Source organism: Oncorhynchus masou, chromosome 32 (genome assembly GCF_036934945.1).
Source record: "Oncorhynchus masou masou isolate Uvic2021 chromosome 32, UVic_Omas_1.1, whole genome shotgun sequence".
In the NCBI taxonomy this organism is placed as follows: Eukaryota; Metazoa; Chordata; class Actinopteri; order Salmoniformes; family Salmonidae; genus Oncorhynchus; species Oncorhynchus masou.
The window spans coordinates 49,671,801-49,743,889 of NC_088243.1; the positions used below are offsets into that span (position 1 = coordinate 49,671,801).

A 72,089-nucleotide genomic window follows, 5' to 3' on the forward strand; every position below is an offset into this window, starting at 1 on the left:
TGGGGTGGGGGGGGGTGGGGGTGGGGGCGAGCGAGCGAGCGAGCGAGCGAGCGAGGTGTGCATGCATGCATGACATAAACGTTGGCGGGTCCTGAGGGGATGGTTCAAACCCAAAAAAGGAGTTGAGCAAGGGAGACCAACATCCAACAGTGAACCATCACCTCCTAACAGCCGTGTGTAACATTGACCAGAGCAGTACAGCCGTAGAGGGGTGGCAACGCAAGCTGTGCAGGAATACCGCACCAGACATTAGACTACTTTTCTCAAATTGTATGCGATATTATGTCATCGGTTGAAAGATAAGCTTAAATTTACTGTCTTGGTGCTAAATCTCTGATTGTTCAGAAGAAGAGAACCTGCTCTTCCGCCTGAAGAGAAGTCATGAATCGAGAGAAGGTTCAGGGGGGAGATCTCTCAATCGCTTCTCCGACGGCGTCTTTTGTGGCTGCCCAAACAGCGGTGATCGTCGTGGCCGGTCCAGAAAGCATGGACAATCACTGCGAGAAGCGGCTCTCTACCAACGAACTGTCGGTGTTTTCCTGTCCAGGCAGTATAGACATACTGCAAGGGGACAGTCGAAACAACTCTCCACGTCAAGAACCGGCTCCAATAGCAATTCCAACGGTTCACCGGACCACCGCGTTTTCTGTTTTGGACATTTTGGACCCAAATAAGTTTACGAGCAAAAAGCAAAATCCTAACCGGACCGGCAGTGAAATCGCCTTCGGGACAGAGAACCGTGGAGGTGACGACTCGAACCATGCTGTAGATCAGAAATCTTATGCAGAAGACTATGAATGTAAAAAATATACAGCACTAAGTAAGTGTTTGTGTCTTTCTTGGTGACATTTGGTTTTCCAAAAGTGTTGTTGTTTATGATGTAGGCCCACTTGAATAGCCTACAGGTTTCTGAAAAATCTAATTTAGATTAGACATATAATATACATTTTGTTATCTTAGATGTTATGCTTCAGGAAGACGCTCAATTACTTCGGTTACATAATGCCATCTATTAGTAAAACCACGTTTTAGCCTATCTGTTTTGATCATGACAAGACAGAGAACTGGATGAGTGTTTGTCTTATTAGGTTAGTCGATGTCTTTGAGGTTAGAGGGTCCTGCAAGTTTTTTTTAGATCAATGAGTTCGTGAAATTGTATTTTCCACGTCTAACTTTGCATTCTATATTATGTAATTATATTTCTGCTCAAAATAGATTTTGATTCAGAAATAAATTTGATCATATCTGAGGTTAAATTACGTTATATGATGTGGAATATTCTAGCCATGCACACATTCCCTTAGGCTACCCCAGAGAAGAAAATGCATGTAATCTCTTTTTTTTAACCCTTCGATTACATTTAATTTAAAGTGCTTTGCAGGATAATGGCGAAAATCGCCCCAGAGTGACATTCGGAACGTGGCTAGTTCGATATCCTATTATCGAATTGAGTAGCCTATCTCGTTCAGGCAGCTTGCCGGACTCTCCTTCAACAGCTTAATTATAATGTCAAAATTCGGATAATTACACGATTAAAACCAATTATTATTATTATTAGGGAAGATATTGATCCCAGAAAAAAAGGCATGAGATTGATATTGCCCCCACTGTCATGTTTTTAAACGAAAATAGAAGGAACAAACATTGATCTCCGTAACCACTTTATAGGGTTTGCATTTAAAATATCAGTCAGAGAAGAGGACACTGCATTACCAGCCATATCGACCGGGTAATTTGTTATGGACTGCCTGAAATAGACAAACTAACAAACCAAAAAATATTATTCTTAAGATTATAGGATCACATGAAGAGGGTTTAGCAAATTGCCAAAATAGTGTCAACAAACACTGCTGAAGAAGTGCAGGCCTTATTGGAAAAAAGATTCCCCTGGATGTATAAGTATTGTTTAAATCATGCAAAAGTAAATATTTGGTTGATATAAGAAATTCTAATCATTTATTTTGTTATACGATGGTGCGTGTGCGTAAAAGTGATGCCAATTTTGTTTATTTAACTTTCACCTGGTTATGTGTTATAATGGTCATATATTAAAACAAACCAAATGAATCTAAAAAGTTTGAGAAACAATACGTCTATCCTTATTGAACAATTTAGGCCTAATATAATGTAGCATAAATGGATTTAAAAAACAAATAATATTGTTAGAATATTTAGTATGCCTATACTCAATTAGAGTAAAGATTTTCCTAAATAATTAGGCCTCAAGTCTTTTTCTTAAAGGTGTCAAAGTAGACCATATTACAAGCAGGTTTTCAATATTTCATTGATAGTCTAGCATAAAATTGGTAACATGAATTACGTTTGTGACTTTTACATTTTTACGCAGAGCATTATTTGTGCATATAGGCTACTGTAATAAATCCTTACGCAACAGCAATAGACTACATAAATGCACAATGTGGAGATAAAAACAACAGTTTATCTTCATAAATACAATTGTATGAAGGTGAGAGGATAGATAGAGGATAGAGGAAAAAGTTATCCATTACGCATTAGCTGGCATGATTCTTCATCACAATTTCCTTCAGCAATATGTTAATTAGAATATGCTACTTGATAAGTTATTGAATATTATATGTCTAAATGACTTGGCCTCTGTGATTCTTAATTTGAAAAGACTCAATTGCATGTCTTGTTTTCTTTACAGATGAAGGGCTGGTGTACAGATCGGACGAATGCGAGAATGATTTCAACAGAGACTCCCACTCTGACAGCGAGATGCAGGATGACTTGTTTAGTGAAGAGAGCAGCAGTGGCCTGACTGAAAATACCCAGGGGGAACTGGGCCACCGTGAAGACGACGACAAGGAGAGCAAGAGCCCAAGAAGTCCTGACGGACAGCAAACGCAACAGTCAGGGTCGAATGGACAAAGTCATCAAGGAAAACCGAAGCGAAAGCGCTCTGGCTCCGATTCAAAGTCGGGTAAGCCACGAAGGGCCCGGACAGCATTCACTTACGAACAACTTGTTGCACTGGAGAACAAATTCAAGTGCACCCGATACCTCTCCGTGTGTGAGAGGCTAAATTTGGCACTGTCACTTAGTTTGACTGAAACTCAAGTCAAAATCTGGTTCCAGAACCGACGGACCAAGTGGAAGAAGCAGAACCCTGGCGCAGACACCAGCGCCCCGACGGGCGGGGGGCCGAATGGCCAGAGCAATGGACTAGGGGGCCTGAGTCCACTCAGCCCGTCTCCTCCCATGAGCGGCCATCTGTCAATGCATACGAGCTATGGTCACGGGCCAGGCGGGTTAGTCTGCACCACCCAATTACCCTTTCTGCCAAGTCATGCGGTACTGTCTCCTTTCATGTTGGGATCTCAGACCTACGGAGCGCCTGCGTTTTACACTTCACACCTATAAAGACATGGACATACGTGTGGTTTTACGCCCAAACATTATGTTTTCAGAGGCGTCTTCAATTAACCGATATTATCAAACGAATTGACTCCAATGAAATATGAACTTAATAACCATATTACACATACGGTTTAAGAGAACTAAAGACATGCCCTTACCCAAAGACTAAAATGCACTTGACGCAAGATGGGAAGAACTCTGATGAACATTTCATGTTGCTGTTTCGACAAGGACATTTAATGCTCGAAGAAAACGTACCTTTACCAAGGGAATAATATTTTTTATTATGCTAATGTTCTATTTGTTTTTCATTTTGATAGAATGTGAATACTCGTGGTCAAAATGTACATAGGCCTACAAATGTTGACAAATATATGTCTAGCTTCAGATTTCGAATGCAGTTCATAAATATTAGAGAGTTTAAAAAATACATGTAGGCCTATCAATATCTTTCATTTACATCTGGAATGGCTTGAAATATTGTAATTACTGTGTAACTAAACTGTGAAAGTTAAATATGATTGTTTTCATATAAGTTGTCGCTACTAATTTATTTTATATAGTTACCTGAGAATATTTGGCTGTAATGAATACTCACTTCATCTGGATTCGTCTTTGATAAGACAAAGTAAAATAATAATAAACTATAGGCTACCATTTACAAACGAATAAGCTACTTTAATAGATTCAATACATTAAATCCTGTTTCTTATCAGTCGATCATTTTTTTCCCTTTTCCTCCAAATCAAAGGACATTTTGGAACTGAACAGTTTTTACCCCCTTTTAAGAAATGTTGAACTCTTTATTTATTTGACCAGTTATTTATGTTGGCCAACAGACGATATTATGTTGCATTTGTTTTCTAGCAAAAAAGCTACAGCCTATATTTAATGGTTTTTTTTGTGCGGAAAAGGATTAGTAGATATCGAAAAATACAGTAGCCCAACCATAGGCCTATTACTGGATCCGTCATGGCGAATATCTATAGCCTAACTTTTATTAATTACATTTAATTACTTAATGGATAATGGATTTATTGATATAGGTTTTATTGATACGAAATCTGAATAAATTTGATGAGGAAAAACACTCACTGGTAACTTAAACGGCATCCCTGTGTAAAAGAGGGATTTTGGTTTCATAACTCTTGAGAGAAACGAGTTTCATTGTGGGAGAACGTCATGCCAAATGAAGGCTAGATACAGGCTACGAAATGCGCTTGTGCATAAAACACCCATTTAGGTTTTATAATATTTGAATGAGTTCATAATTAAAAATCTAACAAAAACATGTGGTGATTGAATGTATTTAATTAAGCAATTTCAGCCCCCCCCCCCCATCTGGGATAAGGAGACGCATTTGAATAGGGCCACTTTAGAAGTGCAGAAAATCCAGTCAATAGTGCACGTTTTGCACTATCGATGCAAGTTAGGTATATACATGTAGGGTAGGTATATACAATATTTAAAACTATAGTTTCGTCGAGTTTAGAAGGACAAAAGTGACATGGATACAGCATTTATTTATATTCCTTTTGCACCTGATGACTATTTCGCTTCGGATCATAGTCTGCATTTATACCGTGATGAAATGGCATATGCCAGCCATTACGGAACGTGCTCCTGGAACCATTCTAGAATTTCACATGTAGGTATGACTAAACACAAATGCATTATACGACGTAGCCTGGAATATAACCTCTACTTTGTAGATAGTCGAAACAACTTTCCAGATTTCGGGATTATTTAGAACATTTCTTGAAGACGCACAGACCCGACCAAGGCGTTGCAGAAAATAGCCTATGGAGTGTGTATTTTTTGTTATCTGCCAGCTGTTTTTATCAAGTCTTAGGATCTTGGAGTATCTTGTTGGATAAAATGTGAGTTTTAAGGAGTTCATTATGGAAATCTAAAATTATTTTCAACACGTTTTGCAGTGGAATCATTAAATTCCCCTCTGCATTGGAGAGCGCACTGCGCGACATTTGTTCTTAAAGGCATCTTAGGGCCAATTCAATCAGGGGCCAGTTTCCCAAAAGCATCTTAAAGATACATTCATCGTTAGGACCTTGTAGGAGCATCGTTAAATCTCGGAGCGGTTTCCCACAACCATCGTTATTAACGTTGCAATTTAAAAAAAAAAGGTAATCTAATGCCTCCATCAGACCACTCATAGAACAATTAAATGCGTCGTTATGTGCTTTTTGCCCTCCTGCACTCTTAGAAAAAAAAGGTTCTGGATAGAACCAAAAAGGGTTATTTTGCTTGACTCATATATGGCATCCCCAACGGTTCAATATAGAACCCCTTTGTGGGGTTCTTTGATCAGAACCCCAGGGGTTCTTCTTCACTGAACCAAAATTGGTTCCATATAGAACCATATAGAATCCTAACAGTGTATGTCACTTAGGCTATATGCCACTAAACATGGAATCACATGGTCTCAATATTTGCAGCCATAGGTGGTAATATCTCTACAGGAGCAGATCCGTCTTCAGTACTGTGAAATAATTACAATGTTAAGGACATGTCTCATCCAATAGCAGCATTTTCTTTCTTTCTTTCTTTCTTTCTTTCTTTCTTTCTTTCAATCATATCAGTATTGACACATGCTCCAACAATGTACTTAGCGACCTTTCTCTCCAAAAGTGGCTCCCGGAATTAGGCCTATACCTAAAGCCGTAATTGCCATTGGCCGCACAGAGTTCCATTATGATAAATCCCAAGAGCGGAATTTGAGAAGCACACCTTGATTAGGCGGGTGAAATCCTCATTGTTTTGTTGAAGGATTTTTAATTTCAACCTCGTTATTTCTAATTGTTTCCTGACAATGGTCACAAGATCAGCTGCTCATCAATTTGACAGATCCAACAAAGTACCCCCTCCAACACCGCCAAAACATCAGCTATATGTAGGTGTCGGCTCTTTACAGTTTTATTTATTTCACCTTTAGGTACCAGGTAGGCTAGTTGAGAACAAGTTCACATTTACAACTGCGACCTGGCCAAGATAAAGCAAAGCAGTGCGACACAAACAACAACACAGAGTTACACATGGAACAAACAAGCATACAGTCAATAACACAATATATAAAACAAGTCTATATACAGTGTGGTCTGAGGAGGTAAGGCAATAAATAGGCCATAGTAGCGAAGTAATTACAGTTGATCAAATTAACACTGGAGGGATAGATGAGCAGATGATGATGTGCAAGTAGTGTGCAAAAGAGCAGAAAAGTAAATAAAAACAATATGGGGATGAGGTAGGTAGATTGGGTGGGCTATTTACAGATGGGCTATGCACAGCTGCAGCGATCGGTTTGCTGCCCAGATAGCTGATGTTTAAAGTTAGTGAGGGAAATATAAATCTCTAGCTTCAGCGATTTTTGCAATTCGTTCCTTAACGTTTGATCTGATTGAATCTCGGTCTTACTTTCCTTTGAATGGTCTCATAAAAGCAATAGTGTAATTATTATGTTGAATAGCATGCCAATTGCAAGATATAATTTAATAATAACTTGACAATTAACTGATAGAAATAGGCCTACATGGTGAACTAGGCATATGCTTGATTTGAGTAACAAAACATCGAAAATAATTTAACTAAATGTATACATTTTTGGGATATTATGATAATTAGGCTAAATAGGATCATTTTAACAACACATTTGACTCTCAAGCAGCCACTGCCCTGTCATAAAAATATATGCTACTCTTTCACTGGCATCGAGGGTGCTGGCTTGTTTATTTTTGGGGATATATTTTTAGAAATCATGTAAACAACAATGCAAGCAAATTCGATTTGACATAGGCCCTAATAGGAAACAAAATACGCATCGAATAATATTTCAGCTGCTGACACAGTGAACTGAATGAAGGAAACTATTATGATGGAATTTTTAATGAGGTTTCAATATTAAAGAACATGGCAGCTTATGTGCAAGCAATTAGTTTAATGTGCTCCCAATGACCAGCAGACAGTAGCCTGCCCTGGTGCAACATTTACTTTTTCATAACATTTGCTCCCACACGACCTGCCCAATTGGTGCCTAGAAACATAATGAACCAAAACACAGCTCAACAACAGCACCTGAAGTTTTCCCTCCTTGCAATCAAGATGTACTAAGCCAACACAACAAGAACACTCACTAATTATCAACATATGTGGGGCCTAGTGGTCAGAGCGTTGGGCCACTAACCGAAAGGTTGTTGATATCGAATCCCCGAGCTGACAAGGTAAAAATCTGTCGTTCCTCAACTGAACAAGGCAGTTGTTCCCCGGAAGGTCGTCATTGAAAATAAACATTTGATCTTAACTGACATGCCTAGTTAAATGTAATAAAAAATGTATAATCTACACATTATCAGAGGAAATAAGCATTATTTTAAAATTTAAAAAATAATGATTCACAGTGTTTATTATGAAACAGGCTGCACATGGCAGCTGTTGGCAACCTATATAGGTGTGGGCAACATTTGTAAAAGCTGCCGGTCATCCACAAGTGGTAACTGCGGTTACCACTTCCACATCGAATATTATGCACTGGTTGTTTATGATAATTACAAAAGAGATATTGAAAAATAGAGTTGCAGTGTAAAAAAGAGTTCTGAGAGTTATGCCACTGAAAATCACAACGACACATCAAGTGTAAATCGATGTCAAAGACTGTCATCACATTCATGTTACACATCAATCAATAAATAACATTATTTGACAAATGATTTTATAAAAACGAACCAAAACGGCTTGGATTTGTTTTACAAATCAGAAAGCATGCAATTCAACGTGTTATTACATGCACATTAAATGGACGATAAGTCTTTGTGTGTGAATCTTGAAAAAGGTTCCTGAGTTATCTCCATCAGTACAGACAGTATCTGTAGATGAGTAGGATATTTCTGGCACAAAATCAACCGGTCTCCTTAACTTTTCTGTTAATTCAATGCATAGCCTAATTACATTGGTTTGCAAATTTAGCATGTTTCAACATGTCGATTTGTTATATGACGTCTGTCACTCGCCTCATGGAGCTCCTGAAAAATGAAGTATGAGAGGATTAGAACTACAGATGTTTATTAGTGGTTATGTTTCATAATAAAACACTTTAACCAACAGTAAGTGTCTAGGTGGGTTTTGAATAATAATGAATCCCCTCAAATGCACATGGGAATTTGACACTATACAGTACATGCACAAGTAAAGAGTTACGCATGGAATGATTCATCAAAGTGCAACAAGGTTACAGTATATATTTTAAATAATACATTTATCGCAACGTCAATACACTAACGACTAGTGACTGAATGTAAGGCCATGAATCTATTGTGTTGGGGATGACTTGTACTCACTGCACCTCAACTGAGCTACAGAGAAAGAACCGCCACTTGTTTCTGAGTGAGTAGCCTACTTACGGGTTGAAAACCTTCCTCTCTAGTCTGGAGCGTAAAGTGATGGCACTCTTCTTGAGATCATTAAAGTTGTGGTATTTCTTCTTGCCCTTCCCCTTCCCTGTACCTTTCTTGCCCTTCCCAGGTCCTCTCCAGTGGCAAGCTCTATGTCCCTCATCACCTCAGGGTCCCGCCAATCTAAACAAACAAACAAATTAACCATAACTAGACTCGTGGCTCTATTCAATCAGTATAACAGTAGTCAGCATTACTGCGTTATTGAAATGTAAAGGCAATGGCTCCAGCGATAGCGGAAGACTGCATTCACGGTAAAGGCTGCATATATCGTCTCAAATAGAAATTACCTTTACATTTCTAGCATGCAATCTATAACAACTAAAATCCGTTGAACGCGTAATTTCGGATAGCCACGCTACCTTCGCCCTCATGTTGGTGCAAGCAAGCAGGCTACGTAGTACTAGCTGGTATCAACAGTCAATACCGTAGGGGTTGGAAATTACAGTGAGCTTCGATTGGCCAATAGCAACGCGACGTCACGGAGTGCACAGCAAATTTTCAGTATTCCCCAACTTTGGTCCCACCCTGTTCACACTCCCTCCGCAATATTTACAAAGACCAACCGTCCACTCTCACTTCGCTTATAGGCTTTACAGCGAAAGCAAAACATGCGATTGTTTGAGAATGGCGCCCCACATCAATATACTTTTCAACCAGCACAGGCTTCATAAAATCACAAATAGAGATTAAATAAATCACTTACTTTTGAAATTCTTCCTCTTTTTGCAATTCCAAGGGTCCCAGCTACAACATGAATGGTCGTTTTGTTCATAAAACCCTTCTTTATATCCCAAAAAGTCAGTTTAGTTGGCGCCATTGATTTCAGTAATCCTCTTGTTCAATATGCAGACAAAGGAATCCAAAAAGCTACTGCTAAACTTTGTTCAAACAAGTCAAACTAAATTTCTATTCAATCCTCGGGTACCCTAAAATGTAAATAAACTACAATATTTCATACGGAAAGAGGTATGTTCAATTGAAAAGTAAATTTAGCAGGCCCGCCTCCTCTTCATCACGCGACTGATTTTCCACTGTGACTCTTTGTACTCCAAATTCTTCCTCGTTTTAGAAGAAACAAGCATGAAACCTTGAACAAATAATGTTGACATCTAGTGGAAGACCTGGGAATTGCAATCTGGGAGATAGAATTGCATAATAGGACCCATAGCTTTCCATTATAAGAGCCTGGGACCTCAAAAACAAATTCAAGTTGGTTTTTCTTTGGAATTTTGCCTTTCATATCAATTGTTTGTGTTATAGTGTCATACATTGTTTTAACATTTATACTAACGTCAAAGTGTTTTCTATCCAATGCTACCAATTATATGCATATCCTGGCTTCTGGGCCTGAGTAACAGGCAGTTTACTTTGGGCACATCAGTCAGGAGGAACTTCATGAAAATAGACCCTAGCCATAAGAAGTTTTAATATTAAACATTGCGTACCAGCAGTTATTGACAAATAGACACACACCCCTCGTCTTACCAGATGTAGCTGCTCTGTCCTGTCGAAATGGACAGTGCAGCTCGATATCATCTGTGTCGTCGTTCAGCCAAGTCTCAGTGAAGCATAAGAAATTACAGTTTTTAATATCCCTTTGGTAGGATAGTCTTAGATCGTCCAGTGTCTTTTCCAATGATTACATGTTGGCCAATAATACGGAGGGTAGTGATGTTTTACTCACTCGCCGACAAATTCTTATAAGGCACCCAGACCTCCGCCCCCTGTTACTCCATCTTTTCTTCACGCGAATGATAGGGATTTGGGCCCTGTCCTGACAATGCAGTATATCCTTCGCGTTGGACTCATTAAAGAAAAAAATCTTTGTCCAATTCGAGGTGAGTAATCGCTGTTCTGATGTCCAGAAGCTCTTTTCGGTCATAAGAGACAGTAGCAGCAACGGTAGCAGCAACATTATGTACAAAATGGACAAAAAAATGTACAAAAAAATTGGAAAAAACGAACAAAATAGCACAGTTGGTTAGGAGCCTATAAAACTGCAGCCATCCCTTCTGGCGCCATTATTTATAAATTAACTGTCACGCCTTGGTCTTAGTATTTTGTGTTTTCGTTAATTAGTTGGTCAGGCCAGGGTGTGACATGGGTTTATGTTGTTGTATTTCATAGTGGGGTTTTTTAGTTATTGGGATTGCGGCTGAGTAGGGGTGTTGCATAGGTTTGGCTGCCTGAGGCGGTTCTCAATCAGAGTCAGGTGATTCTCGTTGTCTCTGATTGGGAACCGTATTTAGGTAGCCTGGGTTTCACTTTGTATTTTGTGGGTGATTGTTCCTGTCTCTGTGTAGTTTCACCAGATAGGCTGTAATTAGGTTTCACGTTCCATTTTGTTGTTATTTATTTATATCAGTTATTTCATGTACCGCGATTCATTTGTTTCATTAAAAAACATGAGTAACCAACACGCTGCATTTCGGTCCGACTCTCATTCAACAAACGAAGAACGACGTTACATTAACTTTTAATAAGGCCACCCTTCAATTGAAATGCATTCCAGGTGACTACCTCATGAAGCTGGTTGAGAGAATGCCAAGAGTGTGCAAAGCTGTCATCAAGGAAAAGGGTGGCTACTTTGAAAAATCTCATTGTTAAACACTTTTTTGGTTACTACATGTTTCCATATGTGTTATTTCATAGTTTTGATGTCTTCAATATTGTTCTACAATGTAGATAATAGTGCAAATCAATTAAAAACCCTGGAATGTCCCATCGTTTGACTGGTACTGTATATTTTTAAGACAACTTAATACAGATACTCGATTATGGTTTTAAATTAAAGGTCAAACCTAAAATGCCTCATACAGACAACACAGTGTGGAATACCTGATGAGGCTGTATGAGGCTGTTTCAGAGACATGCAGCCAGCCCAGGGCTCAGAAAGGGTATGTGTTTCAAGGTCCTACAAGAGGATGGTGATGGTATGGGGGATTAATCATGGCTGTGATGGCCCACTCCAAGGCTACGGCTAACCTTGATGAAATAGGTGAACTGCACCGTCAACTCAGCCTCATAACAGCATCAAGCTGAAAAAAAGGTGTTTGTTTGTTTGTTGCTATTTTGTGTCCTGTATTAGGGCTCTCCTCAATCACCCCTGATAGTGACATGTTGTGAGAGCCTGTAAAAGAGGGGCACCAATTTTAGTTACAAATGAATTTGGGGTGGGGGAGTGTTCATCTCCCCTGGGGTGGCAGGCAGTGTCGGGTTGGAATGGGATGGTGAAAGCCCCCTATTACATGATCCCTCTGTGGTTAAGTCCTGCATTTTGTGTGCTTTCGTTCCCATCCCCAGGATGAGAGGAGAGAGCCCTTATTAAGTTAATCTGTCTGAAGCCCCTTGCACCATGGGCCTTTTCTCTGTCAACAGCCTGGATTCCACTCCAGCTGTGCCCGTCCACCCGCCTGTCTGCCAGGGTCAGGCCACACAGACACACCATACAGACCAACCACCACAAAGGCAGCTGGGAGCCTGGACTGACACTATATACATTTACATTTAAGTCATTTAGCAGACGCTCTTATCCAGAGCGACTTACAGAGCCTCAGGAGCACAGTCCTGGCCTTGGCCTACGGGCAGTAGGCCGTTATTTCTCAAGAAACATACACTGTTTGAGACTGTGGTTTTTGAACCATAACTAAAGTGGATAATTTATTATTTCTCTGGTGTAAATGTCATTTCAGCAGGATGGCCTGGTGGTTTTACAGTGTAAAAAATAGCTGCTGTAATAACTGTATTGAAATAAGTCATCAATGCAAGCCTGGAGTATCATTAATACAATATTCCAACTAACTATTGCTAAATTCAATGTGAGCCACATAGTAAATTTACTATAATAATTGAGAATTCTAATTCAAATCTACTTATACCTTAATGTGCAAAGATGGATCATGAACCGTAACTCTTTCTCTCAGACATCGAAGACTTCTTCAATATTGTTAACAGTGATAATCTATAGCAGCCTGACCAATCCTATTTTTAAAAGTTTGGAATGGTTAGACAAATTAAGTTCAAATTAAGAATTGAGTTGGCATCGAAAGATAAACGTGCTGCAATGTCTACAAGCCAGGCCCTACTTCTCTTTCAGACTGGCAACAGTCAGAGACCCATAAATCGGTTACTGTAGAATATAAAATACAACCTATGAATGTGTGGGGCCACACGAAGAAACTATTTGAGGGCATTTGAGCAAAAATCAATAGAGGAGAGCGAGTGGAGTGACCAGGCAGGCAGTGAGAGGATTGATGGAACTCTGCAGGTCCTCATACAGTTGGTGCCTGGTGGGTGGCCTGGCGGACCGGTGGGAGGGCCTGCCACTGTGCTGAGCTCAGAGAGCCCTAGACACACTGTGTGGCAGTGGCTGGATGGGATGGGTCTGCAGGGCTGATGGAGCGGGGGATCAATAGAGTAGTTAGTTACAAAAGATGCTATTTCACAAGCGAGTGCCCCGAGTCAGCTGGCCCTGATACCTGTTTGTTAACAAGTGACTGCAGGCAGAGAAAGCACATCCGACGCTCCGCTGGCAGCAGCCAACACACGCTTAATTGGCTTTTAGCGCGGCCTCCAGGAGAGGGAGAGAGAAAGAGAGAGCCAGAGCCCAGAGCCAGACACAGCAGCCCAACCTATTATCGGGGCTATTGAAGAGGCCCATCCCCTCTGGCCCCCTGACTTTGGCTCTGTGGTGCTGTCTTGCTCCTCTCCTTTGTGTGACAGGATGGGACTGGGAGTGATGGAGAGTTCCAAGGGAGAACACTGGGGGAGTCAGAGGCAGGAAGTGTTTCCATTGTCTCTGGCTCTCCTTCTTTACCACAGTCTAGACCGGAGAGGGCTGCTACTGCACAGGGCAACTATTGGTACATTAAGACCATTATTGAAGGGAACCTATCAACACCATCAAAAAATGTTGCATTTTGGCAATGCCTAGAGCCATATTACTGACTGCTGTGAGCTAGAGAATTATACAATTACTTTTTTCAGTCGCAATTCCTTGATATTCTTTTAATTTTAAAAAGGAAAAGTATGTAATAGGACCACTCCTATGTCCCTCACCAGGCTCTCTGAGTTCCCTCTCCTCTTTCTCTAGGCGCTCAGCGTCCTCTGGGTTGGTGGGTTTTCCCAGCTCGTCTCGTGGGATGATCTACCCATAGAAAGGAAATTATGGGAATCACACAACATTTTCGGCATCATCAACAAAAACAATCCTCTACATGCCACTTTCACTCTAATTCTGCAAAGCCTCACTTACCAGTATCTAAAAGTAATATTCATTGTGTTCTTCAGAATCTCAAAAAATATAAAATATATATAACAAAAATTAAATTACAATGAGAATTGTAATGCTTTCACCAAAAACTCCCCTTGCTCACCTTGACTCGATCCTGGCCATCACAGAGAGCACCTGTGCTTGACATGCTGGAAGCGGCCAGCAAATGTGATTTACACTACTTGGCCAAAACTATGTGGACACCTGCTCGTCGAACATCTCATTCCAAAATCATGCCCATTAATATGGAGTTGGTCCCCCTTTGCTGCTATAACATTCTCCACTCTTCTGGGAAGGCTTTTTCACTAGATGTTGGAACATGATGCAGGGACCTGCTTCCATTCAGCCACAAGGTCGGGCACTGATGTTAGGGGATTAGGCCTGGCTCGCAGTCGGCGTTCCAATTCATCCCAAAGGTGTTCGATGTGGTTGAGGTCAGGGCTCTGAGCAGGCCAGTCAAGTTCTTCCACACTGATCTCGGCAAATCATTTCTGTATGGACCTCGCTTTGTGCACGGGGGCATTGTCATGCTGAACCAGGAAAGGGCTGTTGCCACAAAGTTGGAAGCACAGAGTTGTCTAGAATGTCATTGTATGCTTTATCATGAAGATTTCTGGAACTAAGGGGCCTAACTCGAACCATGCAAAACAGCCCCAGACCATTATTCCTCCTCCACCAAACTTTACAGTTGGTCTTATGCATTTGGGGAAGTAGCATTCAAGTGGCATCCACCAAACCCAGATTCGTCTGTCAGACTGCTCCAGAGTCCAATGGCGTCGAGCTATACACCTCTCCAGCCGACGCTTGGCATTGTGCATGGTGATTTTAGGCTTGTGTGCGGCTGCTCCGCCATGAAAACCCACGAAGCTCCGGACGAACAGTTCCTGTGCTGAAGTTGCTTCCAGAGGCAGTTTGGAACTTGGTAGTGAGTGCTGCAACCAAGGACAGGTGAGTTTTACTAGCTACGAGCTTCAGCACTCGGCAGTCCCATTCTGTGAGATTGTGGCCCACCACTTCGCGGCTTAGCCGTTGTTGCTCCTAGACATTTCCACTTCACAATAACAGCACTTACAGTTGACCAGAGCAGCTCCAGCAGGGCAGAAATATGACTAACTGACTAGTTGGAAAGGTGGCATCCTATGACGGTGCCACATTGAAAGTCACTGAGCTCTTCAGTAAGGCCATTCTACTGCCAATGTTTGTCTATGGAGGTTGCATGACTGTGGGCTCAATTTTATACACCTGTCAGCAACAGGTTTGGCTGAAATAACTGAATCCACTAATTTGAAGCTGTGTCCACATACTTTTGTATATATAGTGTACCTGGACTTCATCTGGCCGGCGAACTTCTTATTCTCCACCTCCTCCTCTATCTAGTTGGGAACCCAGAACTGGTGCTGGGAGCTACTCTTGGATACCAGGATAGAGGAAGGGGTGTGAGGAACTTTCCATTTGCAATGACCTGTTCTTTATTAACATGAATCTGTAGCAATTCTATAGCTAATAGCTGAGAATTTAGTTGCATTGTTATGGGAGAGTCGGTTTTCATAACTCATAATCTCATTATCTTTACATTTTAAAACTAATAACAAAGATTTACAATGCCTCTGAACAGATAATAGTGCTCTAGTGGCCATATCAATGGCAATAAAAAACTTTGTGAGAAGTTAAGTTGTGTGCAGCAGTTGAACCCGAAACGTCGCAGTTGCCCATTTCAATGTTTACTCAATAAAATAGGCTAGTCGTTGAGGGTGTTGTGAGGCTGTATGTACTTGATGATTTTTCACTGCGGTGGGTTGCTCCTCTCCCCAGTAATAGAGGTCCAGACCGAAGGGGATGATTGGAGCTTTCTCCCTCTCTTCACAGGAGTCACTAGCCTGGTCTGTGGGGTCCTCGCTACCTCCTGCTGCAGAGCTAAAAAGAGAGACGGGAAACAACAAGGAATTACAAGTAGTTGAGGCTGTGGTTCTTCTCATTGGCTGTGACATCAAATATTTCCAAGTAGCAGTCCCAAATTCGAATTCATGTGGAACGATATAATGGAAGGGGATGGTGCAATATATGTTATAAACATAAATTATGTTATAAACATATACAGTTATGAAGTGAAGCAGAGAGGGGTCACCTGGAGCTAGGTGTGTGGGGTTGGCCCTGCTTGGAACAGGTGGGGTCCTGTTCCTAATCAGTGGCTCTTTTTCTGGGCCTGGAGAGGGTGTGAGAGGCTGCTGGTGCAGGACGCTTCACAGGAGGCTGGACTGGATTCTTACTGGCCACAGAGGTAGAGAGGGGACGGCTCCAAACCTGGAATAACCAGCAGAGTAGGTTATATAGTTTTTATATTACATTATATGAGGTTATATATATATTCAAGGACTTCCGTAGACTTATGCACAGATTTATCTAGCACATTAAACTACTTCAGTTTTGTGTGCTCACTGACCAGAGTGTCTGTGGGCCAGCTATTTATTGTCCTAGCCTTTTGTAAAACGAACGACTATCCTCTTAAACACACGTATATTGTCAATGGTAGTCCCTACATCCACAGCCTCTCCAAGAACAAATCGGTAGTAAAAAAAATTCTGTGTGGCCCTCGAGCCTCGAGATGTTGCCCACACCTAATGTAAGTGATGCTAACACATTTATGGAGTGAAGGCCAGGGCAGGGTGGAGTGGAGTGGCTCGGCCACAGTGCATTAGCCTCCTGGGTGGGCAGGGAGGGTCTGTAGAGGGCTTCTATGGGGGTCAGACTGGAAGGCTGGAAGAGAGATCACAGCTCTGCTCTAAGCCGACACCTGCCCCAGGCGCACTCCAGGAAAATTTTAACTTATTAAAACAAATAAATTAAAAGGTTTAAAGGGCAGTTTTTAACATCACAAAGGACACAGGGTAATTGCCTGACAGCTATGTTTGCGAGTATCTAACCTCATCTTCCTCTCCTCTCCACCACATATAATATCAGTGTAGGTAGATAAGAGTAACAGACCAGATACATTAGAAAATACTATGGTACTACGAAAAATTATTACTATGACGCAAATGTATTTCTTAAAATAAATCACCCCCTCACCCCCCTCCCCAGGAACAAAAGAGGGCAATAGAAATAATGTCATGTTGGTCAGAGGCACAAGTAACATTTTAAATGTTTCATGCACTTTCTCCTATCTCCTCAGAGAGAGCTCTTTCCTTCCTTGGCGTATCCCTGGGTTAATCCAAGAGCCCTCCATCCCTCTGATTTATTGCATTTTTCCCTGCAAAGACCCCATCTGAGGAATTGTGAAATACTAGCAAATCCTTTATTTTTCTGTTCAAATTGACAAAAATGGTAGCTATTTGTCTGAAGCAATAAAATTGCAGGTGTTAAAGAGATAAATCAATAAGAGGAAATAGAGAGGCCTAGCGGCAGGGAGACAGAACGTGGCTGCCAATGGTGGCCATATTGATTTTCCTGAGTTCAGCAGGCCTTGTAATTAAAATGTAAATTTGAGAAAGAGATAACATCCTGACAGGAGTGCTGGGATAAAGATATAGATAAAAGATCAGCCGTGGAGCAGTGGAGAGAATGGAATAAAGAGGGAGAGAGAGAGAGAGATTTGTTTTGAATGAATCAAAGTTGGTTTTGAGAGGGAAGTAAGATATGTTTTCAGAGAAATGTGTTGACTTATTTGATAGACTAGTGTGAATGTGATAAGTTTAAGAAAAAAAAGCATATTATTCACCAAACTATTATCTGTATTTTACTTTCTACTAATATTTTTTATAAAAAAGTGTAGGCTACCTATTTTTTTAAACTGTTGATTACTGTTGATTACACCGGTGCTGAAAAAAAAATGTTTTGACCTAAAACGGAATAATTTATTTTGCTTTAGTTTCATTGGACTACTTTCATTTGTAACAAATCCCTGAGGTATCTGAAAAACATCTAAAGCAGCCAAGAGAAACATCTACAATGTGCCGTTAAAGTCCTCAAGCCAAAATCAATAGAGATCCAACCAGAACACTGGTACTAAATACATCACATTTAGTGCCACTAAAAAGACTACTTTGCCAGATTCATTCCGGGACCAAATCATAATCATTTACCCTCACAGGACGATTGCTTCTGATTCAATGAGGAAATAGCCATTATGTTCGTCACAGAGTATCTTGTGAGTGTGTACGAGTGAGTTTGCCGCAGCATGGCTCTGCTCGCTCCCTGTCCGTCCCTGTGGTTTTGCCACTCTACAGAGAGACAGAGGCCAGGTGGATGTTGTAAATTACAGCATTGGGCAAATGGAAGCTTATTAACAGCAATGCATTGTTAATTTGGCATGGCTTCTGCAGATCATTACATAGCTCACTAATCAAACCAGCCTGCTGTCGTCTCTGTAGGCTGGCTCCCATTCACTTTCACACACATTAAATGGAGCAATCAAGCTACTGGACAACACACAATGAGGTGTATTTTTTGGCTAATCAGATTTTAAATCTAATAAAAGTGACATGGTCAGTTTAATTTGAAAACGTGATGATGAGGATTTAGCATAAATTGAATGTGAGCTGTCACGCCCTGATCTGTTTCACCTGTCCTTGTGCTTGTCTCCACACCCTCCTGGTGTTGCCCATCTCCCCCAGTTATCCTCTGGGTATTTATACCTGTGTTTTCTGTTTGCCTGTGCCAGTTCGTCTTGTTTGTCAAGCTTACCAGTGTTCGCCCTACCAGCTCCTGTCTTTTTCCAGCCTCTCTTCTTCTCATCATCCTGGTTTTTGACCATTGTTTGTCCTGACCCTGAACCCGTCCGCCTGACCACTCTGCCTGTCCCTAACCCTGAGCCTGCCTGCCGTCCTGTACCTTTGCTCCTACTCTGGATAATCGACCCCTGCCTGCCTTGACCTGTTGTTTGCCTGCCCCTGTGGTTACAATAAACATTGCTACTTCACACAGCATGCACTTGGGTCTTACCTAGATTCCTGATAGTGAACCTAAAACATGATTTGAAAGATGAATCTGAACATACAGTAAGAATGTGTAGCAAAATGTAGATTGAAACAGACAATACATGTCCAGAAACAATTCAATTAGGACTTCTTTAACCAGAAGGTATTAATAGACATTTTGTCAACTATTATGACAAACTATTAGCGACTTCCCCTACAAAGCAACTTCACATTTTGAAAATGGCCTGTGATAATTTTGTTCACAAAGTCAGTCTTGTCCAAAACTGAGATATGGGAGATGATAAGAAAAAAATTGTGTCATGGGTGCGTTGGGTTTATTTAAATGTTTTATTCTCCCAATTTTGAGATATATCCTACTGGTAGTTAGGATCTTGTCTCATCACTGCAACTCCCCAATGGACTTGGGAGAGGCAAAACATGACCTGCCAAGCCGCTTCTTAACAAACTGCTTGCTTAATCCAGAAACACCAATGTGTCAGAGGAAACACTGTCCAACTGACGACTGAAGTCAGCTTGCAGGCGCCCGGCCCACCACAAGGAGTTGCTAGAGCATGATGAGCCAAGAAAATCCACCCTCCCCTAAACCGGGCGACTTGTGCGCCGCCCCATGGGGCTCCCAGTCACAGCCTGGGATCGAACTCGAGGCTATAGTGGCACCTCAGCACTGCGATGAAGTGCCTTAGACTGCTGTGCCACTCAGGAGGCCTGGGTTGAGTTTATTTTAATCCTGCTCACATGCCCACAGCTGGCAGCACCCTAGTAATTATATAGCACATTCGAAGGGCAGCTGCACATGACCAGATCAGATCGTAATGCCCATTGACAGCTTGGTTTGACATTTGATTTCCCTATGGGGCTGGTTGGGGACCATCAGTAAATTACACAATGTACAATATTTTAAAAGGTCAATAGCTCCTAATTTCAATGACTCAACCTCAAGCCAACTATACGTTTTAGAAATTAATATACAAATGTTGAAGGCACTTAAAGTTGCAATAATTGGGAGCCAGGCCCAGCCAATCAGAATTAGTTTTTCCCCACAAAAGGGCTTTATTAAAGACAGAAATACTCCTCTGTTTCATCAGCTGTCCGGGTGGCTGATCTCAGACAATCCCTCAGGTGAAGAAGCCAGATGTGGAGGTCCTGGGCTGGCTTGGTTACATGTGGTCTGTGGTTGTTAGGCCGGTTGGACGTACTGCCAAATTCTCTAAAACGACAGTGGTAGAAAAAAATAGCAAATTCTCTGGCTACAGCTCTGGTGGCATTCCTGCAGTCAGCATGTCAATTGCACACTCTCTCAACAATTGAGACATCTGTGGCATTGTGTTGTGTGACAAAACTTCACATTATAGAGTGGCCTTTTATTGTCCCTAGCACAAGGTGCACCTGTGTAATGATCAGGCTGTTTAATCAGCTTCTTGATATACCACATCTGTCAGGTGGATGGATTATCTTGGCAAGAGTGCTATAACCACTTGCATCACAGCCTTGCAACCATATATCAATACTGTTGCCATTAGAAATTACACACACTGGGAAAATGAGCTTTTGAATATAGAACTGGACTATGGGGATAAACTGGTTTGCTGTCAATTATGGAAGACATAGTATATTTTCATAAATCCTAGGGGGTGCACAGGTAAATGAGCAAATGCGTGTCTTAGGTAAGGTAAAACTGCTTTGGATAATTGAGTACAATGCTGAAGTACTTTTAATCTGAAGTTGAAATCAGCCTAATGACATGGAACATGCCTCATCTGAGGTCAAACTTACTACCTTTACCAACACTGCACAAGTTGGGCCCTAAACAATCACTCTCCAAACAAACCAGCTTTTTACTGGCATTATTTGGCACCTTCCTCATGTGTATCTGAACTAGTCCAATCAGTTGGGGATGTGTGTGTGAGGTGATATCCTGAGGTGAGGGTGAGAGCTTACTGGGATTATCGAGGCAGCATGGCCCTTTACTATGCTCTTTATTGCTGTTTGGTTGGCTGTGGCCCTGTTGTATATGCATGTGCCCCTGATCCTCTGCAGCTGAGGAAACTCACCATACTCCTCCCGGAGATGTTCTGGAGTTTGTGGTTCAAAGCTCTCCTTCTCTGGCACATCCTCAAAGTCCTCATCATCGTCATCACTGCCCTCCGGTGCTTTCATCTAGTGCATAGGAAGAGGGTGTATTTTTAGTACAGATTCAGCTCAAAATGTATGCATGGTTGACTGACAAAGAAAGTATCATCAGTCCAAATACTAAATGGAAATGCATTAGCAATGTAAGCTGAACAAAATATAATCGCAACATGCAACAATTTCAAAGATTTTACTGAGTTACAGTTCATATAAGGAAATCAGTCAATTTAAATCAATAAATGACGCCCTAATCTATGTGTTTCAAAAGACTGGGAATACAGATATGCATCTGTTGGTCACATATAACATCACAAATCAGAAAACCAGTCAGCATCTGGTGTGACCACCATTTGCCTCATGCAGCGCGACACATCTCCTTCCTCCTTGTGGCCTGTGGAATGTTGTCCCACTCCTCTTCACTGTATGGTGTTGCTGGATATTGCCGGGAACTGGAACACGCTGTCGTACTCGTCGATCCAGAGCATCGCAAACGTGCTTATTGGGTGACATGGAGGTTGAGTATGCAGGCCATGGAAGAACTGGGATATATATATATATATATATTTTCTGCTTCCAGGAATTGTGTACAGATCTTTGCAACATGTGGACTGTGCATTATCATGCTAATTTATGAGGTGATGGCAACAGACGAATGGCACGACAATGGGTCTCAGGATCTCGTCTAGGTATCTCTGTGCATTCAAATTGCCATTGACTAAATGCAATTGTGTTCATTGTCCGTAGCTTATGCCTGCCCATACCATGACCCCACCAACACCATGGGGCACTCTGTTCACAATGTTGACATCAGCAAACATCTGCCCGGTACAGTTGAAACTGGGATTAATCCATGAAGAGCACACTTCCCCAGTGTGCCAGTGGCCATCGAAGGTGAGCATTTTCCCACTGAATTCGGTTATGACATCGAACTGCATTCAGGTCAAGACCCTGGGGAGGACGACAAGCATGCATATGAGCTTCCATGAGACGGTTTCTGACAGTTTGTGCAGAAATTCTTCAGTTGTGCAAACCCACAGTTTCATCAGCTGTCCGGGTGGCTGGTCTCAGACAATCCCACAGGTGAAGAAGCCGGGTGTGGAGGTCCTGGGCTGGCGTGGTTACATGTGATCTGCGGTTATGAGGCCGGTTGGACATACTGCCAAATTGTGTTTTCAAGTAACTGATACAATAGCAATGCCAAAGGTAGTATTTTTTTAAAGTCTACTTATGGTCTCAAAGACAACACATGTATTAGTTAATAATAATAATATATATTTAATCCTGAAAGACGTGAATAGGAAAGAAAACTGTGAAGGGAGCAATAGACAGTCCAGCAGATGGAGCGATAAGTGGAGTGTATTGTGGCCCTGATTCAGAGGTGTGGGATCGGTGTCTGCGTGTGGAACTGATAAGAAACCTGAGACATGCTGGTCAAAGAAAGACCGGGTCACCAAGCGATATGGAGGGCTCTCACCTCAGAGGCAGCAAGCTGCATTTCCTCAACACAATCGCTTTCAGGAGATTTACTCAACACGAGCTCCCAGACACACAGATCTAGGCCTATCTGAGAAGACTAGGTGGCAACTAGCCAAGTTATTAGGATTCCAGCAATAATCACTACCACATAAAAACCCTGCAGAAATCTGTCTGATTTATCAGGGAGTGCATTTGACTATTTTTCATTTCACACTTAACTAAAAGCAGGAACACTTTCTCATCAATCCTGGCGGAATAACAATGAGCTGCCCTGGCCACCAACATTTTTTGGGGTATGGAATCCGATTCAGGGAATTTATGAAAGGTGAAAGCAACCCAATATCTCTCTCTCTCTCTCTCTCTCTCTCTCTCTCTCTCTCTCTCTCTCTCTCTCTCTCTCTCTCTCTCTCTCTCTCTCTAGGAAGGCTGTTCTGTTCTGCTCTGTCTGGGGGATGAGCAAAGCCTGCATCAGCCTTCAACAGAATTTATGCTTTTTAATTTACTCAAAATGTAGTTAACCATTCCCTGCGCTACAATGCATAACAGAATGCGTATTTTTTTTAAATAGGGGTCATTTTCATCATACATTATACGTTACGTCATGCCCTTCGTTCTTCTAGGCATATGAGCCCGTTTTTACGCACACTTTTCCATTTATTCAGCTTAATTGCTTTCATGATTACCTTTATGTCAGGTAGTAAAGAGAGATCAAGGCGTGATTTTTATTTATCTTATTCCCCCTCTTTATTTTTCATTACCCCCTGTGCACGGTGTTGATTACGGTAGATTAGGGTCTAAACTGTCTTTGGATGAGGTCTCAATTACTCCCTGTCATCTCCTTCAGCAGGGAGATGAGCCACAGTTTTGTACATGCTACTCAGAGAGGCCGGCTAGATGGTGATAGCCTAATAGGAATAAGTGACTCATCCTTCGCACTGCACTGAATACAACAAATGTCTGCACTTATTAGACACTAAGACCAATTGAACTGTCCCTTAATATTAGTGACGTGTGGGGGGGGTATTATTATCGCAATATTATTTTTGTCTCCAAAATATTGATTTGTAAAAATACAACCAACTTTTTTTGCTACTGTGGAAAGCATTAGCTGTATTTTTCATCCTGTAGCTCTCCAAATTCTTTTTAAATAGTGAGCCAACATGTTATCAGCACTTTTATTTCCCTGACTTATGCTCTATCTTGTCTCTTTGCAGCAGAAATATAGTGAGCAATATGTTTGGAACATCAAATTGCAATAAAATCGCAGTATCGATTATCAATACATATAGAATTGTGAGAATTGCTAAACATATCGTATTGACACCTAAGTAATGTGTTAATAAGGTATTGCGAAGTCCCTGGCAATTCTTAGCCCTCCTTAAATATTACAACAATAACATAAATTATAATGAATTCATAATTCCTGCTCTCCGAGAGTGAGAGGGAAAGTGTGAGAAAACAAAACAAATTAGTATGGTTTTGTAATGATACGCAAGCATTTTCCTTTATTTCACAGAATATATCATATTAATAATGGGGGGAAAAAGCTTGAAAATAGATGTTCATGGATAAAACAGACATGATAAATATTAAGGTATGAGGTAGCCAAATCACCCAACCAAATTTTTGGCAATACAAATGATTGCTTTAACAACTCTATTCTAATTTAACTGATTCTGCCTCCAAGAAAAAGTGCAATCCACAACATAACCCAAACTTTCTACATTACTCCAGGCACACATGCAGTTTTTCATTCTCAGTAGCTAGCAATTGTGGAAAAGGAGATTGCCATTTTGTTTATACCAGTTGTCTTCTTTAATCCAAAGCAGTTATTTCTCCCTTGATAGATTAAAACCCATGGAAAAAGATTACGAGCCCACTAGAAATTCCTGGTCGACAAGTTTTAATTCGCTTTAATTCTGCAGTGATAAAATCAGGACTGCCATCTTGAGATGGCAGCATTATAAGTCTTGTACAGGGGTGTGTATGGGGAGCAGAGAATTAGCTTTTTTTAGAAACATTTTGCTGACACAATCCTACCAAAAAAATATGGTCTCTATTTCCTATCCCCTCCTTTGCATTTAAACAGACCTTTTCCCCATCCTGTACAATGTATAAATAAAGAAAATCACTTTTTTTTTCTTACAAAATACTCCAGGAAAGCTCCCCAATATCATCTTTGAGTTAACAACATGGATATATTAACCTAAATTGTCTACACTTAAACCTGCTGCATCAGCAAACACAGTTGTACTCTTCATTTCTTTAAGTATTTCTGTGTTATTTGTCCTTTTTTTAATCCTTTGTAAATCAGAGACAACGACTGTATCTCATTAATTCTGAAAAATATATCCAATTACACACCTTTTTCCTAATTAGCCAAATAAAAATGCTGCAAATGTGTCCATGTGTACATTTCATAGACAGAAGCAAGCGGATTAAATAAGAATATTAGCCATTCTTTCCCAGTGCTACTTGGTGTGCAGATAGCTTTGAAACATCCAGGGTGAACTCTATCGATTGGCCATGTCAAAACCTCCGTCCCTTTCCTCGGTGAAAGGTGTAGATAATGAGGTTCTGGTTAAATATCAACCACCTACTGGGAGAAAAAACTCACTTTAGCGGACTAAAGTGCTCCCTACGCCCTCCAATATATTTTGTGTGGTCTAATTAACTCTGTAAGCAATCTCAATTACTTTGTGCCCCGGGAAGCATCCACCCCAGCGCAGTCCTTAAGTAAGTCTGTTATCCTTTAAAATATATATATATTTTAGGAGACAGCCTTAGACAACTGAACTCTCAACTTAATTTGTCTTTTGGCAAGTTTGATGGCTATGCATTTAGAAACCCATCCAATCTTATAAACTAAAAATGTTATGTACTCAGCTGTGATGGTCCTCAGTGCATCTGCTATTTATATGCTAATATCCACTCTCACTGGAAGGTCTTGCAAATTATTAGAGCAAACCAATAACTCAGGTGTATGGGCTGCCGGAGCCAGGCGGCTAGGTCGAGGGAACGGCCGGGGGAATTAAACGCTGCGAGCCGGTCAGGAGGAGCAGAACACACTCAAGCCCGCTGGAGGTGAAAAACCCTTAAAGTTGTTCTCCATTGTCTCTGACAACAATTTAATGCCCCTCACTGCCAGGCTGGGAGGTGTGGCTCTAAGACAGCGTTCAATCTCAGAAACACACACAAGTCCACAGACAGACACACCATCTCCTCAGCATAGAGAAGCATTTTACATTATGCATTACTGTGGAAGAAGATTGTGTTCCGTGAATATTGTAAAATGCTTTAATGCAAGAATCATTTGCATAAGAAAATGTAGCCTAACCCAAAATGTGCTTTGCTCTTGGAAAACATTTTCAGTCACATGGTTATGTTAACACATGAGGTTGGTGGCACCTTTATTGGGGAGGACGGGCTCGTGGTAATGGTTGGATCGTGGTAATGGTCTCCATGTGTTTGATGTTATTCCCTTTGCTCTGTTCCAGACATTCTTATGAGCCGTCCTCCCCTCAGCAACCTCCTGTGGATGTTAATGAGTATTTCCACTATACATACTGTATATAGCCTAGCTACCATTTCATTGGTTCTGTGGTCAAAGGCCATGTCCAAATATGGCGTGGAACTTTCTAGCTGCAGCGTTTGATAAAAAGAGTCTCTGTTAAAAAGTAATAAAAGGACCATTCTGTAAATAAGATTCAACGGGAGGGAGAGGATATGACATGAAGATAAACAGAAGGGAGACTGAGGGAAGCTTTGGGAATGGGAAGATGGGTACCAGCCAATGGTAATGGTCCCTATCCCAGGCCTACTATCCCACTGGGTGTCTGGGGGATACACTAATGAGAATGCAGAGTCTCGGGCCCCTCAGGGGCCTCCCCCGGGACTCCATCCTGGGGGGACCAGCCAGGTCACATGACAGATACTCCAAATGACACTGTCAGCTCCCCCAATGTCTTTACCCTGAACGGCTGGAAGAGGCAGACTGGGCCAACCAGCGTCGTGACACGGGTGCAATCATAGGATGATGAGACTATTACTTAACCTATCTAATGAATATATTTGAACTATGTCAAGATAAATGCATGTTGAAAGTCATTCACATTAAATAGGTCTAGTCTCTGAACATCATAAAGATCATGATATTCGGGGATATAACAACAGTTATCCCCTTACTGATCTCAAATGAGTGATCATGTGCTTGAATTAACCCTGTACAGATCTGTGGTCAGTGTGGTTTATAGGGTTGCAGAAGGTGAAGGCAGACTAGGCTCCGTTAGCTCCACGAGTGGAGTGGTGCTAACATTAATACCAGTCAGTCTGTAGATATTGTACACACGGCTTGATCAGGTGAGGATGAAGAACAGAACAGGCAGGGGGATAGACTATTTCTTTTTATCTCCAGTTTCCCAATGAGAAAAACACAAAGACACATCAATTATTGCTCTTCCTCCTGGTACTGATAAGATGCCTTATCTGGGGTAAACAATGCAATATTCCTCCCATGCTGCATGTTAAATGTGCCCCTGTTTTGTGGTAGGGGGAGGGTGTGTGTGTGTGTGTGTGTGTGTGTGTGTGTGTGTGTGTGTGTGTGTGTGTGGGGGGGGGGGGAGGGTGATAAGGTGCCTGCTTTACAAATTTCTCCCTTCTTTACAAGAAACCTCAGTGACCAATAATTAAGGGGGCTTAAATGATATCCTGAGATCCAGCCAGCTGCAGAGTGCTGGTGTCAGACACATCCACCTTTTCCATTTATCAGATGGGTGCCAGTGCCAGCAGAGAGGGAGCACAGCAGGTAGAGAGAGATGATGAATACTGCTAAAGGAAGGGGGATGCTGCAGTACAGCAGGCACTCAGTCTGGACGTGGGTCCAGGTTTGGCCCTATCATTTAAATAGCACTAGGAGGGAAAAGTAGGTCATCCTACATGGACATGGAGGATGGATCCCTCAATCAAATATCAAATTGATGTCAATGGAACATTTCCTTTAAGCAGTTTTCATGGATATGTAAAAAAACAAGCATAGTTCCACAGTGAATTAAACCATAACATACTGTAAATTATCCAAATCTATGATTGGATCATTTCATTAATTCCAATGCAAAAGTAATTCAACAAAGAGAAGACAGAATGTTGTGTAGGCCTACATGCTGAAGCCATACAAATATACTAGAGGACTATTAAGGATTGAGTTGTTTTGGTTTTGGTAATGTCTTTGCTTCTAGCCTTCACTTCCATTTCTTTGTCAGTTGAGTGAGAAGCAGCAAAAACTACCATCTTTACCATTTTTGATTTCTCAATTTACTCCCAATCAGTGCAAGTTTATTGAGTCGAAAAAGCAATCCCATCCGTGTCAGAGCCGTGATAAAGCAAATAAGGTAATGGAATGCTTTTACGGGTAAAAAGGAAAAACTAATTATGATAAAGGACTTTAAGTTGTTGCTTTATCACACAGCAATGGCGTTTTGCATTGAAAATGTGGGCTGACAGTGATAAACCTTTACAGGGAGCAGTATGGCGCTCTGTCACTGTCACTTTTCTGCGTTCCCTCAAACACAGCGCTCTCCCTGCCCAGTTAAAAAGGAATATCAGGTGTCATAACGACGAGTCTCATAACTGCTATATATATGCATACTATTCCAGAGAGAGAGGGAAGTGGGCTGCTCTATTAGTGCCTAGAGCCATGCCTCTCCATTCCCTCTTGATGTGCTAATCTCAGCCTGATGCATTACATTTCAACACCACTGTCAGAACTTGAACAAATGTCCAACTCTGAATTTTTTCCATTACCACTACAATGGTTCTTCCACTTCCAGGCCCTGAAACAATGTCAAATAAAAGACATGACAGAAGTGCCGAACATGGAATTACATTTAAGGTATTTTTGCCTTCAGGTGGTAATGGTATTGAGGCCATGGACACCATGCCACTGATGCCTCTCACTTTTTCCATTGAGACCATCTGTAATAACATGTCGAATTTCAGTGTTTTCAGAGAAGATCTGAACATAAACATGTAAAAGTAGAGAGGATAAAAATGTGTCTCTGTGTGTATGAAAGCACACCAATTGCATTCGTGCAAATTTGTTTACTTCCATTAAAAAAATATTCTAGCTATAGTCAATACTGACTATACCCAGATATCCATTACAGTGGTTTTTATTATTTTTATTATTATTATTATTATCATCATCTCACTGAATACATTAATCACAGTGCAGTCCTACTGATAGTTGTCAACCCCCGGCTTCTAATTTGTTGCGCAATAGTGCCATCTGCAGGTAAACAATATAGTTGCAACCAGGCAGAGAATTCCCATGAACCACTTCACAGTAAAAGGACAAATGCATGCAAAGAAAAATACGATTGTGATCTGGATTTATTGCAAATTATTATGTTTGTCAAGACCTGCCCTTGTTGCTAAATAATGTGTAAATTGTACTTGCCACTCTGTACTGCCTGGCATTGTAGTTGATGTGCAGGTCTCCATATTTCCGAAGGGCTCAGAGAGAGAATAAAGTAGACGGCACGTGTCAAAGTAATTGATTTACGCCCAATTTTTCAGTTTTTGATTTGTTAAAAAAGTTTGAAATATCCAATAAATGTCATTCCACTTCATGATTGTGTCCCACTTGTTTTTGATTCTTCACAAAAAAATACAGTTTTATATCTTTATGTTTGAAGCCTGAAATGTGGCAAAAGGTCGCAAAGTTCAAGGGGGCCGAATACTTTCGCAAGGCACTGTATATCTATATGGCATCCTTTGAAGTAGTCATGGTGATTGATGTCTAGGGGCCTGGTTGAACTGGGGGGGTTGAGTGTTTGAACTTTTGGAACGTGTATGTCCCCCACCCCCAGTTTTATTGCCCTTATGGTTGTTATCTGATGAAGCAGGAATGTCCTGGGGTATTGGCTGTGGCATATGCATTATAAATATCCAGAACAAGGCCTTAGATTTTTTTAAATAAAGGCCAGAATATTAAACATAGAAAATATGTCTCCAAGGCCAATTCTCGGGGTGCTCTGCAGCTCATGTCATGAATCCAATGACAAAAGCCTGGAGGATGTTTTGCGTGAGGCTCCAGAATGTTTTAAAGGATTTTTGTGTAAGAGTGAGGGGCATATTTCTTACATATTCCGACCTGAGGAATCTACGGTTAAGATATTCAGACAGCTTGTCCAAACCCTTTTATAGGGCAGAACCCGAGAGTTTTGAGAGAATGGCTTAAAATAAGACTTGCGCTGTGTCAAATTGAACAGGCCCTGAGTGCTTCAAGTCTACCCGGATATGCGTTGGAAGAACAGGTCTGCAGATGAAATGATCTGATGGCCCTAAGAGTCGCTTCAATGGCGTATACCCTGGAACGTGTATGCCCCCCCACAGTTTTATAGCCCTTAGGGTTGAAAGGCGTATACCCCGGAACGTGTATGGCCCACCCACCCCCCAGTTTTACTGCCCTTAGGGTTGTTATCTGATGAAGCAGGAATGTCCGGGGGTATTGGCTGTGGCATCGGACCAGCACCCATTTTTGACCCTTTTCTCTCTTTTGATCTAGAATCTCCTCCACGTGGAACACTTTGTCTTTACCCAACTGTACCTTCTGTAATTCCTTCTCATAAAAAGATCCCTCTATAAGTTCCCCGTCATAATCTTTTAATGTGTATACCGGGGGTATGCGCGGCAGACATTCTGTAACCGTGAATAGCTCATCACTGTATCCTTGCTCATATTTTTTTCGAAAACACCCCTCAACTTGGATATACGAACCAAGTCCCCCACAATGAATTTAAAATGTTTTTTTTTCTTACGGCGAAGGGGGAGCAAACCATACAGATTTTTAAAGACTTGAAAAGAGTTTTCAGAAGAGACCTCTGAGGGTTTCATCCTTATACTCTTATGATAACTATTGTTATACCCAATTACTAAATCTTGAACTATATCGACATATCTATGTGTGTTGTGAGCTGTAAAATAGCGCCACATCCGCTCCTTCAGAGTTCTGTTAAAGCGTTCAACAACTGAAGCTTTCAAATCCGAGCCTGTAGCAAAATGTACTATATAGTGCTTCTTCATGAGTTTCTGAAAAGTATTATTAAAAAATTATTTTCCGCCATCAGTCATATTATTTGACCACATCGGTGCATTTGTTATGATAATAATCAATATAAAGTACAGTCATTTGTTATAGTAGAGGCACCTGTGAGAGGAAACCCCTTGCTGAAATACTATAAAAGACAGATAATCAAACTAGAATGAGAAATGGCTGATCTTGCTCTGTTGGAAGATTTGACATGTTGCATAAAGACCGTTTTTAGAGACTGTCACGCACTGGCCTGAGTTATCTTTGTTTTCTTTATTATTTTGGTTAGGTCAGGGTTTGACATGGGGGATTTATGTGTTTTTATCCTGGTCTAGGGTTTTTTGTATGTTTATGGGGCTGTTCCTTTCTAGGTAGTTTGTAGGCCCATGGTTGCCTGGATTGGTCCTCAATTAGAGGCAGCTGTCTATCATTGTCTCTGATTGGGAACCATATTTAGGCAGCCATATTCTGTGGGTACTTTGTGGGTGGTTGTCTTCTGTCTTTGTGTCATTGCACCAGGATAGGACTTTTTCGGTTTTCACATTTATTGTTTTGTATTTTGTAGTGTTCTCGTTGATCGTCTATATTATAGATGTTGAACACTAACCACGCTGCATTTTGGTCCTCCTCTCCTTCAGCGGAAGAAAGCCATGACAGAGACAGGTGGGACTTATTTGTAGAAAGTACAGATTGGCTCATCAGATATAGTTTCCAAAAACCAATTTTATAGGATTTTTACGAGGATTTAAGACCTACATTAGAATTTAAACGCATGCCTTTCCGGTGCACATCCAGACTATTTTTAGGGACGCAATCATCAGCAAAATAAACAGTAACATATACAATTTCCATACACCATTGCACAACAGGTTGAAGTCGAGGGGTTTCCTTGCCATCAATGGGTTCCCAAACACGAACGGAGCAATTGATGGGTTACGTGATGCGCAAAAGACACTGCTGAATGTGGTGGCAAGGTGTACGACTCTATGGGGGATGATATGAGCCGTAATTACTGACACGTCTCACGATGTCATCTAACGTCTTCCTAGCGCCATAAAATACCACCATGAATTAATGTGGACTGTCAACGGAGACAAGGCGTCAAACTGCCGAGGCGTTCACATCACATTCATGTCATGTACAGTTGAAGTCAGAAGTTTACATACACCTTAGCCAAATACATTTAAACTCAGTTTTTCACAATTCCTGACATTTAATCCTAGTAGAAGTCCCTGTCTTAGGTCATTTAGGATCACCACTTTATTTTAAAAATGTGAAATGTCAGAATAATAGTAGAGAGAATGATTTATTTCAGCTTTTATTTATTTCTTCACATTCCCAGTGGGTCAGAAGTTTACATACACCCAATTAGTATTTGGTAGCATTGTCTTTAAATTGTTTAACTTGGGTCAAATGTTTCAGTTGCCTTCCACAATAAGGTGGGTGAATTTTGGCCCATTCCTCCTGACAGAGCTGGTGAAATGGAGTCAGGTTTGTAGGACTCCTTACTCGTACACACTTTTTCAGTTTTGCTCACAAATTTTCTATAGGGGTGAGGTCAGGGCTTTGTGATTGCCACTTCAATACCTTGACTTTGTTGTTCTTAAGCCATCAACTTTGGAAGTATGCTTGGGGTCATTGTTCACTTGAAAGACCCATTTGCGACCAAGTTTTAACTTCCTGACTGATGTCTTGAGATGTTGCTTCAATATATCCACGTAATTTTACTTCCTCATGATGCCGTCTATTTTGTGAGGCACACCAGTCCCTCCTGCAGCAAAGCATCCCCACAACATGATGCTGTCATACCCGTGCTTCACGGTTGGGATGGTGTTCTTCGGCTTGCAAGCATCCCCTTTTTCCTCCAAACATAACGATGGTCATTATGGCCAAACAGTATTTATTTTGTTTCATCAGACCAGAGGACATTTCTCCAAAAAGTGCAACCTTTGTCCCCTGTGCAAACTGTATTCTGGCTTTTTATGGCGGTTTTGGAGCAGTGGCTTCTTCCTTGCTGAGCGGCATTTCAGGTTATGTCGATATTTTCCACCATAATTTGCAAGTAAATTCATTAAAAATCCTACAATGTGATTTTCTGGATTTTTTTCCTCATTTTGTCTGTCATAGTTAAAGTGTACCTATGATGAAAATTCCAGGCCTCTCTCATCTTTTTAAGTGGGAGAACTTGCACAATTGGTGGCTGAATAAATACTTTTTTTGCCCCACTGTATATATAAACTCTAGTCGTACTTTATCAAAAGCCTTTTCAAAATCAGCTATGAAAACCAGGCCTGGTGTCCCCGATATTTCATAGTATTCTATTGTTTCCAGTTCTTGTCTTATATTATCTCCAATGTATCGTCCATGTAAAAAACCTGTCTGATTAGGATGAATAATATCTGACAATACTTTTTAATTCTATGTGCCAAGCATTTTGCTAGGATTTTTGCATTACAACACTGAAGTGTAAGAGGTCTCCAATTTTTTAAATGGACTGGATCTTTATATATACCACTGTTTCAGTAATAATGATATCAGACCTTCTTATATAGGAGTGGTTAAAACAAGCCAATAATGGTCCCCTGAGTATACCCAAAAAAGTTTTGTATATTTCCACTGGTATGCCATCCAGCCCTGGAGTTTTCCCATCCTTAAAGGCCCCAATTGCCCCAAGCAGTTCCTCCTCAGTAATTTGGCCTTCACATGAGTCTTTCTGTACAGATATTAATTTTACATTATTATTAGGGAAAAAAATCCATACAATTAGTTTCAGTTAGTGGAGATGGAGGAGCCTGAAATGAAAACATATTCTTAACGTACTTTACTTCCTCTTTCAAAATATAATTTGCTGAATCATGCGTGACTCCATCATTTGTAACAAGTTTTAATACTTTTTTTTGGGTAGCATTTCTATATTGAAGATTGAAAAAGAATTTGGTGCATTTTTCCCCATATTCCATCCAGTTCGCTTTAATTATTATAATATATTACACTAGATCTTTCTTGAATAAGTTCCGCCATTTCTTTTTGTTTTTCCTCTTACTTATTCTGTGCCTCTATAGTACTGTTTTTATTGCTATCTAACTGTACTCTCAGTCCTTCAATTTCCTTTGTTAATATGGACTCTTTTGATCTAAATTGCTTTTGTTTTATCGATGAGTACTGAATTGCATGGACTCCAAAGGCACATTTAAAAGTGTCCCATACAGTAAAGGGATCTGCTGTACCTATGTTATGTCTGAAAAAGTCCGTTATAAATTCTTCTGTCCTAGTTCTAAACAATTTATCATCTAGTAGACTTTGATTAAATTTCCAATATCCTCGCCCACGTGGAAATTCTGTAAGAGTAATATATATGCCAATTATGTGATGATCCGACCGCATTCTGTCCCCTATCAACACTTTTTAAACTTTTGGTGCCAGAGAGAATAGTATAAGAAAGTAGTCAAGGCGACGAGCTTGATTAAAGCCTCCGCCATGTATATCTCACGAGGTCAGGATATTTAAGTCTCCATATATCCACTAATTCCAATATATCCATGACATTCATGATTGCCTTAAGTGCCTGAGGGTGATAGTTTGTAGTGTGATTTCCTTTCCGGTCCATAGAGGTATTTAAGACCGTATTAAAATCTCCCACCATAATAATAGTCTAGTGTTGCATGTAGAGTTGAAAAGCCAGTGTGCCTTTGTTAGGAGGAGAGAGCTTCTTGGTATGTCCTGTGTTTTGTTGGTCTGTATGAATTTTTTGTGAAGTATATTTGTAGTCGGTCCTGCTGAAGTTTGTGTATGCCATAGGACTGTGTTTTTTGATTAGTGAAATTGTTCCATTTAAATTTGTATTAGTCTGTTTCAGGGGAAGGCACCTTGGGAGGCAAGAGGCATACATATACCCGTAGTACATACTATGTCTATGCACACTAGGTAAGACCTGGGTGGACCATCCCCATCATTTTGGTTAGAGCGCCAGTTGTGGGTGGGTAGGTAGGAGAGGGGGCTCTTTTAACTTTCACTTTCTTTGCTTTGGTTCCGTCCTTTTCCCCAAATTACCGTGTGAAGGAAATAAATTCCCTGTAAACGCTGCCTCTGTCATCCTTACCCGCACCTGCAGTCACATACCTCTTTCACTCCACGGGGAGTTGTGTAGCAGGGTGTTGCGTTCCCTCCAAGAGGCATGCGGTAACAGTGCACCTGTGTAAAGATAATACTGTTATGTGACCAGCACTTTTTACATGTTGCGTCTTATATTTTTTGTTCAGTATAGTTTTTTGTATATTTTAGTTGTCACTGTATTAGACTAAGCATAGGTGATTAGATGTTAAAATGGTGCTGGAATAGTGACGGCAGCTCCTGTTTTCTTTGCGATAACTCTCTGTGGTTCTAAATCAATAGTTTAGTAGTGCAAAATGTTAAACATTACCTTGCTTAACCATGCTGTAGGTCTTGTAACTGTTTTACATGCAATATGTTTTGTGGACTTCACCGGACAGATGTTGCTTTCCGGTTTTGTAATGCAACATTTGTGTTTGACTTTATTCTGCCACTGTCTTCTCACTGTCTCAGCTTTAGGCTTATGACGTGTCGGGGCATATGAACTGTTTATAGCGCAAACAAACACAATTATTACAACACGTAGATTGTAATATGGCTTTCCCGGTGATTTTACACATGCACCGCTACTACCCTTAAACGAACCCAGTGCTTTTGATAAACATGCTTTATCTGGCTTTAAAAATTCAAACATATATTTTATAGGAAAGAGATGTTTATGTTTCTAGACGATGAACCATGCTCCCTTACTACATGACCCAGCGCTCCTCACTCTCCGCTTTTGCCCGTTCACATCACTGTGCAGGGGAGAATGTTTGCCCCCCCTCATTGATGCCACGGCAGTTCAAGATTTATTTGTAAACTTATATTAGTACACTCGTAACAACAAAGATTACAAAACTTCCGTTTGCTCAAATAAGCCTCACGTATCAAAAGAGCAATACATTTTTATCTTGACTAAATTTGACTCATTACGCCCAATAAAACTCCTCACTTAATTATGGATCTGATTAACGTGGAACAATTTTGTGCAGAGTAAATCTCGCTATGCCTCTTTCGCTCTTGTACTGCTGATTTGTCGCCAGATAGTTTACTACTGTTGTGGCTAGATGTAGTAGGCCTACAACTCCATCTAGTGTTCACGTTGGGGACCAGTTGACAATTGGGGACCACAGTTAACAATTGTAGCTAAGCCTAAACCATTTCCTAATAACTTAATTCTCCAAACCTGCAATGTTTATTATCCTAACCTGCTATGTAAACAAACCATATGTACATATCAGTATCACCACACTGGTCAGGATTCAAGCTTAGCTCAGTGGTTTAACTGCTCATGTTCAAAATTGTATTACTAGTAAAACACAACCCTGAAGAAGGAACTGTGTTGCGGAAACTACAGTGTAGTAGAGTTTCTGTCTACAGATACAATATATATATATACACAAAAGTATGTGGACACCCCTTCAAATTGGTGGATTCAGCTATTGCAGCCACACCCGTTGCTGACAGGTGTAAAAAATTGAGCACACAGCCATGCAATCGCCATAGACAAACATTTGCAGTAGAATGGCCTTACTGAACAGCTGTGACTTTCAATGTGGCACTGTCATAGGATGCCACCTTTCCAACAAGTCAGTTCGTCAAAATTCTACCCTGTAAGTACTGCTATTGTGAAGTGGAAACGTCGAGCAACAAAGGCTCAGCTGCCAAGTGGTAGGCCACACAAACTCACAGAATGGGACTGTTGAAGCGCGTAGCATGTAAAAATCATCTGTCCTCTGTTGCAACACTTGCTACCGAGTTCCAAACTGCCTCTGGAAGCAACATCGGCACAAGAACTGTTTGTCGGGAACTTCATGAAATGGGTTTCCATGGCTGAGCAGCCGCATACCAGACTAATATCCCCATGCGCAATTAAAAGCGTCGGTTAGAGTGCTGTAAAGTTCACCGCCATTAGATTCTGGAGCAGTGGAAAGGCATTCTTTGGAGTGATGAATCAAGCTTCGCCATCTGGTAGTCCGACGGATGAATCTGGGTTTGGTGGATTCCAGGCGAACTCTCCCTGCCCCAATGCAGTGCCAACTGTAAAGTTTGGAAGAGGAATAATGGTCTGGGGCTGTTTTTCAATGTTCGGGCAAGCCCCTTATTTCCAGTGAAGGGAAATCTTAATCACAATGACATTCTAGACAATGCGCTTCCAACTTGTTGCAACAGTTTGGGGAATGCCCTTTCCTGTTTCAGCATGACAATGCCTCTGTGCACAAAGCGAGGCCCATACAGAAATTGTTTGTCGAGATCAGTGTGCAAGAACTTGACTGGCTTGCACAGAGCCCTGACCTCAACCACACTGAACATCTTTGGGCTGAATTGGAATGCCGACTGCGAGCCAGGCCTAATCACCCAACATCAATGCCTGGCCTAATGCTCTTGTGGCTGAATGGAAGCAAATCCCCACAGCAATGTTCCAACATTTGGTTCTTGGGAAAGCCTTCCCAGAAGAGTGGAGGCTGTTATAGCAGAAAAAGGGAGGACAAACTCCATATTTATGCCCATGATTTTGGAATGATATATTTAAGAGCAGTTGTCCACATACTTTTGGTCATGTGTATGTTGCCAATTGCCATTGATTTTAATCTGGGTATGCATAACTCACTGTCATATTCAATCTGATAAAGCAGCACTTTAACTTCTATGGAGATGTTGGGTGGATAGAAAGAAAGACAGGACCCAAATGTAGTAAAACAATTTTATCGTCAATAATTAATCTATCCTACCAATATAAACATGCATCATCAGTTTCTAAAGCCTCTCTACAATAACAAACAGTTCAGAAGCAACCAACCAAGATGGGAAGAAAAAAAAGGTGGGGGGGATGGTAGGTACTGAAACATATGTTAAGGTGACCCTTGCTCATTTCAAGGAACTCCTTGGACCAACTATAGCCCCTTGAGAAATCTGCAGCAATTTGTGTTAGTCATACAAAATGTCTTAAAATCGGCAATAGATAATACAAAATGAAGAGCAAAAAATATAATCAAAATTCTCTTTAATTACAATGCAATGTTCATCGTTGAAAGATATGTATGAAATTAAGTCAATCAGTATTTTGACTATATCAGAGCTGTTTTAACTAAATATCAAAAGTACACTGATGAATTAACCCATCCTTCTGAAAAAAAGTATTTTGTAAGTTACACCATTCGTCAAGGTCCACTTCAGGTGGTGAGCAGACCTGGCATGTTCCCATGTAGAACACAAATCCACAATGATACTCAAAAGTGTAGTAGAGTTTACATTAGGTCTGTGTACAAGGTTGCCATACCATATTTCAAGCAACAACAGTGAGACTGTTCAAGCCTGACCAGTGGAAGGTCTAGGAGGAGTTTTCTTAAAATGTTTCCTATTACATTTTGAAAGACCTGAATCTGCACACAAATGCTCAATGCGCTAGTTATCACATTATCAAGTGTATCGTCCCAGATCTGCAATCACAGATTTCACAGTGGGGGACAAACACAATATTACCAATTTTAAGGTGTTTCCATTTATCCCCCACGGTTACACAGAAATTATGTAAATTGTGCACATCATGAGTGCCATCATGTAGCAAACACCAAGGTGATCAGCCTGTGGTTCTGATTGAAGTAAGTCTGATTTATCTAAGGTAAAACGGCAAAAGATAAGCTCTTATATTGGAGCAACACCGAGTTATAATGATCCACACTGCTGGTTGGACTTCAAGTTAAATAAAAGTCAGAACATCAACACTTTAAATATAAGTCTTAATTAGTCCAGTTTCACAAATCTCCCCAAGGTGATTTTGATCCTGCTCTCCATAGTGGGAGGCAAGTTTGACAAGTCTGGGGGGGGGGGGGGGTTTGTCTGAGTCACATAGGGGCAGGAGGCTCTGATTTTGGATCCACTGCAGAGGTGTATGCATCACATGAGATCCAGTATCCACCCCATCACATGATGTACACCTTCTCAGCCTGAGAGAAGTTGAAGACTTCTTTGGTTCTGGGGCAGATCACCTTGTCATCTTGGCGAATGGATAGAAGAGACTAGAAAAGGACAAATTATTAATATCAATAATAAATGAAAACAATTTATAATATTCCATTGCCATTGTAAATAAAAAAATGTGTGGGATGTCGAGACTCACATTGTATCCATACACATAGCCGTTGGGCAGCATCATCGGTGGGTTGTTCTCGTTCATCACCTCCCCAGAGATTTTGCACACCAGACGGGAGTTGGCACAGTGTGCCATGGGCAGGGGCTGGGCCAGTTTGTTCAGGGACTTGCTACACACAGGGCAGTCAGGGTTTATGGAGGTGCTATCTTCCTTATAGCACTGACTGGGAGCAGAAAGATTAAGGGATGAAATTTGATAATTTTGCTTTGCATTCCATTACTTCACAGCTGGAGGTCTGTGGCAGAACACATTGAGCCACATTTTTAAGACTTATGTACCCTGATGTGCGGTTTTGGATAAGGTCTGCCATCACAACCAAAAGGAGACAGAAAGCACATCAGCAAAAAAAGCAGACGACAAACCACTGCCCCCAAGTGGCGCAGCGGTCTAAGGCACTGCATCTCAGTGCTTGAGGCCACTACAGACACTCTGATTTGAATCCACGCTCTATCACAACTGGCCGTGATTGGGAGTCCCATAGGGCAGAGCACAATTGGCCCAGCGTCGTCCAGGTTTGGCCGGTGTAGGCCGTCATTCTAAATAAGAATTTGTTCTTACCTTTTGTGACGAGGGGGTATTTTCATTTTTGAAAAAAAAAGTTCCCGTAGTAAACAGGATTATTTGTCAGGACAAGATAGAATATGCATATAATTGACAGTTTAGGATATAAAACACTCTAAAGTTTCCAAAACTGTAAAAATATTGTCTGTGAGTATAACAGAACTGATGTTGCAGGCGAAAGCCTGAGAAAAATCCAATCCGGAAGTGCCTCGTGTTTTGAAAGCGCTGCGTTCCAATGTGTCCCTATTGAGCAGTGACTGGGCTATCAACCAGATTACTCTTTCTCCGTATTCCCGAAGGTGTCTACAGCATTGTGATGTAGTTTTACGTATTTATGTTGAAGAATACCCGTAGGCGGCAACATTGCGCAAGTGGTCACCTGATGCTTCCAGAGAGATTCTCACGTAAAATACAGAGGTAGCCATTACTCCAATCGGTCCTACTGAAAAACTAATTGTCCCGATGGATATATTATCGAATAGATATTTGAAAAACACCTTGAGGATTGATTATAAACAACGTTTGCCATGTTTCTGTCGATATTATGGAGCTAATTTGGAATATTTTTCACCCGATTTCGTGACTGCAATTTCCGGGCGATTTCTCAGCCAAACGTGAAGAACAAATGGAGCTATTTCGCCTACAAAAATAATATTTTTGGAAAAAAGGAACATTTGCTATCTAACTGGGAGTCTCGTGAGTGAAAACATCCGAAGCTCATCAAAGGTAAACGATTTAATTTGATTGCTTTTCTGATTACCTGCTGCTAGCTGGACAAAATGCTATGCTAGACTATCGATAAACTTAACACAAATGCTTGTCTAGCTTTGGCTGTAAATCATATTTTGAAAATCTGAGATGACAGGGTGATTAACAAAAGACTAAGCTGTGTCTCAATATATTTCACTTGTGATTTTCATAACTAGGAATATTTTCTAGTAATATGCATGTCCGTTGCGTTATGCCAATTAGTGTCAGATGATGACAACGGTCCCGCTCACGGGATGGGGTGTCACTAGAGGTTAACTGCATTGCCTAGTCAAATAAATAACTTGGACATGTTTAAGTGCTGATATACATTTTGTTGCTAGTGTCACTTTGCTACCTGCCAACTTTACAGTTTTTACATTTTAATTACCGTTTTAAAATGATTATTTTTCCCCCCCTCGCTTGACTTGTTTCATTCAACTTTTTCACCCCGGATGCTTTATCTGGACATGGTTCTACAGGACCTCCACCAGCCGAAACTAAGTAGTAATATTAACATTATGCCTTCTAATTGCAGTTGCTGTACTCATAATATACAGGAACAATCGCCTTATGGTGAGGACAGCCGTGCTGCAAGCCCAGCTTCAGAAGCAATCGTTAGGCAAGGGTCATTTAAGTGTAGGAAAGGATGAAACAGCGTCTGAGCCACAAATAAGTACAGATAGTAGTATAAATCCCCTTGCACAGTCCCCGCAACCGGACAATTTTCTCATGGCTTCTGGAAGGAAATGCTGTAGGAATGCTCAACCGGTGTCGCTCATTCAGCCGACAGAAACTTTCAACCGGTTCTCCCCATTAAGCAACAAGTCAGAGGCTGAGCCTTCTCTGGTCTCTCTTCCACCCGTTATGGGGTCTGAGATGCCGAAGCCTCCCAGCATTAGCTCAGACAAATTGAAAACCCTAGTCATTGGCGACTCAATTACCCGCAGTATTAGACTTTAAAAAAATCATCCAGCGGTCATACACTGTTCACCAGGTGGGCAGGGCTACTGACGTTAAGGCTAATCTGAAGATGGTGCTGGCTAAAGCTAAAATTGGCGAGTGTAGAGGGATATTGTTATCCACGTCGGCACCAACGATGTTAGGATGAAACAGTCAGAGGTCACCAAGCACAACATAGCCAGCCTCGGCACGTAAATCAGCTAGAAAGATGTCGGCATCGAGTAATTGTCTCTGGCCCCCTCCCAGTTAGGGGGAGTGATGAGCTCTACAGCGGAGGCTCACAACTCAATCGCTGGTTGAAAACACCCAAAAGATAGAATTTGTAGATAATTGGCCCTCTTTCTGGGACTCACCCACAAACAGAACCAAGCCTGGCCTGCTGTGGAGTGACAGTCTCCATCCTAGCTGGAGGGGTGCTCTCATCTTATCTATGAAAATAGACAGGGCTCCAACTCCTCTAGCTGATAGACAGCCTGCCAGCTTAGTGGATTCTGCCACTAGCAGTCAGTGTAGTCAGCTCAGCTATCTCCATTGAGACCGTGTCCGTGCATCGATTTAGGTTGGGCAAAACTAAACATGGCAGTGATCGCTTTAGCATTCTCACTAGAATAAAGACCTCCTCCATTCCTGTCATTATTGAAAGAGATTGTGATACCTCACATCACAAAATAGGGCTACTTAATGTTAGATCCCACACTTCCAAGGCAGTTATAGTCAATGAAATAATCACTGATCATAATCTTAATCGTGATTGGCCTGACTGAAACATGGCTTAAGCATGATGAATTTACTGTGATAAATGAGGACTCTCCTCCTGGTTCCACTAGTGACCATATCCCCCACGCATCCCGCAAAGGCGAAGGTGTTGCTAACATTTAAGATACCAAATCTCAATTTACAAATTTGATCTTCTAGTCATGAAATCTATGCAGCCTACTCAATCACTTTTTATAGCTACTGTTTACAGGCCTCGTGGACCATACACAGCGTTCCACACTGAGATCCCTGAATTCCTATCGGACTTTGTAGTCATGGCAGATAATATTCACATTTTTGGTGACTTTAATATTCACATGTCAAAGTCCACAGACCCACTCCAAAAGGCTTTCGGAGACACCATCGACTGGGTGGGTTTTGTTTAACATGTCTCCGGACCTACTCAGCGCCAGTCACTCTAGATCGTGTTTTGTCCCGTGGAATAAATATTGTGGATCTTAATGTTTTTCCGCGTAATCCTGGACTATCGGACCACCATTTTATTATGTTTGCAATCACAACAAATAATCTGCTCAGACCCCAACCAAGGCTCATCAAAAGCTGTGTTATAAATTCTCTGACAACCCAAAGATTCCTAGATGCCCTTCTAGACTCCCTACCCAAGGACGTCAGAATACAACAAATCAGTTAACCACCTGAGGAATTTAATTTAACCTTGAGTATTACTCTAGATGCAGTCGCACCTCTAAAAACAAAAAAACATTTGTCATAAGAACCTAGCTCCCTGGTATACAGAAAATACCCGAACCCTGAAGCCAGCTTCCAGAAATTTGGAAAGGAAATGGCGCTACACCAAACTGGAAATCTTTCCGATTCGCTTGGAAAGACAGTACTGTGCAGTATCGAAGAGCCCTCACTGCTGCTCGATCATCCTATTTTTCCAACTTAATTGAGGAGAATAAGAACAATCCTACATTTCTTATTGATAGTGTCGCAAAGCTAACTAAAACGCAGCATTCCCCAGGAGAGGATGGCTTTCACTTCAGCAGTGATAAATTCATGAACTTCTTTGACGAAAAAGATCCTCTTTAAATCTGCGTATTTCTCCAAAGCTCAGTTGTCCTGAGTCTGCACAACACTGCCAGGACCTAGGATCAATGGAGACACTCAAGGTTTTTAATACTATATCTCTTGACACATTGATGAAAATAGTAATGGCCTCTACACCTTCAAGGTGCATACTGAAACCTATTCCAACTAAACCAATGAAAGAGCTGCTTCCTGTGCTTGTCACTCCTATGTTGAACATAATAAACGTCTCTCTATCCACCGGATGTGTACCAAACTCACTAAAAGTGGCAGTAAAAAAGCCTCTCCTGAAAAAGCCAAACCAGAAAATATAAAAACCTATCATCCTATATCAAATCTGCCATTCCTCTCAAAACATTTTGAAAAAGCTGTTGCGCAGCAACTCACTGCCTTCCTGAAGACAAACAATGTATACGAATCGCTTCGGTATACGAAACGCTTCGTTTTAGACCCCATCATAGCACGGAGACTGCACTCGTGAAGGTGGTAAATTAACCTTTAATGGCGTCAGACCAAGGCTCTGCATCTGTCCCCGTGCTCCTAGACCTTAGTGCTGCTTGAGATACCATCAATCACCTCATTCTTTTGAAGAGATTGGAAACTCAAATTTGTAAATTTCGGTGTTCCTCAAGGTTCCGTTTTGGGACCTCTATTGTTTTCACTATATAGTTTACCTCTTGGTGATGTCATTCCGAAAGACAATGTTAACTTTCACTTCTATGCGAACGATACATTTCGATGAAACATGGTGAAGCCCCAAAATAGCCCTCCGTGGAATAAGGAAGTGGTAGCGGCAAATATTTTACTTTTAAACTCGGACAAAACAGAGATGCTAGTTCTAGGTCCCAAGAAACAAAGAGATATTATGTTGGATCTGACAATTAATCTTGGTTGTACAGTCGTCTCAAATAAAACTGTGAAGGACCTCTGCGTTATTCTGGACCCTGATCACTCTTTTGACGAACATATCAAGACTGTTTTAAGGACAGCTTTTTTCCATCTACGTAACACTGCAAAAATCAGAAACTTTGTCCAAAAATGTATCCATGCTTTTGTCACTTCTAGATTAGACTACTGCAAATATCTACTTTCCAACTACCTGGATAAAGCACTAAATAAACTTAATTTAGTTCTAAACACGGAAGCAATAATCTTGACTAGAACAAAAAAAATGTATTATATTACTCCAGGGCTAACCTCTACACTGGCTAACTGTTAAGGATAGGGCTGATTTCTAAGTGTAACTGCGAACCTGCAAAGCACTACATGGGATTGCTCCTATCTATCTTTCTGATTTGGTCCTGCCATACATACAGCTTTACATACGCTATAGTCACAAGATGCAGGCCTTTAATTGTTCCTAGAATTTCTAAGGCAACAGCTGGAGGCAGGGCTTTCTCCTGTGGAGCTCCATTTTTATGGAATGGTCTACCTATTCATGTGAGAGACGCAGACTCGGTCTCGACCTTTAAGTCTTTATTGAAGACTCATCTCTTCATATGATTGAGTGTAGTCTGGCCTAGGGGTGTGAAGGTGAACGGAAAGGCCCGGGTGCGACGAACCACCCTTGCTGTCTCCGCCTGGCCGGTTTCCCTCTCTACACTGGGATTCTCTGCCTCTAACCCTATTACGGGGGCTGAGTCACTGGCTTACTGGTGCTCTTCCATGCCGTCCCTAGGAGGGGTGTGTCACTTGAGTGGGTTAAGTCTCTGACGTGATCTTCCTGTTCGAGTTGGCACCCCCCTTGGCTTCGTACCGTGGGGGAGATCTTCGTGGGCTATACTCTGCCTTGTCTCGGGGTAGTACGTTGGTGGTTGAAGATATCCCTCCAGTGGTGTGGGGGCTGTGCTTTGGCAAGGTCGTTGGGGATATATCCTGCCTGGTTGGCCCTGTCCGGTGGTATAGTCGGAGGGGGCCATAGTGTCTCCCGACCCCTCCTGTCTCAGCCTCCAGTAATTATGCTGCAATAGTTTGTGTCGGGGGGCTAGGGTCAGTTGGAGTATTTCTCCTGTCTTATCCAGTGTCCTGTGTGAATTTAAGTATGCTCCCTCTAATTCTCTCGCCCTCTCTTTCTCTCCTCAGAGGGCATGAGCCCTAGGACCATGCCTCAGGACTACCTGGCCTGATGACTCCTTGCTGTCCCCAGTCCACCTGGTCGTGCTGCTGCTCCAGTTTCAACTGTTCTGCCTGCGGCTATGGAACCCTGACCTGTTCACCGGACGTGCTACCTTGTCCCGGACCTGCTGTTTTCAACTCTCTCTCTACCACACCTGCTGTCTCTAACTCTGAATGTTCGGCTATGAAAGGCCAACTGCCATTTACTCCTGACATGTTGCACCCTCTACAACCACTGTGGTGATTATTATTATTTGACCCTGCTGGCCATCTATGAATGTTTGAACATCTTGGCCATGTACTATTATAATCTCCACAGCCAGAAGAGGACTGGCCACCCCTCAGAGCCTGGTTCCTTTCTAGGTTTCTTCCTAGGTTCCTGCCTTTCTAGTGAGTTTTTCCTAGCCACCATGCTTCTACATCTGCATCGTTGCTGTTTAGGGTTTTAGGCTGGGTTTCTGTATAGCACTTTGTGACATCGGCTGATGTAAAAAGAGCTTCATAAATACATTTTATTGATTGATTAAATAAAAAAATTATGTTCCTACCAGGAATAGCAAAACTAAGGAGCACAGAGCGGTGACCAGAAAGGATACGGAGTTTTGATAGCAGACAAGCCGGCCTGGAGTGTGATGGTAAACACAGAGTTGTTGCCCAGCTGATGTAATCTGTAGTTGTCGTATCTGAACTGTTGGATCAGCATTTTCCAGCGGGCTGGATCCAGGAGATCCTGTGAGGGTTGATTGACAAAGAGATAATCAGACCCCCCCCTTTTTTTATTCCACCTTTATTTAACCAGGTAGGCAAGTTGAGAACAAGTTCTCATTCACAACTGCGACCTGGCCAAGATAAAGCAAAGCAGTGCGACAAAAACAAAAGTTTCACATAAACGTACAGTCAATAACACAATAGAAAAATCTATGTACAGTGTGTGCAAATGTAAAAGATTAGGGATGTAAAGGCAATAAATAAGCCATAGTGGTGAAGTAATTACAATTTAGCATTAACACTGGAGTGATAGATGAGCAGATGATAATGTGCAAGTAGAGATACTGGGGTGCAAAAGAGCAAGAAGATAAATGACAATATGGGGATGCGGTAGTTGGATGTGCTATTTACAGATAGGCTGTGTACAGGTACAGTGATCAGTAAACTGTTCTGACAGCTGATGCTTAAAGTTAGAGAGGGAGATATAAGTCTCCAGCTTCAGTGATTTTTGCAATTCGTTCCAGTCATTTGCAGCAGAGAACTGGAAAGAAAGGCGGAAAAAGCAGGTGTTGGCCTTGGGGATGACCAGTGAAATATACCTGCTGGAGCGCGTGCTACAGGTGTCTGTTGCTATGGTGACCAGTGAGCTGAGATAAGGTGGGGCTTTACCTACCAAAGACTTATAGATGACCTGGAGCCAGTGGCTTTGGCGACGAATATGTAGCGAGGGCCAGCCAACGAGAGCATACAGGTCGCAGGTGCTGGGTAGTATATGGGGCTTTGGTGACAAAATGGATGGTACTGTGATAGACTACATCCTGTTTGCTGAGTAGAGTGTTGGAGGCTATTTTGTAAATGACATCACCAAAGTTAATCAGGATCGGTAGGATAGTCAGTTTCACAAGGGTATGTTTGGCAGCATGAGTGAAGGGGGCTTTGTTGCAGAATAGTATGCCAATTCTAGATTTAATTTTTGATTGGAGATGCTTAATGCGAGTCTGGAATGAGAGTTTACAGTCTAACCAGACACCTAGGTATTTGTAGTTGTCCACATATTCTAAGTCAGAACCTTCCAGAGTAGTGATGCTCGTTGGGCAGCAATCGGTTGAAGAGCATGCATTTAGTTTTACTAGCATTTAAAAGCAGTTGGAGGCCACGGAAGGAATGTTGTATGGCATTGAAGCTAGTTTGGAGGTTTATTAACAGTGTCCAAAGAAGGGCCAGATGTATACAGATCATAGGTCTACAGTATTTTGACATGCACAAAGTAGGGATTTAACGATTCACAGATATGGATCGGTCCCGATCCAAATTAAGCATGCATCGGTAAGAAAACCAACTCTTTTTTCTGTCTTATTCTTGACCCACAACTCAGATAACTGTGCTCACAGTGCGGGAGACACAGCACCTTCAGATGTTTGTAAATTGATATTCGCAATATTAAGTCATAGGCTTTATTAATTGAGGGACAACTAATGTATTTTCCTGGGTCAGTATGGGGATGAGGTAGGTAGGTAGATTTCGGAGCATGCTCAGTTCCGACCCAACCACTTGTTCGAAAAAGTGGAGTAGGGTTCACAATAAGTTAAAGGCAAAGAAACAAGGATCGCAGTGGAGATGCTGCCTGCTTGTTTCGGCATGTGAAGCATGTGAAGACTGAAAGCAAAATGCAGTCTTCACAAAAGAATGAGCTGTTGTATTTTCTATTGTAGTCGACAAGTAGAGTAGCCATGTTTTGCTAACAAAAGCTAGTGTCAGCTACTTAGCTGGCTAGTGGCTAGCTAGCCTAGCAGCAGAAAAAAACAAGCCAACTAACTAAAGATCTTTATAACTTTAACAAATATAATTTTATCAGAGAAAGAAAGAAAATCATAAGCTTGTTCAAAGTACTTTGGTTCACAGTGCACACAAATAACTGAGTCTATGCATCCATCAAGGGGTGTGTATGTGAGAAGTCCAAACAAAGATCTTTTATGCATCATTGATGGTCTTGGGATGAGTTGTCCTCTCCTAACCATGTCTTCCTGCTATGGAAGAGCTTCCCACTTGTTTAACTTGCAAGCCTGTCACACTGGCTCTTGAAGATGGTTGTGTCAGGGGACAACCCTCTTCCACTCTCCAGGTTGGTAGTTGCCAGAAGGGAGGGGGTGTCAACAAAAGAGGGAGCCACGATTCTTGCGTTTGGCTCATGAGCTTAATCTGTGGAGGACAGGTAGTTCAGGAGGGCAACACAGGCCCTTAGCTTTTTCAGGAATAAACCCATGATCTCGCACGCATTATCTGACTCTCCGACAGAGTGGCGATAGTTCCAGGTACCCTCAGGTTCATTGAGACGGACACCTGTGAGTGAGTGGTAACAAGAGAATATATGTCAGATATAATATACATATGGTAAACAAAAACACCATCCCATTTTCCAGAAACCATACTCCAAACGCCTTGATAAAAATGGCATTTCTCATATAGAGGTGAATACAAGTAATCGTTAACAAGGGAAATTAGAAACAGAAAAAGTGAAACTCTCCAACATGCTATTATCAACATACCTGAATAAGGGCACATGCAGTTCTCATGTAGGGGGAAGCTATCTCCCAGGAAAACACAAGGACTTGGCGTTGTGGTACCTGGCAGGATAGCTTGCAGTGGAAAAATCGAGGGTCTTCTGCAGCAGTTTGGACCCAAATGAACTCTTGAAACACTCACCATAGTTCTCTCGGCCATATACCCCTACGTCCACAATTGTGAACATGTAGCGAGCATCTTCTCAGTCTCCGTATCTCGCCTGTTATGAGTTGCTTGGTACAGAAAATCTAGATCCCGGGGAATTTGCACAACTCCAGTCAATTGTCTCACTGTGTACTCTTATTCTCCAGCACGTGTCTTCCTTGTTTGGCTGTAGATGGCTATTACCAGCTCATCTCCCTCTACTGTACCGGGGTAATAATGCCGCTTTTCCTCCTCTTTCTTTTCATACGAACGTCCTTTTAGAGAGCATGCGAGCACACTAGTTGCGCCCCCCCCACATCTGATAGTGGTAGATGCTCAGTCTGCTCTATGGCTCAGCTCACACACTACATCATGCTCACACACACACAGCTCAGAGAAGTAAGCTCAGACAGACCCAGCTCAGCTCCTGAGCATAATATTAATTTAGTGTGAAAAATTAATGTGTTCATGCAACAATTGTTAGTGCAATATTTTCAAATTAAAAGTAGAATTCCTATATCGGAGTCCATGTATCTAGATGCGTATCGAATTGTGCTTGCAAGGAAGGGGGATAGCTAGTCAGTTGTACAACTGAATGCATTCAACTGAAATGTGTCTTCCGCATTTAACCCAACCCTACAAAGGAGGCATATGCGAGTGCATACACACTAGAGATCACTACTATGGTATTACCTTATAAGGGGAGATATGGGTGTCTGAGGGGAACGCCAGCATGCCCATAACCTGCCGCACTTCGTCCAGCTGACCCCCCTCCGCTTGGCTGAAGTGCTTCCGCGCATGTCTGTGAGAAACATGGTTCATGATTGTTCTCATTTCAACTATGAATATATGTTTCAACATTAACCTGAATATTTTAATATAGGATGTGCTATGGCAGTTTAAACGGATTCCTACCTGACAGCATCCATGCGCTTGTTCTGTCGAATGAGCTCGATAAACTCCTGGATTCGCAGGCTAAACTCCAAGCAGCTCTGGAAGGAAAAGCATCAATGAGTTCATATATTACGTAATGTATGAGACATTGCCATTGTGATCTACTAACAGACATGGCTCACCTTCATCTTGCGGAGGCGTGACTTGTTGTCATGGCACCAGGCCAAACAGGTGGCTGTTTCCTGTCGCTCCAGTGACTCCTCCACCTCTTTGGCTGTGAGGAACATCTCAATGTTGACCAGATCCTGGAGAACAGGGGGAAAGCGTGATTATGTCAAATAGAGACAACACACGTAGTTCTCTAAGCAATTGAAATACTAGGAGCTCTACAAGCAATTTGAGATACCACAGAAGTCGCTTTCTGTAAGGAATAAGGAACTCGATTGTAGCATATATAAGACATGTTGACAGAAAGAAGTGGGATGCACCTCAATGCCACTTTGCCGTGCCAGTTTGACCGCTGTGTTGTAATAGCCACACCGCAGCAAGTGTTCTACCATCATGCGGTCCATTCGTTTCTTCTTCCAGACGTTGACGCCTGCTGGTTGGTCGCTGCTGTGTTCCTTCAGGTGTTCAATCCTCCGCTTACACAGCTTAGCACTCTCATCCTCAGCCTGGATGGACTCAGCAGCCTACACAACATCCACCATTTAGATTTTGTATACTTACAACATGCACCATCTCTGCTCTGCTGGGTCCTCTCTTTGTATTGCATTTTACTGCTATATTTTTCTACTAAGTTTCATGATGAATCATTATTCTGTCTTGGAAATCGCTCAATAAAAATACAATATTTGACAAGTGTTTGGATTTGAAAACATGTAAAGGTGGCTTATTTTCAGAAATTCTCCCTGAAATAGCAGTAGCTAAGCTATCTGGGGTTGGAGGAGGAATACCATTTAAAAAAATGCACAGCAATATTCCAATGCTAATTGTTCTGAGAAGAACTGGGTGAACCTACCTTTCTCTTCAGGGCACTGAGCTTCTCCACCACCCCATCCAGAAGGGACACCACAGAATCCACCACTGGGAAACTGCTGAGGGTCTTCTCCAGCTCTGCCACCACCATGGTTACGTGACTCGTCTCCCGGTCAATGTTCTTCTGTGCAGCTCTGAAGCGCTTGTTCAGAGTTTCATATGGTACCTGTACAAATGAACAATGCAAAACCTAAGTGAGGAGGCTTCTGTAGTACATTCTGACTATCTAATAATCATTCTTTGGCTGAAGTTTCCAATTATTTGACACATAACTTGTTGAGAACATATCCACCAATATGACACTTTCCAACCAATCACTAAGGCATCAACACAGAACAGTAATCTTACATAACCGTCTAATTATGCTAACATAACTACTCAAATGGCATACAACTACTCTTGCAACCCTTAATGAATTAAATACCTATTCTGGTAAAATGGCCACTAACAAAGCAAAACAGACGTATATGGCAGCAGCCACAGACCAATAGTGTCGCAGTGTGATATGGCTGCAGACTGAATCTTCTCAGCCATATTGAGGTAGTACCTTGAGGACATCGATAGCGCTTTTTCCCTATCGAGCTAGCCCAATCTTGCTATAGCTACTAGTCACGTACAGAGCATAATTATACCGCTACAAACGATCAACTGACTAGTATACATCATGTTGCTTTGGATTTACTAGAGAGCTAACTACCTCGCAGCTGGTGACGACCCTTCATGCCATGTTGATTTCACAAGCTATGGTGAATTTGGAAAAAAAACGTGAATAGCTAACGTTACATGTCTCTATTAGCTAGTTATCTAACTAACGTAGTTACATTTATTTAAGATAGAAAATAGTTAGCTATGAATAGGTGGCTTCCCACGCCACAGAAGAATATCGACGGAGAACCAGCTAACGTTAGTTAGTTAAAGTTTGCTAGTTAGCCTAGCTAGGTATCAACATAGCTGATTAAACTGGCTGGCTAGCAAAAGTAATGACCACGAAATTATCTGTTTCGATAACAACGTCAGTAAATAGTCAATTATCGAGACGATTGGAGGTTATCTGACCACACCATCAAATCTGTTCGCATTAATCTTCACCATCTGACATCAGCTGTTGTTTAACAAACTTGCACCCAGGCGTCGCTAGCTAACGTTAGCTAGTCATCCAAATAATCGAAATTAGTGCTTAGTTTGACAAATCTGAAGCTTGTGCCTGCATCATAATCGGTTCGTCTCGATATTCGATCAAATAAGCAATTTCAAACCTTCAAAGTGGGATATTCTTGAACCTTCAGAGCCATGGAGAGTTGGGCAGCTGTCTCTTGCACCGCCATCTTCGTTTGTGAAATTCTCCAGATACTTTTTCATGGAGCCAGATAGCTGCCAAAAGGTTGAACGCACGTATCGTTAGGATCGTACGAAAATCCACACGTAAATTATTAAGATTGTAAGAAAAGCCATGCATGAAACGTAAACGTGAAATTTCATCGGAACATACAAACACCATGTTACGATTATGGACTAACATTTTGGACTTGAACAAATCTTGTCTTACAATTCTGACCTACAAAAATACCTTTCAGAGTTTTGGCAGTTTTCACCAACAATACAACAAAACGTACACCAAAACAGCTTGTGAGGGAGGAGTGCTGTACAAACAAGCCTAACGCAGCATAAAAAACGGAAGTCAGGGAAACCGGAAAGAGATATCTTGGACGTTTTCAAGTTAAAAGTCTCCATTCTCTATTACTCGTCAGTTGAGTTTACTTCACATTTAGGTAGATCGTGTAATGGATTTGTTTGCCAGTTTAAGTCTAGATAGCACTAGGCTGTATTATGCCTAAAAGAGAGACGTTTCAGTCATTTAGATGTATCACTATAGCATGGGCATATGTCTGGGTGATATGTACATCGCCATGCATGCACTTTTTTTATTTTTTTTATTACCTTTATATACTAGGCAAGTCAGTTAAGAACAAATTCTTATTTTCAATGATGGCCTAGGAACAGTGGGTTAACTGCCTGTTCAGGGGCAGAATGACAGATCTGTACCTTGTCAGCTCGGGGATTTGAAATTGCAACCTTTTGGTTACCAGTCCAACGCGCTAACCACTAGGCTACCCTGCCACCCCACCTTATCAAAACATGACTATCAATATTGCAACATCACCTTCTCTACGATTTGTCTGCAGTCATTACCAGTAATAATGAAACAGAATAATAAAAATAGATGTTTGGTGAATCTATGAATTACGTCTTTTCACTGCAGTCTTAGCCACTCATTTTTTTTATAGAATATTTTTTAATTTATTTAATAACTCAATCTTGCCAAAGCATATTCTGTAGGAGGGGTTAATAAGAATATAAAATAGTTTATATGAATCGGTTCATGAACATATGGACTTTGGGAGGGGAACAAGGGAGGGGTTAAACATAGGCCAAGACTGGCATAAGCCTATTTCTATTTGACCTTTATTTAAGTAGACAAGTCAGTTAAGAACATATTCCTATTTACAATGTTAGCATACCCCGGTAATGCTGGGCCAATTGAGTACCGCCCTATGGGACTCCCTATCACGGCGAGATATGATACAGCCTGGATTTGAACCAGGGACTGCACTGATATGCAGTGACTTAGACCACTGTGCCACTCAGGAGCCCCAGTTGAAGAGCTTGTGATCTCCATGCAGCACCCCTCAGCCCTTCTGGAGGAATGCAGCCATAGAGTCATTATACCCTAATGTAGAGGCCTATTTGCCTACTCGCCAAATAAAGTGCAGAGCATGCATGTTTAACAAGGTTGGTTATGTTTCCACTTGCCTCTAAAGGTGTATTTAATGTTCAAGCATTCTTATTGGTTGGTTCAATTCCGATGACAATAAGGCGTGTTGTTATTGGCCCCGCTTGCAGATAGGGGGAGATTGCGAATGTCAGGTCTCCCCAGTATGAAAATGTGATGCAAGGGTGAGGTCACATTCTGAAAACTATTTTCTATTTTACAATGTGTACAAATTTGCTTTACATAGCTGATTTATACATGTGTGGGTATATGGCACCTGTTAGGGATTGAGGGGCTTTCTGGTATGTGCTTTGGTATATGATTGCTGTATATAAGTGTGTTAGCTAGCATGCACCGATGTAATGGTCACATAAGCTCACTGCTAACACAGTTGTTTTCATGCTACACATTTGACCATCGACTGCCATCAACACATTAAGCCCTGCACAACTAAAGTGCTGTTTCCTATTTAACAACAGGTATTTACACATGTTATATTTTGTATTGTATTTTGTTTATGCCCCAGTATGAAAATGCGATGCAAGGGATTTTACCATTGACAGCCATCAACATCATTAAGCCCTGCACAACTAACATGCTGTTTCCTATTTAACAACAGATAATAAATAATGCTCAACCGTGACCACTGGCTGGGGTGATTTATTGGGACAAAACAACACAAGGAGAGTACGATTAACATCTGTTACACATGCTACCTGCAACTCATCATTCCAACATATTTCATTCCAGGCTGCATCCCATCTGGGAGTCCCATAGAGGTGTCATGACATTGGCCTTGGGGTAGGTTTATGACAGTCATAAATACCTCTTCCCTCTCTCTACCCTACTGATGTGAAATTTAAAAACCCCTTGGTTAACATAGAGATTCTGGGAACATCAGAAGGTGGGGGGAAATGAACTATATTCTGGTAATCTGACCAATTGAACATATGCGGTGGTACTTAATGAATAAGATCGGTTGTCATTTGAGACATTCTCCTCAATGATAGGAGGACATAAACTCTAGTGGAAAGTCTACACATCAGAGTTATCGGATTCACATGGAATTGTTGTTCAATTTAAATGTTTGAATATAAAATTGGTGAAAAGATGAAATGTAATTTTAGCTTCCAAATGAGAGATTTGGGTTTTCATAAGGTTAGGGCTCTTCTCAATCAGTGACCCGCCCCTGTGAAGAGACATGGGCTGTAGACTGTGAAACACGCCCTTCTCCCTCCACTATATAAGGCCTTGACGACAAAATAACCTCCTGTTCCAAGTACGTGAGGTCTGCAGCCTCTGCGTTAAAATGACAGAACTACAGAACCAAGCCAACCTCAGTGTGAGCTTTGTTTGCGAATGGTATGAACTTTGAATTCTTATTCACTACAGAAGTGATACCTCCTAGCCAGTGAGTTAACAACAGCAGCTGCAAACACGGGCTAGGAAAGAACAGTCAAGAGTATCCCCTCTACCACACAATGACGTTACTACAACATATCCAATTGACCACCAGAGACATTCTTCAAAGGACAAAGGACTTGGTTTGGCAACACGGCCTTCCATCAACAAGCAACCTACCGAAGCGCAGCTCAGAGTAAATATTTATTGCATTTCCCTTTTCCAAATGGGCGGTAATTTAGAATGCATAAGATACCGTATTTACGATAGCACAGCTTCTCCCTTTGTCCCTCAGTCTTCCTGCTCTTTCACTCAAACCCAGCCCTTTTCTTTTGTGTAACCAGCTGTCAAATCTGTTCCGCCCGCTAGGGACGTTTTCCTTTATGACGTAATTTGTAATCAAGGTATAATTAATTCTGTGTATATGTAATTCTGTGTGATTAGTTAGGTATTTAGTAAATAAATAATTAAACCTAATTTTGTATTACTGATTCAACTTGTTAGCCAGGGTTCGTGAAGATAACCAAGAATTTACAACTTTTGATGTTATTGATGTAAAATACTACTAGATCTTTAAGAGTTTATTTGGAAGATAACAGCTCTATAAATATTATTTTGTGGTGCCCCAACTCTCTAGTTAATTACATTTACATGATTAGCTCAATCAGGTAATATTAATTACGGAGAAAGGATTTTATAGAATAGCATGTCATATCACTTAATCCGGCATAGCCAAAGACACAACATATTGATGCAAACTGGTAAGGGCCCAAAAATGTGACACTTCATTTTTTTTTTTGCAACTGAAACATGCAAAAACCCTGCTAAGGAGAAATGCAGGTTTTAACTAATTAAACAAAGAATACAATCAACATGATCAGTCTCTGTGTTTAAAATAAAGTGGTTAATGTGAACCTAACTCACAGCTAAAAAATGTAAAGAATGCAATCTGATGTTATTTGTTGCCTAGACTTCACTGTAAATTACACTCAAGTCTTGAGAAAAAAAAACAATACACTAATATTACAGTTAGGCATGACAGCCTTTATAATAGAAGGCTTGTGACCACACATAACTATTGCACTTGGGGCAAAAAAACATCCTAAAGTATAAATAGAATGAAACAAACAGACACTCTATTATAGGGGCCACTATAGATATCAATCAAATGCACAAGGCTGCATGTGCCTAAAATAACGTTTTCTATGTCAAAAATATATTTAATCCCCTTCACACACACACACACACACACACACACACACACACACACACACACACACACACACACACACACACACACACACACACTACTCTCAAATTCAACAAAACAAATCTATCTTTGGGAAAGTGTGTGGTGTTCCTTTCACCTCTATAGTGGCATCCAGCTTAAACCAGGCCCAGCTCCAGCTACACTTGATCCCCGAATCCACGTTTAACAAGCAACGCCTCATTTTCATCTAATTATCTAATTCTGAAAATGAACCACAAACTGTAGAGGGAAAACATTAGTTAACAGATAGTGGTTAGTTCGTTAGCTTGTTAACATTTCACACAGATTACCAGGGGTCCATTAAGCAACTAACGCGTTACAACTTGAGTTGAGGAACGATAAACGAATCGGTTACCAGTTAATACTTTAGATAATTGGTTAGGTTACTAATTAATGTTAGCTCATCTGATGTTGTAACGTTAGCTGTCTGACTTTATGAGCAAGCTAATTTTCACACCATAAACTAAATTATTTGATCAGATAAATTGGCTAATGTTGCTCTGGCTAGCTAGCAGAGAAGTCGATCCAGCTAGGAAGATACTTAACAATGCTAATACTTGTTCCACCACAATTTCTCCATCACCTCAAACTTTCCAAATGCCAGTAGTTTTCCGGTTACAGCTCAGGAAGTATGCTTCATCACCTTCTCACCCCCGTCTCCATGGTCAGGCTTCTCACCTAACATTACCTTGTCGTTGTTGCCCAGGGACGCGCTGCTGTAACTAGCAAGCTGACTTTCCGGATGCTGTAACGAGCAAATTGGTTGTCTCTTCTTTCTTCAGTCGCTGCTGTGCTGCATTCTGTTATTATGTAAACGATTGGCTGAGCCTTGGATACAGCCAGTATTGCTCCAAATGCGCATCATTGCTCCAAATGCATCACTCGTTTGCTTACAGCCAGTAAGGTGCAGACTAGGTCTTTATTTTAATAACGGAGCATTTTCTAAATTCAAACTGACCCCCTGCAACTGGACACTGATATTGTATGAGACTCCTGTTTCCCCAAATCGAAGACGAGATCGCTATGGTTGGTCAAAAATGCTCTGTGCTACACCAAACAATGGCTCCAGTCCAAATACTTAAAAAGACACACACTATCCCCTCAGCCCTCAAATTAAGTGAACACTTCTGATAAAGTATCATGACGTCTGACGAGTATACACTTGCAGGACAAGGTGAGGAGGAGGAAGGATTTTTAAATGGACCACCCTTGGACGCAAATTCTGCAGCCTTCAAAGATACACCCTATCCCCTTAGCCCTCAAATTAAGTGGACACTTCTGATGACGTCTGATGAGTATACACTTGCAGGGCGAGGGAGGAAGGAATGATTTTTAAATGGACTGCCCTTGCCTGAAAATTCGTAGCTTGTGGGTGCTTTTTATGCGCTACAGTCAATGATTGCATGTCTAATTATTAATATACGCCTACTGTATGATAGCTAGCAAATGAATTAGCTAACTAGCATTAGCCTGCCTAGCTGGAATGTTTGAAGAAGGAAAATGTTTTATTTCTACAATTTCCAAAAGATAACCAAACATATGAGACGTGTTTGTGCCGTCATGTGCATTAGTAGCACAATTTCTAACTTATTTGCATTCATTTTTACTTACACTTGTATGCTGACTTCTCCATTGATGTTGTTTTTAAGTCTTGGTGGACTTTTCTTAGCGGATGTACAATTGTCGCGAATTGAATTATGGGGAGTTTCATTCCCTGGAATGAACATAATTGTACAAACTCGACTAAAAACGAGGGCTGAGGGGCTTTTGTTGCAAACTTCCCTTGCTTGGCTAATCATTTGGACCGCCCTCCTAGATGGGGAAGGGGATTCCCCCAAGTGCATAAGGCGAGGGTAAGTAGACGAGGGTGTGTCTGAGTTTGAACCGCAGCCAATGTGTAAGATGTGCAAGTGTGACAGAGTAGTTAAAGTTTATAAAGAAGGATGTTGAAGGATTGTAAGACGCAATGTCGGTAAGTACATTTGTTTATTAACGCAAGATAAATGTTTCACATTTATGTTTCTGTAAAAGATGAAGAATTGAGTTAGCTGTTAGCTACTTATCTTCAGTGCTATTTCTCCCTTGGGAAACCTAGCTGAGCAATATCAAGCATACAGTTGCATTATAGTAAGCTCATTTTATATTTGACTCTAGATTGAGTACTCTTATTCCTTATTTTGTACATTTGGTGCAGTTATTGTGGACAACATTCTGTGCTCTATACTATTATAATTGAAACCATGTACGTGTTTGTTGCAGTTTCACACTGTGATTCAAGTAAACTTCCAAAACGGTACCCTGCTTATCAAAGTTATTTGAATGAGTCTTTAGCTAACTGGATAGCTGGATAAGGGCTACTATACATTTAACAAGTCCAGTATAATGAAAATTCAGGCACAGCTACATGTAAGAGAGGAACCTCCACTTGGAGCAGCAAGGATTCAAGTGTTAAGGGGCTGTCAGCTCGGCACAGAGCAAGCCATCACAACATCGCCAGCTTAAGTCTTCACCCTACGTGGCACACTTACCTCACATCATCATGGCAGAAAGTAGTAAGGAAAATGGTACGCAGCAAGACAAAAACATTGAAGAGACACGTTTGATGCACAGCCTATTTTACCTTTATTTAACTAGGCAAGTCAGTTAAAGAACAAATTATTTACAATGACAGCCTAGGAACAGTGGGTTAACTGGCTTCTTCAGGGTTAACTGCCTTGTCAGTTTGGGGAGTCGATCTAGGAACCTTTCGGTTACTGGTCCAACGGTCTAACCACTAGGCTACCTGCTGCCCCTATAAGTTCTCGCTCTTACAAATCAGTCAGTTCGTGATCGTCAGCCAGTTCAAGGGCTAGTATACAGTCGTGGCCAAAAGTTGAGAATGATACAAATGTTAATTTTCACTAAGTCTGCTGCCTCAGTTTGTATGATGGCATTTTGCATATACTCCAGAATGTTATGAGGAGTGATCAGATGAATTGCAATTCATTGCAAAGTCCCTCTTTGCCGTGCAAATGAACTGAATCTCAAAAAAAAACATTTCCATTGATTTCAGCCCTGCCACAAAAGAACCAGCTGACATGTCAGTGATTCTCTCGTCAACAGGTGTGAGTGTTGACGAGGATAAAGCTGGAGATCACTCTGTCATGCTGATTGAGTTTGAATAACAGACTGGAAGCTTCAAAAGGATGGTGGTGCTTGGAATCATTGTTCTACCTCTGTCAAACATGGTTGCCTGCAAGGAAACACTTGCCAACATTATTGCTTTGCACAAAAAGGGCTTCACAGGATATTTCTGCCAGTAAGATTGCACCTAAATCAACCATTTATCGGATCATCAAGAACTTCAAGGAGAGCGGTTCAGTTGGTGTGAAGAAGGCTTCAGGGCGCCAAAGAAAGTCCAGCAAGCGCCAGGACCGTCTAATAAAATTGATTCAGCTGCGGGATCAGGGCACCACCAGTACATAGCTTGCTCAGGAATGGCAACAGGCAGGTGTGAGTGCATCTGCATGCACAGTGAGGAGAATACTTTTGGAAGATGGCCTGGTGTCAAGAAGGGCAGCAAAGAAGCCTCTTCTCTCCAGGAAAAACATCAGGGACAGATTGATATTCTGCAGAAGGTACAGGGATTGGACTGCTGAGAACTGGGGTAAAGTCATTTTCTCTGATGAATCCCCTTTCCGATTGTTTGGGGCCCCCGGAAAAAAGCTTGTCCGGAGAAGACAAGGTCAGAGTCACCATCAGTCCTGTGTCATGCCAACAGTAAAGTATCCTGAGACCATTCATGTCTGGGGTTGCTTCTCAGCCAAGAGAGTGGGCTCACTCACAATTTTGCCTAAGAACACAGCCATGAATAAAGAATAGCACCAACACGTCCTCCGAGAGCAACTTCTCCCAACCATTCAGGAACTGTTTGGTGACGAACAATGCCTTTTCTACCATGATGGAGCACCTTGCCACAAGGCAAAAGTAAGTGGCTCGGGGAACAAAGCGTCGATATTTTGGGTCCATGGCCAGGAAACTCCCCAGACCTTAATCCCATTGAGAACTTGTGGTCAAACCTCAAGTGGCGGGTGGACAAAAAAAAGCCAAACTCCAAGCATTGATTATGCAAGAATGGGCTGCCATCAGTCAGGATGTGGCCCAAAAGTTAATTGACAGCATGCCAGGGCAGATTGTAGAGATCTTGAAAAGAAGGGTCAACACTGCAAATATTGACTCTTTGCATCAACTTCATGTAATTGTCAATAAAAGCCTTTGACACTTATGAAATGCTTGTAAATATAATTTAGTATTCCATAGTAACATCTGACAAAAATATCTAAAGACACTGAAGCAGCAAACTTTGTGGAAATTATTATTTGTGTCATTCTCAAACCTTTTGGCCAGGAATGTCGTCATCGCCAAAGCGAGAACCAAAGCCAGAGCAGTTTATGCGAAGAAAGAGAAAGACATTAAGGTTGAGAAGGCCTGCCTCAAAGCTACCTTGAATGCCCTGCAGGAAGAGAAAGGGAAAGATGCTGCTCTAGCTGAGGCAGAAATACTGGAGGCAGTTCTAAAAGAAGTAGATCTTTGTTTGGCCGGCACGGTCTCACCACCAGTCCCAGTTCAGAAACGCCTTCCGTGTGATAGACCATGCTCGCCTTAGTTCAAGTCTCAGAGTGAGGGATGAAGAATGTGACTCTGCCGACACGGTTACATTAGGTAATATGCCCCCAACCAAACAGACAGACAAACAACCTACACCAGATCATACGACCCTCACCAGCACAAGCAAGGCCAACAACCAGAGGAATGGAGGGATGAAAGAAGAAAGTCACTAGCAGTCTCCTACTCGTTCCCCTGGGAACCCCTGCAGAACCTCTACTCAAGGTGACCATGGCGTAACCCCCACCACCTACGTTCCTTGCCAAGTACCTTGCCCACAGCCAGTTGATCACTACAGGGTTAACCACATTCAATGATAAACCTGAGAACCAGCTGTCAGAGCAGCTCAGAGTACTGCTCATAGCCCACCTAGAATTTAGCCCAAACAACTGCCTCTTTCCCTACTGTATTTATTTAGCTCCTTTGCACATTCTTCCACTGCAAATCTACCATTCTAGTGTTTTACTTGCTACATTGTATTTACATTTCCACCATGGCCTTTTTTGGGAGGTACCCTTCCTCACCTCATTTGCTCACATCGTATACAGACTTGTTTCTACTGTATTATTGACTGTTTGTTTTACTCCATGTGTAACTGTCGTTGTGTATCGAACTGATTTGCTTTATCTTGGCTAGGTCGCAATTGTAAATAAGAACTTGTTCTCAACTTGCCTACCTGGTTAAATAAAAACTATAGACACAATCACTCTGCAGATTCTCAAAACACAATACAAAGACATGTCTACAAAATTCCCCTGCTACAAAGCCAATGGGTTAGGGGAGGTTTGCAGATATGTTTTTGAAATGGGAAAGGGGTTTTGGTTGTGTTTAGAGTGTAAATGTATTGTTGTGTATGAGAACGATTGAGAAATGGCACCTTTCAATCACCAATACACAACAGTAGATACTGTACGAACTGCCCTCCTAAGACTTCACACCTTCTGCAGCCCTCCCACTTTGATTTCTCCTCTCAAAAGCAGATCCCAATGTCCCTAAACAATACACTCATTGTCCCTGTCTCAACACTTAGGTCTCAATCTGTTGACACGTTTACCCCCCCCCCAAAAAAGGCATGTTGCCCTACATGCCATCCACAAAAAGTTTAAAATGGTAACACCACAACCATGTCTTTCCAGGAGATGTGCAGCGCGAGCAAATATTCTGCAAGAGGTCCAAACAGTTGGTGGTGAAGGTCTACAAGCCCTACACCACTTCAAGCAGTCTTATCCAGCTGGCTGTACACTGCAGACAGGACAAGACTATTCATCACAAGCACTCTGTTTCCACAACCCATCATCCCAAACACCATTGCACCAAAGCCAGATAAGGAACCATAAAATAAACATGAATATTTTCAATCAATCCTCAATTTGTCTGCCTATGGATTCACAGAATACGTTGTACATGGCTTTGTAGCATCAAAAATATGTTAGACATTCAGATTTCCCAAAAAATGTTTGTCAAAATCTAAAATACAGGAGAGTGTAAAATATCTAATGCTAAAAATAAAAAATGATATGGTAAAAGTAACATACACAAACAGGTGTCCACCCCAAAGTACCGCATTTCCTGACACCATCAATGAGAGAACACTTGAATAGACAAGATGGCGGAGCACACATGGTTGGATTACTTAAGTATTTATTTGAATATGTTTTTTTTCTCCCAAAATTTAAAAATGGACCCCCTGCAACTGGGCACAGACATTTTTTGGTACTGCCGTTTCCACAAATCGAGGACGAAGACAGCGTCGGCAAGCTATGGTTGTTTGAAAATTCTGTGCTACGCCAAACAGCACCTATCCTGTAACCCCCAGTAATGGGTACCAAAATTCTTTGGCTAAATCAAATTATCTGGTGTAACAATCTGTAGCTAGGGGGAACTGGTGATTAGTAGAGGATTGGAGAGGTGGTCATGATTACATTTATATTCCAAAGAAACAGTAAGTTCAGGAAACAATTCTACAGCTGTGGGAGGAGTGTTGTCATGCGAACTGCCATTAACCTCATCGAGTCATCTTCTGCTTGAAATGTCCAATCCATTGATGTTTTTCGCCAAGAATAAGCCCAGGCACCACAGTATTTTCTGTTAGACAGAAGAGTATAATTAATTATATTTCATTGCACAGTTGACAGCATAACACCACTAAGGTATACTAGTTTAACATGCATAGGCACAGAGATGACATTTACAACAATATCTAGCCTAAGAGAAAGAAATATGACATAGCCCTCGACCCTTGCGCAGTGTTCAGGCCAAACAAATGTACCTAGGTAGGTAGGAAGACAGTATCTAGCTACAGCCATGTTTAACAGGCATGCTCAGGCAAATATTTGAGCAAAACTACCTGCCCTCCAGGACACCTACACCACCCGATGTTACAGGAAGGCCATAAAGATCAAGGACAACAACCACACGAGCCACTGCCTGTTCACCCCACTATCATCCAGAAGGCGAGGTCAGTACAGGTGCATCAAAGCTGGGACCGAGAGACTGAAAAACAGCTTCTATCTCAAGGCCTTCAGACTGTTAAACAGCCACCACTAACATTGAGTGGCTGCTGCCAACACACTGACTCAACTCCAGCCACTTTAATAATTTCAAGTGATGGGAAATGATGCAAAATATATCACTAGCCACTTTGAACAATGCTACCTAATATAATGTTTACATACCCTACATTATTCATCTCATATGTATACGTATATACTGTACTCTATATCATCTACTGCATCCTTATGTAATACATGTATCACTAGCCACTTTAACTATGCCACTTTGTTTACATACTCATCTCATATGTATATACTGTACTCGATACCATCCACTGTATCTTGTCTATGCTGCTCTGTACCATCACTCATTCATACATCTTTATGTACATATGCTTTATCCCCTTACACTTGTGTATAAGACAGTAGTTTTGGAAATGTTAGTTAGATTACTTGTTGGTTATTACTGCATTGTCGGAACTAGAAGCACAAGCATTTCACTACACTCACATTAACATCTGCTAACCATGTGTATGTGACAAATAACATTTGATTTAGCTTTTCAGTTTGTGATTTACAACAGTTCAATTGTTGTATTATTGTTTCTCCTCTGTTAACTACACTGAACAAAAATATAAATGTAACAAAGTGTTGGTCCCATGTTTCATGAGCGGAAATAAGATCCCAGAAATGTTCCATAAGCACAAAACTATTCTCAAACGTGCACACATTTGATTACATCCATGTTAGTGAGCATTTTATATTTTGTCGAAAATAACCCATCCACCTGACAAGAAGCTGATTAGACAGCATGATCATTGCACAGATGCACCTTGTGCTGAGGACAATAAAAGACCACTAAAATGATCCGTTTTTTCACAACACAATGTCTCAAGTTGAACAAGCATGCAATTGGAATTGCTGACTGCAGGAATGTCCACCAGAGCTGTTGCCAGATAATTGAGCGGTCAATGCTCTACCATACCCCGCCTCCGTCATTTTAGAGAATTTGGCAGAGCGTCCAACTGGCCTCACAACCACGTGTATGGTGTTGTGTGGGCGAGTGGTTTGCTGATGCCAACGTTGTGAACTGAGTGCCCCATGGTGGCAGTGGGATTATGGCATTAGAAAGCGTAAGCTATGGACAACAAACTCAAATTGAACGCACAGAGATACCGTGAGGAGATTCTGAAGCCCATTGTCGTGCCATTCATTCACCGCCATCACCTCATGTTTCAGCATGATGATGCACGGACCCATGTCGCAAGGATTTGTACACAATTCATGGAAGCTGAAAACGTACAAGGTCTTCCATGGCCTGCATACTCACCGGACATGTCACCCATTGAGCAAGTTTGGGATGCTCTGGATCGATAGGAACTGGATCGACGCGTACGATAGTACCCGCCAAAATCCAGCAACTTCGCACAGCCATTGAAGAGAAGGGGGGGGGGAAACAACATTCCACAGGCCACAATCAACAGCCTGATCAACTCTATGCAAAGGAGATGTGTCAAACTGCATTAGGCAAATGGTGGTCACACCAGATACTGACTGGTTTTCTGATCCATGCCCCAACCTTTTTCACAAGGTATCCATGATCAACAGATGCATACATGTCTTCCCTGTCAGAGGGCCGTTTCTGGCCAGTCTGCCGTCTAGGTGAGACATATTGCATGAATGAAATTCAGGACGTTGAAATCAGGTTCATTTTTGGTTCTGAATGAAAGTTGAAGATACATCATTTATAGACGTCTATTTTGGGACCAAATTAAGGCCGGTCAAGACTGGACCAAATTTGAAACAAACATGTTTGGGCCAAATCGAAGCTTCCGTCATCTGTGGAAATGAAGGCTGGTCTAGACTGCGTCAAAAAAAATAATAATCAAAAAGACGCCGGCCCGTGCTTATTGGGGTGTAGCCTACAGTGTTGGCCTGCAATGGATTTTTTTGTTAATGCCATCCATGTATTAGGACCACTGTTTGCAAAAACAGGCCGTTGCATTGGCTTTATTATTCCCGATTCCTGCGACTCAATTTGGCCAGTTCAGCTCTGAATCTCAGCTACCCGACGTTATCAGGAGTTATCCTGAACCTATTACACAGTGGGAAATGCACAATTATTTTAACATGTCAGCAAATGTTTTATTTGGTGCCATTTAGGTTATTTGATTGGAGAAACCTGCGTGAAGTAAAAAGTGTCTATCTCCCAACCTGTAAACTACAGAAAAGGCCATATACAGTACTCTTTACCATATACCATATCTGCTACATGATTTATGTTAGATTTTTTTTTTTTGTTACTGAACGTTGATGGAGCATAGCAGTGATGCAACAGCACCATTGAGGTGTGCTGCGAATGGACAGAATAAATATTTTCCACCCCTGACTTTGACAAAGGCACTGCTTATCACAGGGTGGTATCAGTGCTGACCTAAAAAGCCCATATACTGGTTGAGAGAAATTGTTATTGGGCAGAATTGTGTGAGATTCTATGCATTTAATAAATAAAAAAAATACAAATAATGATGTATGCAGTGACATCACAAAGTCTGGACTTCAGATTTAATAAAATATCTTGCGATCTTTTATATATTTTGCAGGACTTACTCAGAAACATGCATTATGTTCCTGTTGTCAACTTCTGTCTGCAAATGCATTCATAAAAGGTTGTTGAATGATTTAATTAACCTGTTGAATCTAGGGGTCATTTTATTTTTGGAAAAATAATGTTCCCAAAGTTAAACAGGCAATTTTTTAGGACCAGAACATAGAATATGCATATAATTGACATCTTAGGATAGAAAAAGTCTAAAGTTTCCAAAACTGTAAAGATATTGTCTGTGTATAACAGAACTGATATTGCAGGCAAAAGAATTAGAAAAATCCTATCAGGAACTCAGCGGTTTCTAAATAAGAGTCCCTTCCTATGCTTCCCTATTGAGCAGTGAATTGGGATATCAACGAGATTCCTTTTTCTATGGCTTTACTTAACTTCTTCGATATAGGGGGCGCTCTTAATTTTTGGATAAAAAAAACGTTCCCGTTTTAACCTCTAGCGTCGAGCAATCCCGTATCCGGGAGCGTAATCATAGCCTCAAGCTCATTAGCATAACGCAACGTTAACTATTCATGAAAATCGCTAATGAAATAAATATATTGGCTCACAAGCTTAGCCTTTTGTTAACACTGTCATCTCAGATTTTCATATGCTTTTCAACCATAGCTACACAAGCATTTGTCTAAGAGTATTGATAGCTAGCATAGCATTAAGCCTAGCATTCAGCAACAAAAACAAGAAAAGCATTCAAATAAAATAATTTACCTTTGAAGAACTTCGGATGTTTTCAATGAGGAGACTCTCAGATAGCAAATGTTCAGTTTTTCCAAAAAGATTATATGCATAGTCGAGCATCTTTTCGTGACAAAATATCTTGTTTGACTATGCATATAATTGACAGCTTTGGAAAGAAAACACTGACGTTTCCAAAACTGCCAAGATATTGTCTGTGAGTGCCACAGAACTGATGCTACAGGCGAAACCAAGATGAAATTTCAAACAGGAAATGGCCTAGATTTTGAGGGCGCTGTGTTCCAATGTCTCCTTCTTATATGGCTGTGAATGCGCCAGGAATGAGCCTACACTTTCTGTCGTTTCCCCAAGGTGTCTGCAGCATTGTGACGTATTTGTAGGCATATCATTGGAAGATTGACCATAAGAGACTACATCTACCAGGTGTCCGCTTGGTGTCCTCCGTCGAAATTATTGCGTAATCTCCAGCTGCGTGCATTTTACCATTTGCTTCAGAAGAGAAAGGCAACTGCCACGAATGATTTATCATCGAATAGATGTTAAAAACTTGATTGATTCTAAACAACGTTTGCCATGTTTGTCGACATTATGGAGTTCATTTGGAAAACAGTTCGCCGTTTTGATGACTGAATTTTCGTTTTTTTGGTACCCAAACGTGATGTACAAAACGGAGCGATTTCTCCTACACAAAGAATCTTTCAGGAAAAACTGAACATTTGCTATGTAACTGAGAGTCTCCTCACTGAAAACATCTGAAGTTCTTCAAAGGTAAATGATTTTATTTGAATGATTTTCTTGTTTTTGTGAAAATGTTGCTGGCTGAATTCTAGGCTTATAGCTATGCTAGCTATCAATACTCTTACACAAATGCTTGTTTAGCTATGGTTGAAAAGCATATTTTGAAAATCTGAGATGACAGTGTTGTTAACAAAAGTCTAAGCTTGAGAGCAAATATATTTCATTTAATTTGCGATTTTCATGAATAGTTAACGTTGTGTTATGCTAATGAGCTTGAGGCTATAAATAGGATCCCGGATTGCTCGACGCAAGAAGTTAATTTGGAAAAAAGTTTGGCTTTGTAATGACTGAATTAGTTTTTGTTTCTTAGCCAAACGTGATGAACAAAACGGAGCGATTTCTCCTACACAAATAATATTTTTGGAAAAACTGAACATTTGCTAACTGAGAGTCTCCTCATTGAAAACATCCGAAGTTCTTCAAAGGTAAATGATTTTATTTGAATGCTTCTCTTGTTTTTGTGAAAATGTTGCTTGCTGAATGCTAGGCTTAATGCTATGCTAGCTATCAATACTCTTACACAAATGCTTGTGTAGCTATGGTTGAAAAGCATATTTTGAAAATCTGAGATGACAGTGTTGTTAACAAAAGGCTAAGCTTGATATATATATATATATATATATATATTACACACACACACACACACACACACACCTTTCATTTACGATTTTCATGAATAGTTAACGTTGCGTTATGCTAATGAGCTTGAGGCTATGATTAAGCTCCCGGATACGGGAATGCTCGACGCAAGAAGTTAATGTGTCTAGACATAGTTTCAGGCTTTTATTTTGAAAAATGAGCCTGAGCGACAACATTGCGTCAGTGTCTACCTGATGGCTCTTTGTGTATTTCTCACGCAAAAGACAGAGGTAGCCATTTTTCCACCCGGTCTTACTGAAAAAAACTGTCCTGGTTGATATATTATCGAATAGATATTTGAAAAACACCTTGAGGATTGATTATAAACAACGTTTGCCATGTTTGTCGATATTATCGAGCTAATTTGGAATATTTTTCGGTGTTGTCATGACCGCAATTTCCAGTCGTTTTCTCAGCCAAAAGTGAAGAACTAACGGAGCATTTTTGGCTACAAAAATAATTTATCTAACTGGGAGTCTTGTGAGTGAAAACATCCAAAGCTCAAAAGGTAAACAATTTAATTTGATTCCTGCTGCTAGCTAGGCATAATACTATGCTAGGCTATCGATAAACTTACAAATGCTTGTCTTGCTTTGGCTGTAAAGCATATTTTCAAAATCTGAGATGACAGGGTGATTAACAAACGGCTAAACTGTGTTTGAATATATTTCACTTGTGATTTCATGAATATGAATATTTTCTAGTAAGATGTTTTGTCCGTTGCGTTATGCTACTAGTGTCAGTTGATGACAGTTCTCCTGGATCCGGGATGGGTAGTTACAAGAAGTTAAAGGGAGTCATAATGCTAATTGTTAATGATTGACAAGGAAACGAACACCAACACAGTGTATTGTACAAAGTTATCAGGTATCAGGAAAGCCGAGATGTCAGAGGCACCTGCCAATAACCTTTTAGCAAATCTAACTTACTAACGTAAACAGTAGTGCCAAGTCTGTCAATGTACATAAGCGGGACATACCATCAGGCTTAGGAACAAGAATACACGGGGAACTCCAAGAGCTGTTACTGGGTTTTGCCATGTCATTCTGTAATAAATAAGCTACCGCACTTTTCATTACCTCCCTTTCCTTAGCGTTAACCTCTCTGGCCAAACCCGGCACGCAACTGCACCCCCTGCCAACAATAAATGCAAATGCGCTACGCCAAATGCTAATAGCACTCGTTAAAACTCAAACGTTCATTAAAATTCACATGCAGGGTAGTCAATTCAAGCTACACTCATTGTGAATCTAGCCAACAAGTCAGATTTGTAAAATGCTTTTCGGCGAAAGCATGAGTAGCTATTATCTGATTGCAGGTAACACGCCGAAATACCAGAAGGGGACGTAAACAAAGGAATTAGCGTAGCCGGCGCTACACAAAACGCAGAAATAAAATATAAAACATTCATTACCTTTGACGAGATTCTTTGTTGGCACTCCTATATGTCCCATAAACATCACAATTGGGTCTTTTTTTCGAATTAAAATCGGTCCTTGTGTACCCAAAATGTCAATTTATGAAGACCGTCAGATCCAGTAAAAACACATTTTTTAAACACAACGTTATTTTTTAAAATTAAAAAAGTTGCCTATAAACTTTGACAAAACACTTCAAACTACTTCTGTAATCCAACTAGGTATTACTAAACGTTTATAAACGATCAAATTGATCACGGAGCGATCTGTATTCAATAAGCACGAGTTTGGGAAACGTAACCAACTTTTCCGGTTCCATTGTTTACAGCTGTGGACTTGACAACCGGATGTGGCTATTACTCAGATAACCAACGATTTAGTTGAATCGAAATCACAACACTGGCGACATCGTGTGGAAGCTATAGGAACTGTATACTCAGCCTTAAGTATTTTTCCTTCCAATAGACAATACATGGACTGGCGGATTGATTTTTTCTTCGTCGATTTAGTGACCAGTTTTCTGGCGATTTTGACCACGGAACTCGTTCTGTTATAGTTACAGACACCATTGAACCAGTTCTAGAAACTTCAGAGTGTTTTCTATGCACACATACTAATCATATGCATATACTATATTCCTGGCATGAGTAGCAGGACGTTGAAATGTTGCACGATTTTTAACAGAATGTTGAAAAAAGTAGCCCGATCTCTAAGAGGTTTTAACCCGGTACAGATGTTGACATATAGGAGCAGCGTCCCCCACATCCACGTCATGGTCCAAGATGGATGTGCAACTTGGAACGTTGAAACACATTGAGAAAACTATTTATCAATAGGATAAGATTAGTCTGCTCATTATCCAAATGTTCCATTTGAGAAGTTAACTTTATCAACATCTTAGAATTACATAAGCGTTCACACTGCTGTAACTCCAACCTGTCCTCCATATCCTCCTCTAGGTCCCAGCCAGGCTTCAGCACCACCGCAGCCACACTGGAGATGGCAGGCTGGACCAGCTTACCTGAGAAGCTGTCTGGAGCACCACACACATAACATGCTGAAAGCATATTAACATGACACACGGGAAGAAGACCTACGATCAGCGGTCTGTCACATAATTGGTGTCACAGTTTCTTTTCCACAGGATATGGCCCAGAAAAACATGCTGACAGATGAGCCAGGGATTGGCAACAAAACTAAAACTTGATCCCCTGGTGAAAAATAACAGCCAACAGCCTCTTTGGCATAATGTAACTTCATACGTTTTTGAGACAAGGAGAGTGCAGTCTTTCCCACATCTTACTGGAAAAATCCAACACATTTTTTTAGAGGCGCTACTGGGGGGTAGGAGATGATCCTTCAATGCTTTAAGCGGACCCTGTGGGGTGTATCCAACACAAGGTCAGCAGTGCTGAACCCTAAGGACTCTTGTATTGTTTCCCTGATAGTAAATAGGACACCCCCTCATACCAATCGGTACTGGAATCCATCAAGTACTTGCGTAGCATTGCCTTTAGTGTCCGATGCCAGCGCTTGAGTGCCCCTTGACTCTCCGGATGATAGGGACTGGAGACCTGATGGGAAATACAGTCTTTAACACATTTGATAACAGTTTTGACAAAGTTAATTCCCTGATCAGTTTGGATTACTTAGCCCGTATAGTACAGAGGAGGATAGCCTCTGGGTATTGAGTAGCACTGCACATTATTGTTAGTAAGTACTGGTTACCTGACCTGGATTTTGGTAACGGACCTACACAATCAATTATCACTCGTTCAAATGGTTCCCCACCACCGGAATCGGGCAGAGCGGCGCACAAGGAACTGTTTGATTCGCTTTCCCAGTGAGCTGACATACATGACAGGTTTTACAAAACTAGACCATGTCAGACTTCAAACCTGTCCAGAAAAAAATGGACTTGGTTATAAGTCTCCGTGATCCTCTAATGTCTGACCAATCCTGGTCATGGGCGAGTGAGAGCACCTGCTGTCGGAACGGTGTAGGAACAACCACACTAACAGTGTCATGAGCTGCCCATTTATGCATCAAAACCGCTGCTTCCATAAAGTAGGCAGTCACTTTAGTTTTAAATTACTCAGTGGAAATTACCGAAGCAAAAACACTTGCGAAGACTGGTGTCTCCTTTTTGACATTCAATCACCTTCTTGGGGGTGACAGACAAAATAATGTCATGTAATTGGGGCACGATGTTACTTTCCCCTGCCTTAGTTTTAACCCCCATAAAAACTCTGTCTTGCGAAAGGAATACTTAGTGCATTGTCTTCTACCTCAACATTCTCAAAAATGGAACTAGACAAATCCACCATATCTCCCAGCTTGTGAGATTGTTCCCTCGTTGACACACAAGCAGGAAAAACATGGGGAAATGCTTAAACCAATTTATAATCTGTAGTTTGGAATTCTGGGTTGTCTACCACCAGCATTATCTTTCCCTAGTAGCAATGTGACTCCTTTCACTGGTAGTGTATACACTACACCAACACAGAAACATCCTGATACCAAGTCTGACACTAAGTGGACCCAGTGTAATGGTACGGTGTCTCTATATCCTGTAATATGACATGCAAGCCACAATGTGTTTCAGGAGACCAGGGTAAATCATCAGTAACGATTACTGACGGCAACGCCCCAGTGTCTTGTAAGATTTGAATGGGCTTCTGATCCGCTTGTTCTCCAGTTAAGGAAACACAACCAGCAGAGATAAACAGAGCATAGATATTGATTCAGCATTTGGGAAATCAGATCCTTACCCTGTCCAACAGGTGAACGAAAGACTGGACAAAACCCACGTTT

General features: G+C 41.3%; 2 protein-coding genes across 3 annotated transcripts; one reads left to right on the top strand and one right to left on the bottom strand.

Moving 5' to 3' along the window:
• The first annotated feature begins 381 nt into the window (after positions 1–381).
• Positions 382–3,384, top strand: LOC135527015 (NK1 transcription factor-related protein 1-like). Its single transcript, XM_064955680.1, has 2 exons — positions 382–820; positions 2,669–3,384. Exons 1-2 carry the CDS (start codon positions 382–384, stop codon positions 3,382–3,384), a joined length of 1,155 nt encoding a protein of 384 aa, XP_064811752.1.
• A 34,145-nt stretch (positions 3,385–37,529) lies between these two features.
• Positions 37,530–52,206, bottom strand: LOC135526156 (E3 ubiquitin-protein transferase MAEA-like). Of its 2 annotated transcripts, none has more exons than XM_064954288.1 (10): positions 52,098–52,206; positions 51,787–51,901; positions 50,514–50,696; positions 49,981–50,184; positions 49,675–49,797; positions 49,514–49,590; positions 49,292–49,400; positions 45,781–45,914; positions 38,960–39,155; positions 37,530–38,858 (listed from the first exon to the last, which is right to left on the bottom strand). In XM_064954288.1, exons 2-10 carry the CDS (start codon positions 51,853–51,855, stop codon positions 38,763–38,765), a joined length of 1,191 nt encoding a protein of 396 aa, XP_064810360.1. In that variant the 5' UTR covers positions 51,856–51,901; positions 52,098–52,206; the 3' UTR covers positions 37,530–38,762. The 2 variants fall into 2 exon arrangements, with proteins under 2 accessions (XP_064810360.1, XP_064810361.1); XM_064954289.1 differs by having other exon boundaries at positions 52,048–52,192.
• Between the last annotated feature and the right edge of the window lie 19,883 nt (positions 52,207–72,089).

Excerpts from the sequence above, each read along its gene's own strand:
- LOC135527015 (XM_064955680.1), top strand. The coding sequence starts at position 382 with ATGAATCGAGAGAAGGTTCAGGGGGGAGATCTCTCAATCGCTTCTCCG. Across the intron at positions 821-2,668 it reads TAAAAAATATACAGCACTAA|ATGAAGGGCTGGTGTACAGA; the intron begins GTAAGTGTTTGT and ends TTTTCTTTACAG.
- LOC135526156 (XM_064954288.1), bottom strand. The coding sequence starts at position 51,855 with ATGGCGGTGCAAGAGACAGCTGCCCAACTCTCCATGGCTCTGAAGGTT. Across the intron at positions 49,591-49,674 it reads CACGCCTCCGCAAGATGAAG|AGCTGCTTGGAGTTTAGCCT; the intron begins GTGAGCCATGTC and ends TTTTCCTTCCAG. Across the intron at positions 49,401-49,513 it reads AAGCGCATGGATGCTGTCAG|ACATGCGCGGAAGCACTTCA; the intron begins GTAGGAATCCGT and ends TGTTTCTCACAG.